The following is a 72,089-nucleotide window of genomic DNA, read 5'->3' as shown; positions in this document are numbered from 1 at the left end:
TACGCCGATATCCGTCGTAAGCCGTTGGAATTTAATATCAGTGACAAAGTTCTTTTGAAAGTCTCACCATGGAGAGGCGTCGTTCGCTTCAGAAAGAAAGGAAAGCTAAGTCCTCGATTCGTTGGACCCTTCGAGGTACTCGAACGAATTGGTACTGTTGCATACTGCTTGTGACTACCCGAGGAAATTCAAGGGATATGCGACGTGCTCCATATCTCGAATCCGCGTAAATGTTTAGCTGACGAATCTCTATCTATGCCTTTAAAAGATGTAGAAATTAATGAAAACTTAAAATTTGTTGAAAAACCAATTCAAATAGAATATTCGAAAACAAAGAAATTAAAAAGACGAACGTTGAAAATTGTAAAAGTCAAATGGGACTCACGAAGAGGACCCGAGTATACATGGGAACTTGAATCAGAAATGAGAAAGAAATACCCCATCTATTCTAAAGGAGCAATCTCGAGGACGAGATTTATTTTAAGATGGGGAGGATGTAACATCGTGAATGTTTTCGGTTCAAAATGTCAAGTTTCCTAAGTCAAGGGACCTAAAACGTCAAAATTCCAAACTTTAGGGTTTAAAATAGAAAAATCTGTTTTTCTGACCCATCGCGATACGCGATGGATCAGAAGAGAAACCCATCGCGTATCGCGATGGTTTATCTGACAACGAGGCACGTAGCGTGCCACGTGGCCACACGTGGCACACCATCTGACGCGTGTCCTGCCACGTGGCTACACGTGGCACACCGTTCGCTACGTGTCGACACGTGGCACACCATCTGCCACGTGGTGCCACGTGGCAGAACTATATGGTGACTGGCCAAGTGTACATCGCGATACGCGATGGGCTTAGCCAAAGGGCCATCGAATATCGCTATGGAGCCCTGAGTTTGCCTATAAATAGAAGGCTACGGGTACAAGTCTCTCACACCTCAATGCACACATACAATTCTCTCTCTAACATCTCTCTAGAATTCCACAAACATATTATCGTTCCACCTCGAAAAGCGTGCCCCTATTCCTTGTTTTCCGTGTCGTTTCCTCGTTTGTTCGTACCACCTTCCACCGACGTACCCACCAAGAAGGAGTTTGCCATTTCCCGACGTCATGATGACTGGTCTAAAGAAGCATACCGACAAGTGGTGAAGTATTGGTGTTCATCGATTGGCGTGCTAAGGAAAGGGTGACGAGAAAGAAGTTTGAGCAAGAAGATAAAGAAGGTGAAACGGTGTTGAGGTGTTGCTTGAATATTTAGGGTTTGTAAGCCAAGTAAAGGTAGGCATAATGCCCGAATAAAATAATAATAAAATATTATAAAGGCTTAAACCTTAAGTCGAGATTATACTCGATACCTCGATAAAATGTAAAAGAAATATAACATAGAAAAGAAAAAAATAGAATTATGAAATATATAAATATATATTAATGTGATTATATTATATGTGATTCTTTGTTATGGACCTTTCCGAATTCGATTCAAGTAAGTAAGTAAGTAAATAACAAGTCAGGCAAACTGATATACACATAAGGATTAAACAGTGAAAGTTTTGAAACTAGATAATAGATAAATATTGTAAATACCCATATGTCCCCAAAATATTTAAAAGAAGTGAAAAGGGGAGTGATTACTCACCTGATCGGATGAACGAAATATAAATGATGATGTGAGAAAGATAAATCCCTTGGGATATACCGTCAAGGATTCCTAGTTAGATAAGGATAATATGAATTAATTATAAAGATATATAACATGATTTAATGAGTTAAAATTTCGATGTGAATCGAATTAGGTTTGGGATTAGAATGTTAGTTAATTTAATGGTGGATTTCTATAATAACTATTATTGCAAAGATTAATATTATTGTTTCACATTTATTTATTAAAGTCATTACTTTTAATATTTATAAGATTACCCTTGTTTACTTGACAAGATAATATATAATCAAATTTATAAACTAATACTTTAAATTACTAAATTTGATATAAAATACACATCTAATTATCTGAATAAATAAAATACAAATATATAAATAAATAATCAAAATAATAATAGATAATTATTAGTTATAATATGTGGTAATATATAAATATGTTATTTATATCTTTTAATAAAAATATATTTAATACGCTTATTATATATATATATATATATATATATATATATATATATATATATAAGCAAATTTATAAAACGTTCAACAACGAGGAACGTGGATTAACGTGTCGGGTTTTAAATAAAAAGAACAAGGTTTACTATTAAAATATACTTATAATGCATACATACCTACATACATACATACATACATACATACATATATATATATATGTGTATATATACACACACACATATGTATATATACACGTAAACAAAAACGTTTAACAAGATTTGACAAGAAACGATGAGTTAATGATGTCGATTTAAATAAAAAAATGTTTATTTGATAATTAATACTAATTTATATTTAACTTATAAACATTAAAGCCAATAGAATAAATAAAAATCAAAAAAGGAAAAAAGGAAAAAAAGAAAAAAAGAATGTGCGCTGGTTGGGGCTCGAACTCGCGCCCTGGCCGGCTCATAGGTGCTAACTCCCACACACGCAACCAGTTGGGCTAGCTAGTCTGTTTGTTAAGAAACAAGAACAATAATATAAATACATAAACTGTTAAAATCCTTAAATCAATAAGAACCCTAATTTCGAAATCGTTTAATCCGCTTTACGTTTGTTCCATTAATGTTAGGGTTAATGTTATGTGCATTAAAACGACCACAGTTCAAGTACATATTACCATATAAGATGACCGATGATGGTTTAATTGCTCCATACATTCGCCGGCAAAAACGAGCTCGAGAACATGTATACACAGGCTGAAGTAAATTAATTGGTTAAGGGGTTTTCATTGGCGACGTAGTAAGGATCTTTCCTGTAGGTTTAATTGTGATAATATGTTCGCTATGATGGGTTGAGCCCTTTCTTTATGGTTTGATTAACTGTTGTTTAATTATTAAATAATAAGTATTATTTATATATTTCGGATAATTTTTGAATATTTTAGATATTTGGGATAATTTTCAGATAGTTCGGATAATTTTTCGAATATTTTGGATAATTTTCGGATAATTTTTTGGATATTTAAGATACCTTGGGGAATTTTTGAATATTCCGATATCAGAAATCTTTTTAAAGTAGTTTTTAAAACTTTTTTACAATAATTATTTTTTTTGGATATTTCGGATATCCAGTTCCATATCCGGTCGGATATCCAAAATTTCTAATTCGGATTTGAATAGTCAAATCCAATATCTTAAAGGTCCGGATATACAACTTTTAACACCCCTAATAATAACTATAAAAATAAGACAGAATTAAAAATTGTGTTCTTTAAACATAGCTGATTTACGGATCAAGTCCTTTAAAAAGTTTGCATTCAGTCGGTGTCCTTTACATGACATTTTTATTTAATTTCCGTCCTTTTGATTAACTACCATCCAAGATCCCAGTTAAGTAACAACATGTTCATGGAATGTGATTGGTAAAATGCTCATTATACTTTACTCTTATACTAACAATAAAACAAAAAAAGAAAAAAAAAACTATTGAGTTACATTGGGTAACACCCATCTTCATCTCATCAAATTATCTTCTATCTCCCTTTACCTTTACCTAGTCACCACTCCAACCACCATATCACCACCACTCTGGCCACCATACCCACACCCACCCCGTTGTAGAGAAGCTTTCACAAAGCCCAACCCCCCTAACCTAACCCTCATCCTTACCCCAGATATTCCCCAAATTGGCATCAAACATAGGGTTTGTAATACAAAATGCAGGCTAAAAATTAACGAATGTTCCTGGAATTTGATCAATGGAACGACAGAGTACACATAGGAAACACATACTTCAGTCGCCACTCACCACCGCCAACGTCTTTCGATCGTACGGATGAATTTGACGTTTGTGGTGGCGAGAAAGAGGAGGTGAATCAGATGTCGATCTTTGACGGATCTGGAGGATGGAAAAGCATTGATCGATTGGAGATGGATTTTGAGGTGAATCAAACGTTGGTGGCGGAGTATGGTGACTACAATGGTGTTATCATGTAAGGATGGTGGAGGCGGTGGTGGTAGAGTGTCATCACATCACTTCCGCCATATTTCAGAAAGGCTCAAATATGATGACAAAATCTAGGGTTTGGACCTTTTTTTTTTGTCAATCGATATGAGAATAAAAGGGGTAGGTGATGGGTGGTCTATGGGACAACCCTTAAGTGAGTTAATACCTTAATAATCATGTATTGAATTGGTCTATCTTGTTGAATTAGATAACTACGGTGTTTTTTGGTGAAATGTAGGTTCAAGGGAGGTTCCGGGGATATTATGATATATAACGAAGAAACCCAAGGAACCGGAGACGTGAGAAAGGTCAAAAGAGGTGAAAACGGGAATGCAAGGCTGAAGTCCACCGTGACCAACGGTTGAGACCGTGGTCCACGGTCCAATATGTCAAAAGTGGACAGATGCCACCGTACCGTGGCCTCTGTTCCACCGTGACCCACGGTGGAGACCGTGGGCCATGGTCCATCATTGCAAGAAGACCACCGTGACCCACGGTGTAGACCGTGGGCCACGGTTCGGGTCGTAACTGCCGATTTCTTTTGTTTATTACTCGTTTTGGGTTGTCTTTTCATATATCCTTCATTCCAAATACCTTAGAGACGAATTGGAGAGTGCAAGTACATTATTTTGGTGATTGTAATCGTTGAATTGGATTTGGGATTCATCTACATACTTTAATTTATGTTATGATGAACCGAATGATGAGTGGCTTGAAATATTTATGTTCTCTCCCGAATTGTAAGGTTTTCAGTTGGATACTTGTTAATCGTTTATGTTATTTGTGGGATAGTATTTTGATCTTATGATTATTTTGCTATGGCAATTGTGAGTTTGCCTTGTAATTGTTAGTATAGTATTACTTCGTGTTTTTTACTATCCGTTCTTGGTGCCATAGGCAATCGAGATTTAGTAGAACAGAATTATGGTTGACAATACTAAACTGATTATTGAGTGATAACCTTGCGTTTTTATAATCCAAGTATTTAGTCCTCTTTTATCACATCCAAACGCATTTTCCCGAACTATAATTGTGTCATTCATCCCACAAGTAAACGATAACTTTATCAACATTAGAAACCTGAAATCGGGAGAGAGCATTGTTTCTTATATTGTTTAAAACTCGTTAGTGCTTTAGTTATTTTTGTTAATCAAAACAAAACAACCAACTCTTTGAATTTACTTTTGCACTTAGTTTAATATAGTTTAATTATAAAGCTACTTATTAACACATTTTCCACAAACTCCTTGTGTTCGACACCCACTTATCGCTATCTAATTAGTTATAATCGGTTTATTTTTGAGTGAGTATTCGACCTCACGTAAAATTTTGGCGACGTGGCCGGGGAGTAGAGCGCAACGTGTGTTAGCTTTAGTAGTTTTTGTTTTTTATTTTCGGGTTTACGCTGGTCGTGTTAGTGTGCAGGTACTTACAGGTGTATGCATACTAGAAGATCTAACAGGTCATCACCACTAGTACTCGATCCCGAGATTGACAGAACGCTTCGCAGAAACTGAGTCTTACTCAGGGAGAACAAGCTTCTTGGTTCTCCAACTACATCAGACAGCACCATGGATTCACCAGCTCCCACTTCGGGTCAAACAATCCCAACCACACCTCCACCATATCCACCTCCACCAGTCACTACTACCATACCCACTGCATCAAGTGAATTGAGACCAACTCATATAACCGAACCTATCCCTGCTCAGTACACCTACTCAACATCATCTACATTACCATCTATTTCCAACCTTTTTCCTAACTTTGGTGCATCATCATCATCTCAACGAAACCAACAACCAACATTTCAACCACCACCATCAAGTTAACAATATCAACCCTCTCCTTTCATGCAACATTCAAGAACGCAAGGTGACGGTTATGGGTATGGGTTTGACAATGAATTTGAAGGGTATGAAGTGGACGGTTACTACACAGGAGGTTATGGAAGTCAAAGGGTAAATATGGGAAATTTGGCCTATGGTTAATGGCAACAACCGGAATCGGTGCAAGGGCATAATGGAAAACCACCACCGGTTGCTCAACAATAACCTTAACAACAACCAATTGTTGTTCAACAAGAAGTTTAACCGCCACCGGTTATGCAACAACAACAACAAGATCCACAACAAGTGCAACCACAAGGGAAACCTCAAAATCAACAATTCCAACAACAAATGCCCCAACCACAGTTTCAACAACAATGAAAAAAGATGGTTTTACACTTTGTCTTCCGCGTCTATTTATACTTGGGCCGAAATGCAACAAAGATTCTTGGAAGAATTTTACACGGCCCAAAAGACCAACGATGCAAGAAGTTTGAGAACCTTCCAACAACAATCGGGGGAAATGTTTCATGAAGCATTCGAGAGGTTCAATATGATGATCAAGAATTGTCCTCATCATGGTATTGCTCTTTGGGAGTTGTTAAATGCTTTTCATGAAGGGTTGAGTATGGAGGATGAACGAGATTTGAGGTCAATCACGAATGGTACATTTGGTATCAATTATGAACAAGATGATTGGGCATATTTGGAACAAATGTCAGTTACTTCAAAGAGAATGGCCCAAAACGGAAGAAGAGCAACACCGGCGATTGGTAGACCGCAAGTGCAAGCCGTGGAAGAAGGAAATGAACAAACCACTAATCAGTTAATTGATGTTTGTACAAATATGTGGGGTAGGTAAAGTTCCAGTGGAGGAGGTGAATGCACTTAAAAGGGGGAGGAGGTAGGAATTACAACATGAATTCCAACACCTACCACCCCGGGTTAAGAAATCACCCAAGTTTCCGATATGAAACCCGGCTACTCAATCTAACCCAAATTTTAAAGGAAATCAAGACAATTATGTTCCTCACCAACAATATAATAAGCAAAGTAATTTTCATGGCGGGAATAATCAAGGGTTTCAAGGTCAAGGAGGTGGCGGTCAAAGTGGGTCAACGGGTCAAAGTTCATCAAGTGGAAATGAAGTTATGGACATGTTGAAGTTGATGCAACAGGACATGCAACGAAGAAATCAACTTGATGAAGTGAGAATGCAAAAGGATGAAGTTATAGATAAGGCCATCCAATCGTTGACCACACAAATGGGTCAACTCACAACGGAAGTGTCAGAATTGAAGAAAAATAAAGGTCAACTACCAAGCGAAACTAAGGTAAACCTGTCCCATAATTCATCTCGTAATGTTCCTATAAATCATGTTAGTGTGCTAAGAAGTGGTAAAAATGCAAAAAAGATTTATCACCGGATTTAGTTAATGGGGAAGTCGAGGACATTACGGGTAATGAAAGTGATAATGAAATTAAAACTAATAAACCCACTAAAAATGTCACTTTTGAAAAACCGATACAAAATCCGGGTCAACCTTCAAAGTTAAATGATAAAAACAAGGAAGTCGAACCAAGGGCGGTTCCATTTCCTTCGGCTTTGCTTGACCCGGGTAAGAAAAGTGTAATTGTTAAAAGGGGTCCTCAAAAGGAGGATATGTGGGAAGTGTTTAAACAGGTCAAAGTGAATTTACCTCTACTTGAGGCAATAAAACAAGTGCACGCGTATGCTAAGTTTTTAAAAGAATTATGCACTCAAAAGAGTCAACAAAAAGTGCCTAAACGAGTGGATTTAACTGAGCGAGTAAGAGCGGTTTTAAAAGGAGATCTTCCTCCTAAGCTTCAAGATCCGGGAACGCCCTTAGTTAATATTCAAGTAGGTGATTTTCAAATGTCTAGGGCGTATCTAGATCTTGAGGTCGGAGTAAGCATTCTCCCGGGGGATTTATATGACCAATATGACTTTGGTCATTTGAAACGTTTTGAGACCACAGTTGTATTGGCGGATTTGTCTCATAAACTTCCTCGTGGAATCGTGCGGGATGTGATTGTGAAAGTGTAGGATTTTTACTATCCTGCGGACTTTTTAGTGTTAGACTATTCTTCAGGTGACCCAAGTCAACAACAAAATGTTATCCTGGGTCGAATACTTTTGAACACTACTCATGCAATCATTGATTGCAGATTTGGTACCGTTGACATGGTGTTTGGTAATCGTAAAATGCGCCTTAATGTTTTTACTAACGTTTCTAATTCTTTGAGTGGTGAAGAATGTTTTATGGCAGATTTGGTGGACCATTGTATTCCTCATGAATATGATGAAGATTGTGTAGAAGCTTGTATTTGTGATGATTCTGAACAGGTACACGTGTGTGCTTTGAGGATGGAAGAACAAAAACAAGATGTTTTAGCTATGCAAGAGGGAAGGCCACCATGGACACATCAATTTGAGAGTTTGCCAACGGAGATCAATTCGGACACAAAGCTGTCTTTGGAGTGTCCACTAAAGGTTGAATTGAAAGAACTCCCAAGTCACTTGAAGTATGAATTTTTAGGGGAGAATGAAACCCTTCCGGTTATCACTGCTCCTAATTTGGAGGAAGAACAGGAGAGGGCGTTGGTAAAAGTGTTGGGAGCATATAAGGCTGCCATTGGATGGACGCTTATGGATTTAAAGGGTATTAGTCCTTCAATTGTTATGTATAAAATAATTACTGATGAGGAGGCTAAACCCACAAGGGAGACTCAAAGACGGTTGAACCCAAACTTGCGAGAAGTGGTGAAAAAGGAGGTTATCAAGTGGTTGGATGCAGGGATCATTTATCCCATTTCAGACAGTGCATCGGTGAGCCCGACACAGGTAGTGCCCAAGAAAGCCGACATCCAGGTAATAAAAGGTGATAATGGTGAACAAATCGCCACCCGACCGGTAACCGGGTGGCAAGTGTGCATCGATTATAGAAAATTAAATAATGCAACCTCAAAAGACCATTTCCCGTTACAATTCATTGATCAAATAGTTGAAAAGCTTTCGGGTCAAAAATATTATTGTTTTTTGGATGGATATTCGGGTTACAATCAAATTTCAATTCATTCCGATGACCAACATAAGACCACCTTCACGTGTCTATATGGTACTTTTGAATTTAGGAGAATGCCATTTGGACTGTGTAATGCCCCGGCGACCTTTTAAAGGTGCATGATGTGCATCTTTTCTGACATGGTCGGGGAATCACTTAAAGTTTTTATGGCCGATTTTTATATTATTGGCTTAACATTCGAGTCGTGTCTCGTTGATTTAGAAAAAATTTTAAAACGATGTATTGAGACAAACTTGGTGTTGAGTTGGGAAAAAAGTCACTTCATGGTGCAAGAGGGCATTGTGTTGGGTCATGTGGTTTCAAGTAGGGGAATGGAAGTTGACCAAGCTAAAATAAAAGTGATTTCATCTTTACCACCCGCTAAAAATGTTAAAGGGGTGAGATCGTTTTTGGGAAATGTCGGATTATATAGGAGATTCATTAAAGGTTGTAGTGCTATTTCAAAACCTTTATGTTATCTCTTATTGAAGGATGTCCCCTTTGATTTTACTGATGAATGTTTGCAAGCTTTTGATAGTTTGAAGGAGAAGTTGGTACAATCACCCATTCTGCAATCACCGGATTGGTCAAACCCATTTAAAATCATGAGTGATGCTAGCGATAGCACGGTTGGAGCAATATTGGGTCAGCGAGTGGAGAAAAAGCCGGTGGTAATATACTATGCAAGAAAAACTTTATCTAAGGCGCAATTAAATTACACCACTACCGAAAAAGAGTTACTTGCAGTGGTGTACGCCTTGGATAAATTTCGGTCGTATATTTTGGGAAGTAAAGTTGTGGTGTACTCGGATCATAGTGCGGCCCGGTATTTGATGGAAAAAAAAGACGCGAAACTGCGTTTGATTCGATGGGTGTTATTGTTGCAAGAATTCGATCTTGAAATCCGGGACAAGAAAGGTTGTGAGAATGTAGTGGCGGATCATTTGTCTAGGATTCCACTGGAATGTATTGACGATTCGATAGAGATAAACGAACGGTCTCCCGATGAACAACTGTTAACCGCATCGACCGCTGCGTGGTATGCCCATTTTGTGAATTATTTAGCCACAGGATCTATGCCAAGTCATTGGGTGAATAAAAGAAGGCAACGGTTCATGGCTCAAGTGAAACAATATATTTGGGATGAACCGGATTTGTTCAAGATTGGTTCGGATTAAGTTATACGGAGATGCATTCCCGAGTCCGAGGTGTTGGAAGTTTTGACTCATGTGCATGCATCGGCATGCGGGGTCATTTTAGTGGTCAAAAAATGGGCTACCGGGTCCTTCAAAATGGGTTTTATTGGCCTACCATTTTTAAAGATGCAAGTGAGTATGCCCGACATTGCTTGAATTGCCAAAAGTTGGGTAACATCTCGAAACAGGATGAAATGCCATTGCAACCGATTTTGGTGTTAGAGATTTTTGATGTATGGGAGATTAACTTTATGGGCCCATTTCCAAACTCAAATGGATTTTTATATATCTTGGTTGCGGTCGATTATGTGTCCAAGTGGGTAGAAACGGTGACAACAAGAACCAATGACCATTCGGTAGTTTACAAATTTGTTCAATCAAACATCTTTTCTCGGTTTGGTATCCCGCGGGTAATTATTAGTGATGGTGGGTCGCATTTCAAGAATTTCAACTTTGGTAAACTTATAAAAAGGTTCAATGTAAACACCGAATTGCTACTCCTTATCATCCACAAACAAGTGGACAAGTTGAAGTGTCCAATCGCCAAATTAAGGAAATATTGATGAAGACGGTGCAGGTCGATAGAAAGGATTGGTCTTCTAATTTAAATGATGCATTGTGGGCGTATCGGACCGCCTACAAAACTCCTATTGGCACAATTCCTTATCGGTTAGTTTATGGGAAAGGGTGTCATTTACCAATGGAGTTGGCACATAGGGCGTTTTGGGCGATTAAGAATGTTAACACAGATTATAAGGAAGCGGGTGAATTGAGGAAGTTGAAATTGAATGAGATTGGGGAAATCTGGGATGAAGCATATGAATGTGCTTCCGCATATAAAGACAAACTAAAAAAGGTCCATGATGCAAAGTTGAGAAAAAGGACTTTTGAAGTGGGTCAAAAGGTGTGGTTGTATAATTCAAGGTTAAAGTTGTTCCCGGGTAAGGTAAAGAGCAAGTGGATGGGCCCATATATCATCACAAAAGTGGGCCAGTTTGGCGATGTGGAGATAGAAGATGTTCAAGAACAAACGAAACAAGTGGTGAACGGTCAAAGGCTTAAACCTTACTTGGAAGGAATGGACATCAATATGCTCGGTGTGGATAGGGTGAGTTACTTGTTAAGCTCACCGGATGATGAAACAAATTAAGAGGCCAAGGTATGTCGTATATTTTAGTATAGGTTAATTTAGTTTTTATTCCAATTGGTTTTAAAAATTACCTTTCTCGCTTTGGAGTTGTCCAAATCAAGTGTGGGGAAATCTTTATAATTTTTTGTACCATGTTGAGGGCAACTCGGGTTTTTCATGGGGGTAGAATAATTTTTATTTTTAATTTGGTAAATATGTTTTTGATAATTTTGGTTATTTTTGTTCCTTCAGATATTGAAAAAAAAATACTATAGTGAACCGTGGACCATGGTTGGGACCGTGTACCACGGTGGTTACCGTGTGTCACGGTGAAGATGGACACCACGGTATGGTGCCCTCTGGTCGTTTTGACACAACTACACCGTGACCCACGGTGTGGATCGTGGGCCATGGTCCGACTGAGACCAACGAACAGCAACAAGTGAACCGTGACCCACGGTTGTGACTGTGGGCCACGGTCCAATTGGGACTTAATATGGGAGCCGGGTTTTGGTGTAAATAAACATTAAAAATTCAATTTTAAACCAATCTCACACCACACAATTCACATACCTTCATTATTTTCACCTATTATCATCTTCTTCTTCCCAATTCACCTCTACAAACCCTAACTCTCACAATCCTAACTTCTTCATATCACCACCAATTCTAAAAAATTTTAACCCTATTTTCATTGAATTTTCGTAAGGATTAACAGTAACATACCTAATCCCACTCATTGTTAAGTATTAATCAGATTGTTGAGCAAAGGGGTGACGAATTTCTTAAGAAATTTTGGGGGTTTTTCTTAGTGTGTGAAGAAAGAATTAGTGTCCATCTTAGTCAACTCTCAAGGTATGCTTTTTGTCAATTTTCTTCTACATATTGAAAAAAAATTGTTAATGTAGAATTGATTTGAACAATACACCCACTTGCTTGTTTGAGTATTAGTAGAATGGTTGTTCATTATGGTTGTGGATAGATGTTACACACATATGGTTGTTACATTGATTAGTTGGAAATTATGTGTGGAAACAAATGTTGGGTTTTTGGTCAATTGATTAACAAGTGATTATCCACAATCATAGTAACAAGAAAGTGTGGGGAAGTTTATGTTCAATTAACTTTGATTTGTCGGGTTGTTTGTTGTGTGTAGATGGGTAGAAACTCGGATAAGGGAAAGGGCAAGGCGTTATCTTCCAGTGGGCGAGCAGCCCAAGCAAAAAAGGCAAAGATTGCATGAAGAACAAGCGCGAGTGCCTGTACAAACTGTAAACCCACTTGGAGAGGTGGGGTATTGTCATGGTACGCTTTGGAATGGAAAGCGGAGCTGTTCACTGATAAGATGGCCACGTTGCATAAAAGAATTAAAAGATACATGTGTGAGAAAGAGGTCACGGATCCCGGGTTTGAGGCGTTTCGGATAGTTGATAGATAAAGACTTAGGTTGGGAAGCAGCTCAAGTGTTATGATGAAGAGAGCAACACTTTATATGATAGAGAAATTGAAGAGTGGGTGTCTACATTGCGATGCCCCCATATAAGAAGGGGTCCGATATGAAGTTAATTGGAACGGTTGGGGGTCAAGAAGTGGTGATGTCCTTTGACACATTCAATAAAATAGCTCTTTTTGACAATAAGCCGAGCAATACATATGTGTACCCTTCTGCCAAGGATTTGTTTGAATGTCCTGACAAACACCCCCAATGGTACAACATGCTAGTAAAGGTTCTTAACGAAGATAGAGGTTTGAGTGATCAGATTAAGAGAAAGGATTTAAAGGTTGATTCAAAGTTGCTGATGTCTATTTGTCTATACAATGTGGTGCCCCGTCGGGGGGGGGGGGCATTTCGGTAGTAAGTAACAGTGATATTCCCATCTTGTACGTGTTAATGTGCGGAAAGCTGCTCATTTCGTTCCGATATTTAGTAATGCAAAACATTTGGATCAGCCGGGAAAGTAACAAGCGGAAGTTAATACCGCATTGTCGGCTGATCACGACATTGTTAAAGAATCATGGGGTGATAAATGAGGATTCAGTGGGAATGACCAAGGTATTCAAAGAGTTCAAGTTATCTGATTTGCCGGGGTGACGAGCTTGTGTGTGATAAAGTGAGATGGAGAGTGATTAGAGAAGATGTAGAAGCATAGGTGGAGGAGGAGGTAGAACAAGTGGAAGAAGTAGGTGAGCCAGATTTCATGGATGTGGGTGGTGGCAGCAGTTCCCAACACGGGGGTTGGGATTATTCGGCTGGGTATGATTCGTATGGTAATAATTGGGCCCATGTGGGGTCAATGAATGAGGTGTTGGAGAGGCCTAGGCCTTCCACGTATGAAAATTGGTTGGATTAGTCGCGCGCATTATTTGACCATCAGACTTTCATGGGGGCCTTTGCTGAACGGGCCGAAAAAGAGAGGCACGACATGTTAGAGATGTGGAACCGTGCCAATGCTTATGGACGAGTGCATGAGATGAATATGAGATACTTGGATGATAGGAATCGGAGGAGGCATGATCAATGGCATGCAGGTGAACCGGTTGTACCAGATCCACAAATTGTAGATTACACGACTCTACCTCTGTATGATGGTTCGGTACGCTATCCTGAACCACCTCTTCATCACTCCATGTGGATCAACCCGATACAATCAATGGCACCACCACCACCACAAGAAGAAGGAAGCAGCGGCGGCGATGGGGCGTTTAACTTTGGCCAGTTCTCAGATTTCATGACATCTATCTTTGGGCCCGCCCACCTGCCTTACAACTAATTGAGCTTCGTGATTCCAGGTGAACACTGTTCTGTATATTTTTGTATAGCTGTTATTATTTTGTTCTTAGTTATTTTGGGTGGATGGGTGGAGAATGGAATACTTATGATTAAGTATTATAGGTTGTGTTGAAAAAAAGGTTGTGTTTATGAAGTAGTTTGTTTCATTTTTCTCAAAACCGTACATTGGGCACAATGTATCCTAAGTGTGGGGATGAGGAAATTTTCGTTTGTTTTGAAAAAAAATTTGTTTAAAAAAATTAAAGAAAAAATTAAAAAAAAATCAGAATAAATTAAAAAAAATTATAAAAAATGTGTGTTTAAAGAAACCAGAAAGTGGTAAGATGGCGGGGTAAAGTTTTGGTCTCTTTTCATGGTCACAATACCCTAAATAACATGTTCCTAGTTGTTTTTAAAAGGAGATTATGTTGTTTGCTAATCAAGGTTAGCATGCTTTCGGTGTAATAACTTGCATAACACGTTCGTTTATACTTGAAAATTGAGAAATCACGGATTGGTGAAATGGTTGATATTCTCCTATTGAACATGTACAATTAGTGCACTTCGAGATCTTAGCGTGGCATGAGTGCAAAAGTGATAGAGGCACTTAGGTTAAGCCTCGTCTGGATGAGTGAGAGTGTGGGTTTTTGGGGGGTTGGGCCTCATACATTACATATATGAACGTGGATATGAGAGGGGCGGGGGGTTGGTTCCTTTAGAAAACCTTATTGGGCATATTATTTTATTTAATCAACCCCGGTGTTATATTGCGAAACAATCCAACTTAATAGGTTTCTATGTAATTGTTTTAGTATTTATCAATTAGATATGTTAAGCATTATGTTTATCATGCTTAAAAAAATGATTGTATTAGAGTTGCAAAGTTTAAGTATGCAATGTTCAAGCATTATATTAGTTCAAAAAAGATGATGATGTTAGTGATGTATATAGTTGTTTATTTTTATATTTTGTTTACTTAGTTTGTTTCTAATAAGTCGGATCGGATCGCTTGAGCTACTTTCAATATTCCCTTCCATACCCTTACACTTGGCCCCATTATAACCCGTTTTAAGCCCTCTTGATTTGCTTTCATGTCAAAAGCATTTACATAGGTGGAGATTTGATGATTGTGCAAGCGTATGCGAGGAGAATTGATTAAAGGTTAAATGTATGGATGATCACCAAGAAGAGGTTAATGTGTAAATGTGTGTTATGTATAGGTAAAATCCGAAAGCATGTTAGGTTTGGTTAGAAATCTATGGTTTAAATGGAACATCAAGTGAACTAGTGCAATCGATAGAAATAAGGGAATAGGGTATGACTTGGGACCTTAACTAAACCGGAATTGTGGTAAGATTGGTGGTTACAAGTTGAATGTAATAGAAAGTTTGTGTTGAGATGTTTCTTGGGGGAAAGCAACGATTAAGTGTGGGAATGTGACGGGTGGAATATGGGACAACCCTTAAGTGAGTTAATACCGTAATAATCATGTATTGAATTGGTTTATCATGTTGAATTAGATAACTACGGTGTTTTTTGGTGAATTGTAGGTTCAAAGGAGGTTCCGGGGCTATTATGATGTATAACGAAAAAACCTATGGAACCGGAGACGCGAGAAAGGTCAAAGGAGGTGAAAACGGGAATGCAAGGCTGAAGTCCACCGTGACCCACAGTTGAGACCGTGGGCCACGGTCCAAGATGTCAAAAGTGGACAGAGGCCACCGTACCGTGGCCTCTATTCCACCGTGAAGACCACCGTGACCCATGGTGGAGACCGTGGGCCACGGTCCAGCATTGCAAGAAGACCACCGTGACCCACGGTGTAGACTGTGGGCCACGGTTCGGGTCGTAACTGCCGATTTCTTTTGTTTATTACTCGTTTTTGGGCTGTCTTTTCATCTATCCTTCATTCCAACTACCTTAGAGACGAATTGGAGAGTGCAAGTACATTATTTTGGTGATTGTAATCGTTGAATTGGATATGGGATTCATCTACATACTTTAATTGATGCTATAATGAACCGAATGATGAGTGGCTAGTAATCTTTATGTTCTCTCCTGAATTGTAAGGTTTTCAATTGGATATTTGTTAATCGTTTATGTTATTTGTGGGATAGTATTTTAACCTAATGATTATTTTTCTATGGTGATTGTGATTTTGCCTTGTAATTGTTAGTATAGTATTAATTCGTGTTCTTGACTATCCGTTCTTGGTGCCATAGGCAATCGAGATTTAGTAGAACAGAATTAGGGTTGACAATACTAAACTGATTATTGAGGTACAACCTTGCGTTTTTATAATCCAAGTACTTAGTCCTCTTTTATCACATCCAAACGCATTTTCACGAACTATAATTGTGTAGTTCATCCCACAAGTAAGCGTTAACTTTATCAACATTAGAAACCTGAAATTGGGAGATAGCATTGTTTCTTATATTGTTTAAAACTCGTTACTGCTTTAGTTATTTTTGTTAATCAAAACGAAACAACCAACTCTTTGAATTTAGTTTTGCACTTAGTTTAATATAGTTTAATTATAAAGCTACTTATTAACACATTTTCCACAAACTTCTTGTGTTCGACACCCGCTTATCGCTATCTAATTAGTTATAATCGGTTTATTTTTTAGTGAGTCTTCGACCTCACGTCAATAGGACAAGATGAGCGTCTGTGAGTTAAGGGGTTTCATTAATTGAGTTTTTTTGGTGATTTTGTGGTGCTGCGGCGGTGATGGAGTGGTGGTGCAGTGATGCGATGATGATGGCAATAGTGTGGTGATGGTGGTGGTATAGAGAGAGAAAGAAGAGAGAAGTGACGAAGTTACACGTTAGAAAGAAAGTGAGAAAATTTATTTAAATTAATAACATAATTATTATACATTTTTTTAATGTAAGGGTAGATTGCAATTACAATTATACTCATCACATGCGTTGCACATGTCTAGACTTAACTGAAAAATTTAACGACCGTTAGTGTAAAGGACTAAAAACAAAGTAACTTGTCATGTAAAGACACCGCCTAAAAGCAAACTTTTTAAATGACTTGATTCGTTAAATCAGTTATGTTTAAAGGATAAAATTTGTAATTCTGTAAAAAAATAAAGTGAAGAAAAAGAAAATAAGATTAGCCAAACTAACGTTGAAGGCGTTTGTTATTATCACCCATGGTCAAATTAAGATACTTAATTTTAAGTAATTTACAACACCCAAAACATGAGGTATAACATTAAGTATGGGCAAAAATGTCAATCTCACGTGCATTTAAATTTCGTTAAAATAATTACAATTCTCATCCTTTAAAGTTACAACATTGGTCCTTAATCTTTTACTTATATATTATTTTATTTTCACTTTTAACCCAACTACTCCCACAAATTTTAATTGGTCATAACTTTTTCATACGTTAATATTTTTTAAAATAAATGGCATCATAAAAATGAGCATTTTATTATCTTTAATTTCAGTATGATATTGCTATAGTTTTCGAAGTAAAAAAAACAATTTATGCAAAAGTGTTTGCGGTTTGGTTTTGATGGTTTAAAATTATACCACGAGCCAACTTTAGACATTTTTTTTATCGTCAATAACCAAAACAGGAGTGTTTAAATTTAAAAACCAACTCAGCCAAACTATTACCAACGATTAGATTCCGATATAGTTTGTAATTCAATAAAAAAATTGAGTTTAAAAATTAAAATAAGAATTATTAATCTGCATATACTTTCACTTCAAACTAATCACCAACTAATACGTTATTAAGAGAATCATACTATGAACAAAGATAACTTTGGTCACATAAATAATAAACCTTATTAGAATAAACAAAACAAAACCATAACAAGAGCAAATACAATATAAAAACACATACTGGATATTGGGCTAAAATAAAGTTGTAATAGACGAGTTTGCTTATTTTAAATAAAACTTTGTTTAACTATATTTTCGTTATGTCTAATATATATTATAAAATATATCTAATACTAAATATGTAAATAATTAACATTTCAATATGTACTGCCAGCTCCGGTTTCAACCGGGAAAACAAACTGATGATTGATCTCACAGTTTCAAACGGAATAACGAACATTCATAAAGGTTACATGATTATCAAAGTAAGTAGTATTATGTAAATCTTAAACGCTTTTAGCATGATACCAATAATATGTGAATGGGTGTGGTATGAACAGATGAGAACCGGAGAGCTGAATTCGATGAGTTTCGTCGGATGCTCCTTTCTTGCTCTGGCGTCCTTCTCAAGGAAGACCAAAGCAATCACCAGCGACTTACGTCACGTAACGGAAACGAATATGCATTCAATCACAACCTCGTTTGCGTCACCAGCGTCGTCTCTTTCCTCGGCATCGCTATATATCGTCAAACAACTTCTGATCAGACGCTATGCGGTTCAGATCATCCTTGATAACCAAGGTAAAAGTTTAATTACATACATGTATATTAAAATTATGTATTTATCAATTAAAATTACGGAGGATATAGTGCGGTTAAGGGAGATTGAATCATCGAGAACTACTACAAGTAACAACATGATAGGAGTTGTTGTGGCAAAATTCAACTAACGTGAGAGCTTTATGGAAGCTTTCGATGGATGTGGTGTGGTATTTCACACCTCGACTTTCATTGATTCAAGCGGGTTATCTGGTTACTCGGTGAGTCTACATATGATATATGAATTCATCACTTTCATATTACATCTAGATCTTGAAAAGTGATAGAGTCTAGAATCTAGACTCAAGCAAAAGATTCGATTACTTATATAAAAGACCCAATTCGAGAAGGGTTAGTCTCCATATTACAATTACAATAGAACTTGATATATTTTAGATAAATTAGACTCCTTGAAATAGAAGAGACCTAGCTTTATTTATATTTAAAAGGTCATAAGGAGTTTCTCCACTAAATACGCCTCTTGACTTTGACTCCCCTAATTCAGCCATTGACTCCCCTAATTAAGCGACTTTGACTCCTTATAGGTGACTGTGACTAGGTCCAATAAATAGCTTGGACTTTGACCTGACCCTTCTTGTGTGATGGGTTCGTATCACATAGTTTCTAAAAAGACATTGTTTATGTTCGTTCATTCAGACAAATGAATTATTTGATAATAAAAAATATTAAACAAACATAAACCGACACTATTGAATATTGATAGTTCGTTTATCAAAACAAACAATTCTATGAATTTAGCTGGAGAATTTTAGGGTTCGATCCGCGAGGGCACCATGTGTTCAGTTAGCTGGAAGTCATTTGTTCTATTATTAAGGGACTCGGGGTGGTGTGTGATGGGAAACCATCAGGCGTTATAGCATCACCAACACTGCCGCCGGTGGTGGCTGTCACACCCTGACCAAATGCGACGGAACATGCCGGGGTACAACCGATTGCCCAAAAACACAAGACACTATTTAAAGGGACAATATTTAATCAACTCATTTTATTTCCTAAAATCAACAAACACCACATCTCTTTCATACAAAACAAATTGAATACAAGTAAACATATATATATTGTTCGTTTTGCTAATACCGTAATAGTCTTGGTAACGTTTTTCGTCAAGTCCACAAGTCAACAAAAGTCAAACCTGTAACATTGCATAAAATAAAGTTTGTCAACACAAAGGTTGGTGAGAAATTTCATAGTTTTTTAACAATATGTATATAATAAGAAATTCCACAATCTTGTATACGAAACAATAAATAAAAGCAACAACTTGGATAAAAATGAGATCGCTAACACATTAACGACTCCTACCATAAGAGAATACCAGATGGTTCAGGATTTTTATATGAGGTCGTTAATAAGAATACATTAACGACACCGTTTATAAGAGAATACCAAATAGATTCGGATTTGATGAGGTCGTTAATAAGAATACATTAACGGCACCGTGCTATAAGAGAATACCAGATAGTTCACAGATTTATGAATCAACCATCCAAAAGCGGTAAACACATAAACATATACGCATGTAAGCATAGAACACCAAATCGAGAATTTATTAAAGCAAAGTATACAATAAAGTTTGTGGTTTAAGACTCAAGTATAAAACATTTAGTTTGAATAAGTATGAAATATCACCCCCAAAATGAAAGATGGAAAACGGGGTATGAAAGTACCCACGTTCAAGTAGTAAACTTGAAAGATGGATGATTTGAAGTTTAACCGGAACAACATGTTTAACGTATGAAGCCTATATAAAAGAAAGTCTTGGATTAAAAGGTTGTCTTGAAGGTTTAATAAATACATTTTGAGAAAAATAAACAATTAAAGTTCAAGGTTTAAAATGTAACTATTTAGGAATTTATAATAATAACCCTCTAAAAATATAACTTTACTCAAAACCGGGTTAAAGTATCTAACCTTAATATTTACTTAACCTATGTTAAGTAATAAGGTGGAAAATGTAAGAATGCAAGTTCCTTTGGAATAAAGATACTAAAAAGGGTCTTTAACGAGTGTTCGGGTTGTTGGTTCGGGTCTTGGTAATTGGTCAAACACAAAGTTAACTTTCCAAAATAATGAATGTCATGAGATAACTTAATAAAACTTATTAAGACTTATCCAATCATGTAGTTCTATTGTTTTAGAACTAACAACGCACGTTTAGCGAGTGTTCGGTTTTGTCGGTCCAAACTTTATTATGAGATCAAGTTGGACCCAACATTTCCATGTACTTAAAAAAATAATTAAAATCAGTTTGTAAACTATTTTTAAAGAAATATACAAGTCTTGATAGCTAAAAACACACTTGTGTGTCTTAAGCGAGTAAAAATTGGATTGGTTCGGTTTCCATCTCACAACAAGTTCATAGATGGTTTCTGATGTGTGAAAAACGTATATAATATTAAAAACCAAGTTTTACCGAATTCACCTAAAAAACACACACAATCGGAAAGTGTACCGATCGCAATGTAGTTAGCAAGTAAGAACGGATATCGAACCTAGGACACTATGGGTAAACTCTAATTATTAAACCTAAAAGATTACTAACCTAGACTTTCTTTTGATTTTTTAGAATTTTTTTTATACTAATTAAACTAATAAAACTTAACTAATTAAAATTTAAACTAAAAATAAAACTTTATAAAAATTGGGTTTTACTAATATGCTAGAAACGAATACCTAGGTAATGGAATCCTACTAGTTAAACTTAATAGCTAACGAACTTGACTTGGTTGAAAAACAATATCTTTAAAAAAAGTGACACTAAAGACCATTAAAGTACGCTAGATCGCTTCCCGACCTCACAAACGACACCCTAGAACTCTAATAACATGTGAAGCTTAATTGTTAAACGTTGGATCACCTCCCAGTCTCACCTTACCTAATAATATTATGGTACCCCAAAACCCAAACCACCTCCCGGTCTCTTCGGATACAATATATATTAATATAAAGAGGGTATTTTTAATTAATTTGAACAAAACTTGTATCACAATAATTTAAGGGACCTAGGATAACTCACTCCCGTGCAATTATTACCCAAACCCGCAAAAGACAAAGATGACACAACACTAAATTACCTCCCAGCCTCTCTAGTGAAAGAACAATAAAATCTAAACCACTTTCAATACTTATTCCTACAACTTTTTCGACCATAAACCGCAACAAGTTGAAAACACAAAATAGACAACCTAATCAAGCGTCTAACAATCTCAAAAAAAAAAACTATTAAACAACAGTGGAATAAATATTAAAGCAATAAACTGGATTCTGTTACGTAACAATATCATTACCAAACCAATTAAAAACTTTTACCATAACAACAAATCAACAAAAGTCAAATAATTATTTGTCAAACCATTAATTTAAACTAGTACTCAACCAAAACCTAGGTAGTTTGAAGTATTTAGCTACTCTTATAAAAGTATGAATCAAATACTAATAAGGTATTAAAGTTCATTTAAAAGACAAAATAATAATAATAATAATAATAATAATAATAATAATAATAATAATAATTCACTTATGAGAAAACCTGTTGTTGCTTTCTTGATTTGATATAGACCCACAACCCACACCAACGTTAATATCTATTCTTCTTTCTTTTTGCTTCCAAAGTGTCCCACACCACAAAACTATAATTGTATGTATATATATTCCCCAAACTGTAGATGCTCTCCGAAATTATAATCCTTCGTCTGACTCGTGCCACCAACTTTATTATAATCCCTCGTCTGACTTGTGCCACCAACTCAACCAAAGTGATATTCTCCTTGGCTTAATTTTTTGTCTCCACGTCAAAAAACCCCCCGAACCCCAAAAAAATAATGTTATATATATAGTGTAGTGTTTTTATTTTTAACTCTAACAAATATTAAAGCCCATATGACTTTTTTTTTCATGTCATGGTTCCTTTATTTCTTTTGATCCTTTTATAAGCCCAGCCCATATATGTCTTGTAAAATTTGAAGTTCACTTGAAATAGTTCGACAAGCTCTCCTGCACTTTGTAAAGATTTATCACATATTAATAAATAAGTAATTGGAGCATGATTATCGTAGAACTTTATCTTTAATAAGTATGTGAACAAGAAACTCCACAAAACATGTGACCATTTATTCTACCAATTATTACTTTAATGCCATTGTGGTCTCAAGTTTAGCATAAATACTTTAATTTAGCTCATTTAAAAATTTAATCTTTAAAATCCAATTACGAGCCAAATAGAAATATATTTAATAAAAACCGGACTCAAAATACTAGAAATTGTATGAAATATCTATATAATAACATGCATATTTTAAACCATATCAAATATCACCACACTTAAATCTTTTTCGTCCCCGAAAAATATATATATTGCAATGGAATCAGAATTCAAGACTAGTCTACAAAACATATAGGTTATCTTTTTTGCACAGATAAACGCAAAAACCGCGATTGCCAATATTGTTGTCCACTTAAACCCAGCCACCAGCCTATCAAGCCCCCAATTGCATTAAACGCTTTAAGTTCGAAAACCACGGCTACACCTACCCCATCTCAGACAAAGAGAGCTAGAAAAACTAGAGTCAAAGCAAACTGGTTTGACAAATCACCATAAGCCAAGGACTCGTTGATGGTACTAATTAGATGCACTTGGTGAAATTTTGATAGATGAATGGTCATGTGGAAGCCGTACGAGCTATTCCTAAATATTATTGGACTTTGTCCTATAAACGTAAAACTTTATTTATTGACTAAGAACCTTCGAGCCCCAATAGTGTATCCTCAGAGTCACCATCCCCAAGGTAACACGTAAACTCTAAGTCCCGTCTAGTATATGCATCTTTGGCCTCTTTTACTAACTTTAAAGAATGCTCATTTGGTATTTTACAATACATAACTTTCTTCACAAGCATTTGCTTTTTTTGAACAACTTTTGAGAATACACATAACTTTCAAAACATACTTCTTTTTTTTATCAATTTTCTATTTTCTTTTTTTTTCAATATTTTATATCACCCTAAAATATATAACTATTTCTAAGCTCGTAAAAAGATGGACATGTGGTGGTGTGCTGATTTTAGTGCATTTAATTCATACCATCTCAAAGTTTTTAGATTATGGTAATCCTCCCTAAGCATCGAAATTCGGTTTCACCGTTTTTTCAAATTATTATTTATATAAAAATTGCTAAAGGGGAATATCAAAGCTAGTTGGGCCTACCGACACATCCCAAGTTTAGTGCGTTATCTTTTATTTAATCTCATATATAATAGTAGTTTTAAAAACCAATCTCAAATTTTTCTATCATTTTCCATTATTTGCAAAAAAATTCGATAAAATTTTGGGACATTTTTTTAACCATTTTTTTATTTTTATATTTTATATATATTTTTTTATTTTTATTTTTTTAACCAAAAGAAAACGTCAGTTCCCATCCCCACACTTTAAATCTACATTGTCCCCAATGTAGGAATAGAAAAAGACATAAAATAAAGCAGAAAAAAATGTAAGCAAATAAAACAATAACTTGAACAGACTCCCCTGGTAATTATGCAGTTATCTTCACAAGTCTCATTACAAGGCTACCGTATAACATTTCATTCTCGGCCGCAGCTTCCGGGTGTCCTCTACAATATGATAGGCTCAGAAACTCCTCGTCCGAATGGAGATTGAGTACAAACGAGAAAATCCAATCCTGCAAAACAAAACTCAAAACAACCCAAAGCAGACATCAAACAGACTATAAGGACTAAAAAGACTCAAAGAGAAATAAAATAAAACAGAGTAAAAATAAAAGAAAATAATGCAACTAAGTTTTATACAAACTCTACAACTCGTGCATGTGCTCTCCTCCTCTACTCTCCAGGCGGATCAAGGTAGATCGCCTCCTCCTCGCGATCACCAAGTGGAACTCCAACATAATGCTTCAGTCTATGCTCAATCACTTTCCAGAATGTCCATCATCAGCCTGTATTTCAACCGTTCCACAAGGAAATGCCTCCTTCACAACAAACGGACCAGCCCATCGGGATTTCAATTTACCCGGAAACAACTTCAACCGGGAATTATATAGAAGAACCTTATCCCCACACTTAAACTCTTTGGGCCCCTGAATATGTTTATCATGACGTTCCTTTGTCCGCTCCTTATACCCCCAACTTCTTTCATACGCCTCATTCCATAACTCCTCAACCTCGTGAATTTGAAGAAACCAATTCTTTCCCGCCGCAGATAAATCAAGATTTACGGCTCTTAAAGCCCAATACGCACGATTTTAACTCTACTGGAAGATGACACGCCTTTCCATAAACTAGGCGAAAGGGAGTGGTCCCGATAGGCGTTTTGAATGCAGTACGAAAGGCCCAGAGTGCATCATCTAGCTTTTCAGCCCAGTCTCTGCGACTGTTCCCTACTGTTTTCTCTAAGATCCTCTTAATTCCACGATTGGTGTTTTCTACTTGACCGCTAGTTTGAGGATGGTAGGCAGTAGAAAGTCAATGGGTGACCCCATAACGTTTCAGAACCTTATCCATCTTAGCATTACAAAAGTGGGTACCCCGATCATTTATTAGGGCCTTAGGAGTACCGAATCGAGCAAAGAGTATTCGAAGGAATCCCACTACAACTCTCGCGTCATTTCTAGGTAAGGCTTGAGCCTCCACCCATTTGGACACGTAGTCGACAGCAACGAGGATGTATCTGTTCCCTCTAGACATAGGAAACGGACCCATAAAATCGATGCCCCATATATCGAAGATCTCAAGCACCTGGATGGGGTTTTGGGGCATCTCATTTCGGGATGAGATGTTACCAGCTCTCTGACACGTGTCACATGAACGAACAAACTTATGCGCATAACGAAAAATAGCCGGCCAATAGAATCCCGCATCAAACACGCGTTTGGCGGTATAAGTCGCACCAAAATGGCCACCAGTCGGGCCTTCATGACAATGTCGAAGAATACTACCAGCTTCATCACCTAAAACAAATCGGCGAATCACCTGATCTGAGCCAATACGAAATAAGTATGGATCCTCCCAAATGTAAAACTTAATATCTGCAAAGAACTTCTTATTTTGCTGATATGTCAGTCCGGGCACTAACTCAACAGTGGATAGATAATTAGCAAGATCAGCAAACCATGGAAACCCCTCATCACTCTCCTTTACATACAGTCCAGTCTCACCCGGTAAATCATCACCAATTCCCTATTCGGGTTTTGTCCATGTCGGAATTTTCTAGCCGTGACAAATGGTCAGCGGCGACATTTTCAGCTCCTCTTTTATCTTTAATTTCTATATCGAACTCCTGAAGCAAAAGGATCTAACGAAGGAGTCGAGGCTTCGCATCTTTCATAGAGAAAAAATACCGCAGAGCCGCATGATCAGAGAAAATGATTGTCTTACAAAGCACGAGATAGGAACGGAATTTATCGCACGCGAAAACAACAACAAGAAGCTCCTTCTCTGTCGTGGTATAATTCTCCTGAGCATCGTTAAGGGTTTTGCTAGCGTAATAGATGGGATGAAAATGTTTCTCTCGACGCTGCCCTAACACGGCTCCAACAGTAAAATCGCTTGCATCACACATGATCTCAAACGGAAGAGTCCAATCGGGAGCAACAAGAATAGGAGCACTCACTAACCTCTCCTTAATCAGCTCAAAGGCCCTCAAACACTCCTCATTAAAATCAAACGACCTATCTTTCTCTAGAAGTTGGGTCATCGGACGGGAAATTTTCGAGAAATCTTTTATAAATCGGCGGTAGAATCCCGCATGGCCTAAAAAACTACAATAGAATTCACGGAAGTCGGCGGTGGAAGTTTGGAAATGGTGTCAACTTAGCTCTATCTACCTCAATCCCCGCCCTAGAAATCTTATGACCTAAAACAATACCCTCACGAACCATAAAATGACATTTCTCCTAATTAAGCATAAGGTTCGTCTCTTCACATCTAGCGAGCACTCGATCTAAGTTACGCAGACAATCATCGAAAGAATTCCCAAAGATAGAAAAATCACCCATAAAGACTTCCATGGAATCCTTGATTAACTCATGAAAAATGGCAACCATGCACCGCTAAAATGTAGCTGGAGCATTACATAATCCGAATGGCATGCGTCGGTACGCGAATGTGCCAAAGGTACATGTAAATGTGGTCTTCTCCTTATCACCAGGGGTGATGGGGATATGGAATTAACCATAAAATCCATCAAGAAAACAGTAGAACTGTTGTCCTGACAAACGCTCAAGCATCTGATCAATGAATGGAAGCGGGAAGTGGTCCTTTCGTGCGGCCTCGTTAAGTCTGCGGTAGTCGATGCAAACTCGCCACCCTGTTACAGTTTGTGTCGGTATGAGCTTATTCTTTTCATTCGTGATAGCTGTCATACCGCCCTTTTTAGGGACCACCTGGACTGGACTAACACACGCGGAGTCGGAGATCGGAAAAATTAAACCAGCATCGAGCAACTTAATAACCTCCTTCTTGACAACCTCCTGCATGTTCGGGTTAAGCCTCCTCTGCGGCTGAACCACAGGTTTAAACTCGTCTTCCATAAAGATTTTATGTGTGCAGAATGACGGGTTTATACCTTTGATATCCATAAGCTTCCAGGCAATGACATGCTTATGAGATTCCAGAACAACCATCAACTTCTCCTTCTCCTCCGTCTCCAAGCTCGAAGAGATGATGACGGGAATAAAAAGATCCCTCCCCTAAAAACGCATACTCAATGTGAGATTGTGAATCTTTTAGCTCTAAAGATGGGGGGTTCTCACCTGATGGTTTTTCGATCGGAAACTCTCGCTCTTCAATCGCAAGGACATTAGAAAATATTTGGGAACACATGATCGGGTCGTGTCCTCCTATCTCAGGTAACTGCTCATCCTCCTTCTCCTGCAACTCAAAATCAAATTCTGTCATCTCGAATGACTGATTTTCCACATCGATGATCTGGGTGTTGGATGTGTCTCTTTGGCAGACCTTCGTAAGATAGTCGCCTACGTGCATCATGAAACTATCGATGAAATAGAGAGTGTCATCATGCTGCTGAGTATGCCTCATGGAATTCTGCACGTCGAATGTGACCGTGTTATCATGAACTCGAAGAGTCAATTTGCCATCGGCAACATCAATGAGAGCGCGTGCGGTGGATAAGAAAGGACAACCGAGGATAAGCGGAACATTCGAGTCCTCATCCATATCAAGAATGACAAAGTGGACCGGAAAGATGAATTTGTCAACCTGCACCAACATGTTCTCCACAATGCCCCTTGGGAACTTACCAGATCGGTCTTCCAGCTGGATACTTATTCGGGTGGGAAGCAGCTCTCCCACGTTAAGTTTGGCAAACACAGAGTAGGGCATGAGGTTAATGCTTGCACCGAGGTCGGCCAAAGCATTGCTAACATGAAGATTACCAATCAAGCAAGGAATGGTAAAGCTGCCAGGATCTGTCATCTTCCTAGGAAGCTTGTTCTATACAGCGGCAGAACATTCCTCACTAAGAGTAACTGTCGAAAGCTCCTCAAGTTTCTTTTTATTAGTGAGCAAATCTTTCAGAAACTTGGCGTGTTTTGGCATGTTCGTGAGAGCTTCGATAAACGGAATGTTCACATGGAGCTTCTTAAGCATGTCGAGAAACCTAGAGTACTGCTCCGAATCATTCTTCTTCACTAGACGACCGGGATATGGCGGTTTTGGTTTATAGACGCGCACCGGTTCCTGGTCAACCTGCTTCTCCTTCTCAACAAACGCACCGCCTGACTGTGAGGTACTTACTGGGCCACGCCACTGGTTCACCTTGTCAGGTGGTGTCTCTAACTCCAACTCCTCATCAACTTCCTCTTCACTTGGTGTATCTCTAACGACACCTCTCCCACTTCGGGTGGTTACTTCCTTTGCCTGAGCATTTTGAAATGGTTTAGAATAGGTGGGACTAGGATCAGGGATGGTGTTACTTGGAAGACTCCTTGGGGGTCGTTGATCAATCTTTGCGGACAACTCATCAAACTTGGCCTCGAGATTCTGAAATGCAACCTGTTGTCCCTTCATGAATGTCTCATACTGCATAAGAGTGGATTCGGTGTTGGCATCATTTTGTAAGAGCTGATTTAACAATTGAGATTGATTAGCCAACATCTCCTCGATCTTGGAAGTACTATTTGGTACAGGAGCAGGTTCGGGAGAGGGTTCTTGGAACAAATTCTGGCGTTGCTGATAACCGGTGTTACCTGCCAGCCAGTTAGAACTATTTTTCGCCAACCAGAATTGAAGGTACGGTTTTGATTAGCAAGAAAATCTACCTCCTCCTGAGAATCAACGGGACAATCGGCTGTCTCGTGATTTCCATGATATATCTCGCACCTACGAGCTTGCAACCTAAGCTCTTTAACTTCCCTCTTCAATGCCTCCACATCTGCCGACACATTCGTATTCTGATCAACATGATGCACTCCACGTGATGCTGAGATGGCTTCGGCCTTGGCAGCTGAGACGGACCTTCTACTCGGTGTATGATGATCCCCTAATGCAATGCTCTCGAACATCTCTTCAGCCTCCTCTATGGTGAGTTTATCGAGCATGTTTCCTCCGGCGGTGGTATTGAACCGCTGTTGGGTTTCGGGAGTAAGACCGTTATAGAATTTTTCAACCACAGCCCAATCATTTAGGCCATGCTGAGGACAACGATTTATAAGGGTTTGGAAACGCTCTCACGCAGAATAATAGGACTCATCGGGGTACATATGAAAAGAACGGATTTGTTCGTGTAGACGCCCGGCCTTTGATGGAGGGAAATACTTCCTAAGAAACTTGGATTGCAAGTCGGCCCATGTGGCAATTGAGGTGTTTAGAAGAGAGTCAAACCATGTAGCAGCACGATCGGAAAGTGAGAACGGGAATAACTTAAGATGAATGACGTCGGACGAGATATTATTAATATTAAAAGTTTCGCAAATCTGCACGAATCGGGACACGTGTCCTGGAGCATCTTCGTCATCCAAGCCGTGAAACTGAGCAGAATTAGTGATAGAATTCATGACGTGAGATGGAATTTGCCTGTTTTGGTTATTAGTCGCAGCAAGTCGGACAATTGCGGATCGGGCTCCCGTGATGCCATCGCTGGCTCTAGTATGAACGGTTTGTCTCGGCGGTGGAACGGCGTCGCCCATATCTATTCTAGGAGTAGAGACGCTAACCTGGATGTCGGATGAGTCGCTCTCGCTATCTATAGTCTCCTTAAGTCGCTCCTGAAACTCTCTCTCAGGCTCTTTTGATGCAGTGAATAAAGGTGGCCCTTGAGAACGGGTATTATGCATAAACTGAAATAAAAATTATTTTATTATTTTTTTTATTTTTATTTTTAAAATTTTTTTAAGGAAAAACTAAACCTAAAGGCACAAATAGAAAGTAAAGGCACCAAAAGAAAAAATAACAACTAACTAAAAAAACAAATAAACAAATAAACAAATAAGATAATCAACTCGGTTTAAACAAAAAATTTGCCAGTGTCCCCGGCAACGGCGCCAAAAACTTGATGTGTGAAAAACGTATATAATATTAAAAACCAAGTTTTATCGAATTCACCTAAAAAAACACACAATCGGCAAGTGTACCGGTCGGAATGTAGTTAGCAAGTAAGAATGGATATCGAACCTATGACACTATGGGTAAACTCTAATTATTAAACCTAAAAGATTACTAACCTAGACTTTCTTTTGATTTTTTAGAATTTTTTTTATATTAATTAAACTAATAAAACTTAACTAATTAAAATTTAAACTAAAAATAAAACTTTATAAAAATTGGGTTTTACTAATATGCGAGAAACGACTACCTAGGTAATGGAATCCTACTAGTTAAACTTAATAGCTAACGAACTTGACTTGGTTGAAAAACAATATATTTAAAAAAAATAACACTAAAGACCATTAAAGTACGCTAGATCGTCTCCCGACCTCACCAATGACACCCTAGAACTAAATGACATGTGAAGCTTAATTGTTAAAGGTTGGATCACCTCCCAGTCTCACCTTACCTAATAATATTATGGTACCCCAAAACTCAAATCATCTCCCGGTCTCTTCGGATACAATATATATTAATATAAAGAGGGTATTTTTAATTAATTTGAACAAAACTTGTATCACAATAATCTAAGGGACCTAGGATAACTCACTCCCATCCAATTATTACCCAAACCCCCAAAAGACAAAGATGACACAACACTAAATTACCTCCCAGCCTCTCTAGTGAAGGAACAATAAAATCTAAACCACTTTCAATACTTATTCCTACGATTTTTTCGACCATAAACCGCAAACAAGTTGAAAACACAAAGCAGACAACCTAATCAAGTGCCTAACAATCTCAAAAAAAAAACTATTAAACACAAGTGGAATAAATATTAAAGCAATAATCTGGATTCTATTACGCAACAATATCATGACCAAACCAATTAAAAACCTTTACCATAAAACCAAATCAACCAAAGTCAAATAATTATTCATCGAACCATTAATTTAAACTAATACTCAACCAAATCCTAGGTAGTGTAAAGTATTTAGCTACTCATATAAAAGTATGAATCAAATACTAATAAGATATTAAAGTTCATTTAAAAGACAAAATAATAATAATAATAACAATAATAATAATAATAATAATTCACTTATGAGAAAACCTGTTGTTGCTTTCTTGATTTGATATAGACCTGCAGCCCACACCAACGTTAATATCTATTCTTTCTTTTTGCTTCCAAAGTGTCCTACACCACAAAACTATAATTGTATGTATATATATTCCCCAAACTGTAGCTACTCTCCGAAATTATAATCCCTCATCTGACTTGTGCCACCAACTTTATTATAATCCCTCGTCTGACTTGTGCCACCAACTCAACCAAAGTGATATTCTCCTTCGCTTAATTTTTTGCCTCCACGTCAAAAAACCCCGGAACCCCCAAAAAATAATGTTATGTATATAGTATATGGTTTTTATTTTTAGCTCCAACAAATATTAAAACCTATATGACTTTTTATTTCATGTGATGGTTCCTATATTTTTTTGATCCTTTCATAAGCCCAGCCTATATATCTTGCAAAATTTGAAGTTCATTTCAAATAGTTTGACGAGCACTCCTACACTTTATAAAGATTTATCACATATTAATAAATAAGTAATTGGAGCATGATTAACGTAGAATTTTATCTTTAATAACTATGTGAACATGAAACTCTACAAAATATGTGACCATTTATTCCACCAATTATTACTTTAATGTCATTGTGGTCTCAAGTTTAGCATAAATACTTTAATTTAACTCATTTAAAAATTTAATCTTTAAAATCCAGTTACGAGCCAAATAGAAATATATTTAATAAAAACCGGGCTCAAAATACTAGAAAATGTAGGAAATATCTATATAATAACATGTATATTTTAAACCATATCAGTTTCCATATGAACATGTATTGATAAGACCATATGAACTAATTAGAATGAAAGATTAAACTCAGTTTGACTTTTGAAAGTCAAACACTCAAGAACACTAAAAAATAACAACCTTGAATCTTTAATGTTTGAGAGAGTTTTTGGAGTATGAGTAGGTGTAAAAATGAAGGAGATGGTGGTGTATATATAGGGTAAGGATAAGGGTCAAATATGGGTGTGAGACACAAGAGTTTTCATGCAAAAAAGGTCAAGACAAGACACAAAATAACAAAAAAACGGATTACTGCAGGTCTGAGGCCGCCACCCGCGACCCCCTGCCCCTTGGTGGCCAAGCGGCGCAGCGCCCCCTAGGGGTGGGGTTGGTCCAGCTAGTCTAGTGTGGTTTGTTATGTGTCGGGAAGTTCGTTTTTGATGTATTTTACTCGTTTTAAGGGCGTTTTTGAATCCATAAAAGGGGTTTTTCAAATTAAACAAATGAGAATGTTTTGGTAACATAAAAAATCCAATTTTTTATATATTTTAAATGTTCGAGATATAAATCAGGTCGGTTTACGTGATAAACGAATACACAAACGAATACAAATAGGACCCGAAATTGACAAATGTCACAATATCCCCAACTTTTTGAAAATTTCGTCCCGAAATTAAAATAAAATCAAAGAAAAAGGTAGTTACTAACGAATGTAACTTTTGGTAAAACAATTGTATGAAAAATTTTAAGCAAAGAATAACGTCAAATCCTTGCATGATTCGAAAAAAGCTACAAATGAGAAATACAATAAAGACACTTATATATAGGATGTACCGGCGGCGTATCCACCATGCCCTTATCGTGATTCGTGTTTTTATCGTTTTTCTGCCATCATTCTCGGGTCTGAGTTATCGCACATAACCGCACTTACTATGGCTTCCATACGGGGATTTCGATAATTAAGTGTGCACCCATAATTATTTAGATCGTCGTATGGTCCACATGGTTCGTCCCATTGTGTGGTTTAAAAGACATATTTATTTTGAAATATTAAACACTAGAAACGTACATAAATCTGTTGAATTTTACACATATTGATGAAACAATACTGACGGTTGGAAATTTGGGGGTTGACTTTTTAAATAAGTAGGAAAATGAAAAAAAAATAATTGAAAAAATTAAATCTTGAAATTTAAACCAAGATGAATATAACAATTCGGTTTAAAATAAGTAGAGACGATTCAAAAAAAAATTAGGGAAAACAATATGAAATGAGTTTTAAAGTCAAATGTCCTCAATGTGAAGAATAAGTAAATCATTAAAATCCATGGTTGAAAGTTGGGTCACTAAATTAGTATAAAATTCGATGAGTGAAATTTTAATAATGAGAACTCCGATAAAAGGAATGAGAAATCCAATAAATGAAACGAGAATCCAAAGAGTGAAAATGAAAAATCCGATAGGTGTAAATGAGAAACCCAAAAAAAGTGAGTACATGATGTCGAGGTAAACAACATTACAATTAATAATAGCGTACGATGAGTTTCATACATGAACAAACTTGAGGTTATAGGCATTTTAGAATATGATTGCGATAACATAAGAAATGAGGTGAGTTCCTTGGGGTGACACATACATGTATCAAACTTAAAATAAATAGAATTTGATTAACAACCAAAACAATCGATGAAATGTGATAAAACGTTAAAATGGCCACTATTGTGAAACCATTTATATAATCGTCATTATAATAACGGTTTCTAATAGAGCCAAAACTTGCGAACAACCACACATTGGCCGCTTAATAGCTCAAATGAAACAAGGTAGAATAATGCATAGAATCGTGTTTACAGAAATGCTCAAATATGAATAATATAGTTATGAAAATATCGTTTAAAATATAAACGAAATTTTTTAGCGAAATTGAGGTTTTGAAAGTATTGCTCAAATTGTTATTGAATAGTTGCCATTTGGTCACGAAAATCAAAACACAAAATGAAATCTCATGTGCACAATATTGTCATCGAAACATCTCATCAAACGAAAAGAAAATCGCAATAATTGTGAGACTCGAATTAATGTCGAAATATGTAAATCGCATAGCGTAAAATAGAATAAAATTGAAAATGAGGTCTTAAGTAAGGCTGTTTTATTGTTTCTAAGAAATGTATATAATAGCAAGGCATCGCGGTAACGGATAGCCAGAGAAACATTTAAATCATTACTGAATGTAAATCTTGTAACCCCAAATTGTTAAAGGAAATTTTGCATACATGAAGTTGTTGTGATGAAAAATATTTATGAAATGATGCTTGCAATAATAAGAGGTAATAGTTCGCGTAAATCGTTATCGAACGAAAATTTGTGTAACAATATAAAGTATTTATAAATCCGTCCCAAAAGATTTGTAAAGCCATGATCGTTGCGTTTATGCATAATGATGAAAATTGTAACTTGTTATTGAATAAACCTCACGTTCAACATTCAAAATGAGACCTCGTATTTATAAAGTCTTCATGAGATTTATCACTTTAGGTGACAATATTTAAAATCTTGAAATCACACATATTATCGTTTAATAACTATTGAAAACAAATCCTCATAATAGAATTTTGTTGTCATGGCAATATTAAATTTTTTTTTCAAAGATGGTTTATAATATATGGACATAATATGTAAATCGTAAATCTTGAAAGAATTTATAATCTACAATTTGAACATATGAGGTTGTTATAAATACACTATTTGTATATACATACATAAAAAAAATTAACGTGCTAAACGCGAGAATCAAGTAGAGTAATTAAAGATACAAGTAGAGTAATTATGTAATTACATCATAGAATAATTACATAATTACTCTACTTGTATATATAATTACTCTACTTGATTCTCACGTTTAGCACATTAATTTCATTTGCATATTAACCTTCCTATAATATATATATATATATATATATATATATATATATATATATATATATATATATATATTCCTTTTTTTAAATTATATCGAAGAAATCGCAATGAACAAAATTTGTAAATAAAATCGTTGTGAAATCAAAATGAGGAAATTTATAGAAATTTTACCATATAAAATCAAGATATAAAAGAATTATTCACAATAAGAAATAACATTCATAAATGAGAACTTGTGATGAGAATTAATACGGCGAAGTAAAAGGAAAAATTGTTTAAATCCTTGAGATTTGTAAATAATGTCTTAAGATTTAAAGGCGGAAAAATCGCGCATGAACCACCATGACTTGATATTCCGACACTAAAAACCTTTTTACAAAAAAAAATACCTTGTTGGAGTCTAAACGTGTGCACGTACCACCGCGTCTTTTTCATGTTTTTGACTCAAATAACGATTGTAACAAATATAATAAATCGGAATACAACGTCATGTCAAAACACTAGTCCACGAACCACCGTGGTTCTATTGTTTTAACACCGAAAAATTAGGATAGCGACCGGAACGCTCACATTCGACAACTTAAAGTGGTCATCTCATATGAGACAATCTTTAAGGAGATTTGAAACAACGGGATCCAAGTTAAGCTCGTGATCCATAAAACACAATAAAAACTAATGCTTTTGGCGTTTTAAGGTAAGGATACCTTGGAGTACTATGAAAGTGTGTGTATGTGTATATTTATGATTTGATGAAATAAATAAGTATATAAATAAACAAGTGTAATGAACAATCAAGTAGAGTAAACACGTATAAGGACCCAAAAGCAAATACTATACTAGGTCGTTACGTCTAACCACCTATACTATAGTCTTATGGCTCTGATACCAATCTGTCACACCCCGACCAAAGGCGGCGGAACATGCCGGGTGCAACCGATTGCCCAAAAACACAAGACACTATTTAAAGTGACACTATTTAATCAACTCATTTTATTTAATAAAATAAACAAACAACACATCTCGTTCATACAAAACAAATTGAATACAAGTAAACATATATATATATATATATATATATATATATTATTCGTTTTGCTAATATCCTAATAGTCTTGGTAACGTTTTTCGTCAAGTCCTCAAGTCAACAAAAGTCAAACCTATAACATTGCATAAAATAAAGTTTGTCAACACAAAGGTTGGTGAGCAATTTCATGGTTTTTTAACAATATGTATATAATAAGAAATTACACAATCTTGTGTATGAAACAATAAATAAAAGCAACAACTTGGATAAAAATGAGATCGCTAACACATTAGCGACACCTGCCATAAGAGAATACCAGATGGTTCAGAATTTTTATATGAGGTCGTTAATAAGAATACATTAACAGCACCGTGCTATAAGAGAATACCAGATAGTTCATGGATTTATGAATCAACCTTCCAAAAGCGGTAAACACATAAGCATATAAGCATGTAAGCATAGAACACCAAATCGAGCATTTATTTAAGTAAACTATACAATAAAGTTTGTGGTTTAAGACTCAAGTATAAAACATTTAGTTTGAATAAGTATGCAATATCACCCCCAAAACGAAAGATGGAAAACGGGGTATGAAAGTACTCACGTTCAAGTAGTAAACTTGAAAGATGGATGATTTGAAGATTAACCAGAACAACGGGTTTAACGTATGAATCCTATATAAAAGAAAGTCTTGGATTAAAATTTTGTCTTGAAGGTTTTTAATAAATACATGTTGAGAAAAATAAACAGTTAAAGTTCAAGGTTTAAAATGTAACTATTTAGGAATTTGTAATAATGACCCTTTAAAAATGTATGTTTGCTCGAATCCGGGTTAAAGTATCAAACCTTAATATTTACTTAACCTGTGTTAAGTAATAAGGTGGGTGAAAATGCAAGAATGCAAGTTCCTTTGGAATAAAGATACCAAAACGGGTCTTTAACGAGTGTTCGGGTTGTTGGTTCGGGTCTTGGTAATTGGTCAAACCCAAAGTCAACTTTCCAAAATAATGAATGTCATGAGATAACTCAATAAAACTTATTAAGACTTATCCAAGTATGTAGTTCAATTGTTTTAGAACTAACAACGCACGTTAAACGGGTGTTCGGTTTTGTCGGTCCAAACTTTGTTATGAGATCAAGTTAGACCCAACATTTCCAAGTACTAAAGAAAATAATTAAAATTCGTTTGTAAACTATTTTTAAAGAAATATACAAGTCTTGATAGCTAAAAACACACTTGTGTGTCTTAATGTAAGGCCCCGTTCCCGGTAGCCCTACTTTAGCGTCGGATTTACTCATAAACACAGTTCTACAAATCATAGTTTATTAAAACTTTCGCGGAATATAAAACTTTAACTGTTTATTACAAAACATGTAATATTTCTTTAAAACTATAACATAAAAACATCATATTACCATTTCTTCTATCTTCATATGCCAGTCATTCAATCCATGCCATGTGCCATCCTCATGCTAACTCTCTGGTCAAATCACCTGCGTGCATACTAAAAGTCAGCTACGTTGAGTGAGTTCTAGTTAATCAAGCAACTTGTCATACAACCGCTACAAGCATTTATATACGTGTTCGAAGGCACATAATCCACTGTCTAACATGTTACTGCTTAACCACTTAATTACCCCTACAGCTTAGCCACTTAATTACCCCTACAGCTTAGCCACTTAATTACTCCTACAGCTTAGCCACTTATGCCACATTATGCCACTTTAATAACGAATCACCTAATTCCACTTTAATAACGAATCACGTTATGCCACTTTGCCACTTTAATAACGAATAACGTTATGCCACTTTGCCACTCTAACACTCTTACTAGACCCCTATCCACTTCTATCACACTCTACTTCTACTTGTCAACAGCACACTTTATACCATTACATAATTTACATAGTAAGCAAGTCACATAATAGCAATCATACACATTAATAACCACTTGACAGTCACTAACCTTGGCAATACGTGCAATATCCAAAGATCGTTCACGCAACGGAAAGCATTGTATATTAGCTACTTGTATAATATCTATAGCATACACTTACCACTTAAGGTAACTGTATTCACACTTCACATCGATTATGCACATAGCCCCGAAAACATAACAAGGAAATGAGGCTAGAAACTCACCTGAACTCGGTTACTTATTCTGCTAGTGGTCATTCCTTCTCGAGCTGTGCGTGACTACTGTTAAATAATTGCAATATTAAACACTACTCTAGCCACTCTCATTGCTACTTAATTAGTCTTACACGTCTAAGCCGGTTTTACTTTGTTGAATCATTACCCAGTTAGTTAAATCGTTATTCATTAACCTTTATAGGTATCTTTCATCAATTATCAAAGTCCAAGGGCTATTAAGTAATTATCTCATTCTTTTCTAAGTCCACGGGCCATTCTGTCAGTCTTCCAAACTTCTAGTTCGTTATTCAGAACCCAGCTGGATTTGTTATCTTAACATAGCGAACTAGTGAATAACGAATCACCTGATTCGTTATTTTAACATAACGAACTGGGCGAGTGACGAATCACTTGATTCGTTATCTTTACTTATCATAACGAATTGGCTTTAACGAATGATCATAACGAACTGCATAACGAATTAAGTCTAGTTCGTTGTTTTTCCTTAACGAATCATCATAACGAATTAACACGCGAATTTCTTAACGAATGAGACTAGTTCGTTAATGTTCGGTAATGAATTAGGGTTAGGGTTCATCAGATGTCATATGTCACATCAAAACATTCCTTGATGTGACTTAACCTCCGGCGCCGCGCTTGCCGAAAAACGTATTCCAGCTTCGTTTTCATCGTTTTTCGTCCCGTTCGATCTAGATCTGAGCTAGGGTGACCCCTATGCTCATCTTAGGTTCGGTTTATACCCGATTCCACCCGGATCTCGTGACTTTAATGGTTTAACGGTATCGGCTCGTCGTTTCGTGACTCAATCTAACGGGTTTGAGTTCAAACAACATCATACTATCATTACCTCGGGTCGGAAATCGGTTCTCCTTCTTCTCCTTCTTCTTCTTGTTGGTTTCGGCATAGAGAGAGAGAGAGTAGGATGAGAGAGAGCTAGTGTGTGTTTTGGTAGTGTATGGAATATGTGAAATGAAAGGATTAAAGGGTGATTTAAGGCTTAAATATTATGGATCATGGGCTTGAGCCCATGGTCCATCTTCCTTCCTTATTAACCCAAGTCCATAACCCATATCCATTACCCAACACTAGCCCGACCCATACTAACTCCTACTTTATTTATTATTTCTCCGCTAACCCGAGTAAACTTTCTCACCAATAATAATTAATATAATTAATATTATTTATTAGAAATTTTGGGATGTTAGAAGTCTTCCCCCCTTAAAGAGGTTTCGTCCCCGAAACCTAACTTGTCCCTTGTAAGAGGAACACTCCTTATATTCACACGCTTTATTGAATCTCCTTCGCTTTATTGTTTATCCTTCTTACTCCTGACTTGCAGTTATCGAGTGATGTTCATGGGCTTTAGCTATTCGAGGTAGCTTTTCCATGAGGCCCTCGATGTACCAAGTCTCGTCTTTCCAATGGGGCTTGGTTTCGTACTATCTAACACTATCGTCTAAAACAACATTTTATCATAACATAATAATCATTCATCACCCAACTCAGTATATTACACATCATAGATAAGCATAAGTTTTAAACCTTAACACAAAACAAGTTCTTAGGCAATCAAAATTAAAACAAAATAAAACTATTGCATAAGCAATTATTCCTTCATCGAGCGCTCCCTTCTGGCAGTTTTCCCTTGGCCTAAGTTCATATCCCCTTCGCACCTCCCGCCTTCGTCCCCTTGCACTCCCTTGCCATGTGCTCTGTTTTACCGCATTTGAAACATTTTGGGCGATTGGGGCATTCTCGAGAGAAATGTCCACTCTTTCCGCACCGATAGCATTTATCTGACCCAGTCCTGCATTCTCCCAGGTGCATTTTTCTGCACACCTTGCATGTTTCCTTGGCCTTCACCTTTGGTGTCTTCTTCTCCGCATACTCCACGACATCTGCAGATATTTTGGTTCCTTTCATTCCTCCCTTAGTATCATTACCTTTCTCACCGTCTTCCATTGCCCTCTCAGTGGTCCTTTCTTGGCTCCCAGCAAACTTTCCAGGACGAAATTTCTTTGCTGCAGCCGCTACAACGTAAGAAATGGCAAATTAAACAAAATGATCCAGCTGATACCCTTCATCGCTGCTTGGTCCTTGCAGAGTTTCACTTTTCTCCCTTCTCGTGGTAGTAACTGGTTCTTCAGAAGGTTCCCGGACAACACCTGGCCCACAAGGACGTCCAGTGTGACCTCACTTACCAACAAACCTTCTTGCTCCAGCCATCGTATTCTAAATGGAAAAACACAAACGTCATCACTCTAGGAATTATTTAGCACATGATTCGTAAAGTAAGTAGTTAATGACAGTGGCCAAGCGTAATTAACTATTTGAATTACTCCTCAGGTTCTACATACTTCCTTTTATGATTTCACTTGTGCTAGTTTCTACTTCTAAACTGTTAATCAATCAAACAATCAATAAATCCTATCCCTATCCTGCATATATCATTTCTTTAACAATTAAACGAACATCTTTATTCATTATTTAACATGATTTACCGTTTCTGAGCTCTCTTGTGTGACACGTGGCTATCTTGAACTAGCATCTTCTTTCTTTTCTTATTTAAATCCAATTTTCTGTTCGAGTCTAAGCATGTAAGACGCTTAAATCTCTCAAACTTTGCTCTGATACCAACTTGTAAGGCCCCGTTCCCGGTAGCTCTAATTTAGCGTCGGATTTACTCATAAACACAGTTCTACAAATCAGAGTTTATTAAAATTTTTGATGAAAATAAAACTTTAACTGTTTATTACAAAACATGTAAATCTTTCTTTAAAACTATAACAAAAAAACATCATATTTAAAACACCATTTCTTCTATCTTCAGATGCCAGCCATTAATCCATGCCATGTGCCATCCTCATGCTAATTCTCTGGTCAAATCACCTGCGTGCATACTAAAAGTCAGCTACGCTGAGTGAGTTCTAGTTAATCAAGCAACTTGTCATACAACCACTACAGGCATTTATATACGTGTCTGAAGGCACATAATCCACTTTCTAACCTGCTACTGCTTAACCACTTAATTAGCCCTACAGCTTAGCCACTTATATACCCCTACAGCTTAGCCACTTAATTACCCCTACAGCTTAGCCACTTAATTACTCCTACAGCTAGCCACTTATGCCACTTTATGACACTTTAATAACGAATCACGTTATGCCACTTTAATAACGAATAACGTTATGCCACTTTGCCACTTTAATAACGAATAACTTTATGCCACTTTGCCACTCTAACACTCTTGGTATACCCCTATCCACTTCTATCACACTCTACTTCTACTTGTCTACAATACACTTTATACCATAACATAATTTACATAGTAAGCAAGTCACATAATAGCAATCATACACACTAATAACCACTTGACAATCACTAACCTTGGCGATACGTGCAATATCCGAAGATCGTTCACGCACCGGCAAACATTATATATTAGCTATTTGTATAACATCTAAAGCATACACTTACCACTTAAGGTAAGTGTATTCACACTTCACATAGAGGATGCACATAGCCCCAAAAACATAACAAGGAAATGGGGCTAGAAACTCACCTGAACACGGTTACATCTTCTGCTACTGGTCATTCCTTCTCGAGCTGTGCGCGACTAACTGTTAAATAATTGAAATATTAAATACTACTCTAGCCACTCTCATTTCTACTTAATTAGTCTTACACGTCTAAGCCAGTTTTACTTTGTTGAATCATTACTCGGTTAGTTAAATCGTTACTCGTTACCCTTTATAGGTATCTTTCATCAATTATCAAAGTCCAAGGGCTATTAAGTAATTATCTCATTCTTTTCTAAGTCCAGGGGCCATTCTGTCAGTCTTCCAAACTTCTAGTTCGTTATTTAAAACCCAGCTGGATTCATTATCTTAACATAGCGAACTGGTGAATAACGAATCATCTGATTCGTTATTTTAACATAACGAACTGGGCGAGTAACGAATCACTTGATTCGTTATCTTGACTTATCATAACGAATTGGCTTTAAAGAATGATCATAACGAACTGCATAACGAATTAAGGCTAGTTCGTTGTTTTTCCTTAACGAATCATCATAACGAATTAACACGCGAATTGCTTAACGTACGAGACTAGTTCGTTAATGTTCCGTAACGAATTAGGGTTAGGGTTCTTCAGATGTCATATGTCACATCAGAACATTCCTTGATGTGACTTAACCTCCAGCGCCGCCTTTCCGGTGCCGCACTTGTCGGAAAAACGGGCGGTTGCCGGAAAAACGTATTCCAGCACCGTTTTCACCGTTTTTCGTCCCGTTCGATCCAGATATGAGCTAGGGTGACCCCTAAGCTCATCTTAGGTTCAGTTTATACCCGATTACACCTGGATCTCGTGACTTTAATGGTTTAACGGTGTCGGCTCGTCGTTTCCTTACTCAATCTAACGGGTTTGAGTTCAAACAACATCATACTATCATTACCTCGGGTCGGAAATCGGTTATCCTTCTTCTTCTTCTTGGTTTCGGCTTAGAGAGAGAGAGAGAGAGTAGGATGAGAGAGAGCTAAGTGTGTGTTTTGGTGGTGTATGGAATATGTGAAATGAAAGAATTAAAGGGTGATTTAAGGTTTAAATATTATGGATCATGGGCTTGAGCCCATGGTCCATCTTCCTTCCTTATTAACCCAAGTACATAACCCATATCCATTACCCAACATTAGCCCCACCCATACTAACTCCTACTTTATTTATTATTTCTCCGCTAACCCGAGTAAACTTTCTCACCAATAATAATTAATATAATTAATATTATTTTTTAGAAATTTTGGGATGTTACACTTAAGCGAGTAAAAATTGGATTGGTTCGGTTTCCATCTCACAACAAGTTCATAGATGGTTTCCACATGCCCAAATATCATAGATCTTGTATAAAAATGTACAAATGAAAATACTTAAGTTTTACAACCAAAAAGTCAACAACAAGTCTTTTAAACAAAAGTTTAGTTTGGTTCGGTTTCCATCTCACAACTAGTTCATAGATGGTTTGCACATACCCAAGACTTGTAAATATGACAAACAACTAAAATGAGCAGAATTTAAGCAAGATTAATATGTATAAACAAGTTATATAGATATTATATATATATCAAGAACACGAAGTCCTCCATGAAGCCTTGCCTTACAAGGTCTGAAACCTCACTGACCAGGATCGGAGAAGCAACTACCAAAGGTAACAAGGGGTGTATATTATATATATGTTGTGCCTCCATAAAAAAGTATTGATAAGATCATATGAACTAATTAGAATGAAAAACTAAACTCAGTTTGACTTTTGGAAGTCAAACACTCAAAAACACAAAAAATACCAACCTTGAATCATTGATGTTTGAAAGAGTTTTTGGAGTATGAGCATGTGTAAAAAGAAGGAGATTGTGGTGTATATATAGGGTACGTATAAGGGTCAAATATGGCTGTGAGACACAAGAGTTTTCTTGTAAAAAGGGTCAAGACAAGACACAAAATAACAAAAAAACGGATTGTTGCAGGTCTGAGTCTGCCACCCACGACCCCCTGCCCCTTGGTGGCCGCGCGATGCGGCGCCTCCTAGGGGTGGGGTTGGTCCAGCTCGTTTAGTGTGGTTCGTTATGCATCCGGAAGTTTGTTTTTGATGTATTTTGCTCGTTTTAAGGGCGTTTTCGAATCCGTAAAAGGGGTTTTCAAAATAAAAAAATGAGAATAATTTGGTAACATAAAAATCCAATATTTTATATATTTGAAATGTTTCAGGATATAAATCGTGTCGATTTAAGTGATAAATGAATACAAATAGCACCCGAAATTGACGAATGTCATAGTGGCCATCACGCGTGATGGTGAATTAGCGTGATGGCCATCACGTGTTGGAAACCAAGAAATTGTACCGTTGAGGGGGGGATTTAATAAAAAAAATAAAATTAAACAATATAAATAAACAACCATTTCAATCCAACTCAAAACACTCTCAATCTTCCACTTCGTTCAAAACAAAAAAATATGGAATTTCTGAACAACTTGGTTCCCTTGGACACTGATAGATCTACGTCTTCGGACGATGACATTGCCGAATGGTTCCCGTTGTTATATAACGAACTTGAAGGCCCGAGCCGTCCAAAGAAAAAAATGGTGGATCGTGATCGTATACATGCCCACAATGTGCTAATAAACGAGTATTTTATGGAGGAGCCGAAATACAATGATGAGACGTTTAGGGAACGCATCGATTGTACACATATCGAATGGAAGAATTGTCCACGTGAGTTTCGAGAGGCGTATGTTAGCGGTGATATCAGATGATCGACCATCTCACTTGAAGCAGTTGCGTCAAATGATTTATGGATTCGGCATTCTTATTTTGGTGTTCCCGGCTCAAACAACGACATCACTGTTCTGTACACATCACCGTTGTTTCAGAGCGTAACAGAAGGTACCGCACCTTTCTGTCCGTATTTTGTCAATGAGAGATATTACAGATGTGGCTACTATCTTTTCGATGGTATCTACCCGCAATGGTCTGTTTTTGTGAAAGCCTTTCCGTTTCCTGTCGAGGATAATGAAAAAACGTTCAAGAAGTTGCAAAAATCGGCAGGAAAAGATGTCGAGAGAGCTTTCGATGTTTTAAAGGGTAGATGGTGCATACTTAGTCGACCGGTTCGTGCAATGAAAAAACCCACGATCTCTAGCTACGTGTATGCACGCATCATGTTACACAATATGTTTATAAAAGAAGATGGACGTGCAATTTCTCCAGATTGGGTACCTGATCCTCCTACTCAAGTTCCCGTTCCTGAAGATGTGCAATTAGACTTGCGGGATGAGAATATTCACCATCGGTTGAGATGAGATCTAGTTGAAGTTATAGGTTCTTTAGGTTTGGAATTTCCGGATTCAGACGAGCAGTAAACTATTTATTGTAACGTTTATTTTTAAGTTTTAATATGTTCTAGTAAAATATTGTTTTTATTTTTTAAGTAAAAAAAAAACCCATCACACCACATCACCACCACCATTAAATTCCATCATTAGTGACGGATTTGATTGGGATGAGGTGTCACCATCCCATTGGGTGTGATGGGTGATGAATAGATATTTTTTCGTTTCCTTTTTATAGTTTTACTTTATTAATGGAAAACAATAACAAATATGACATTGTCCAACTGTTAAGGAGGGCCTGGGCCTTTCTCACACCACATGTGGGTGATAACTTCTATGGTTATTGGTAATGCAATTACTCTAGCTATACAAACAATTGTGCTAGTTATGACTAGAGTAATTGCGATACTTATAACTAGACTACTTTTACTTGGTTTTTGGCTGAAATGAGAGCTTTGATTGGCTCACAGAGAGGGTTGTTTTGTACAATTCTCACAATAAATTGAATTTGATCCATAAAAGAATGAAATATGATTGATAATTTATGTAAAATGACAGAAATCCATGGCAGAAATAGAAGCAAGGGCATCAGAAAATGTAGCAGAGGCCTGTGCAGCAACGCCTTCTGTTAGAAACTATGTGCTTACATCTTCTCTATTGACCTGCATATATATGGAGAGACACTTCCAATGGCAACAGCAACCTCTCTCCAGTAGTAGATCACAATAGCCGGAGTCATGAATCCTTTTGCAGTAGCAAAAAGGTAACAAATTAACTCTACCTACTTTTTGTATCTTATCTATATTATATTGTATCATCATACTGATAATATAATATTGCACTATATTCTATGTTATACATTATAACCCTACAATGATGTTGATGATATAAAAGAGGAAATCTTAATTTCTCTTATTTGTAAGTGGTTACTTGAAACTCATTTAATAAACGAACGAGTTCAAGCCTAAACGAATCAACTATATATTCATGTGATAATTATTTGATAACAAATTAGATCGATAAACAATAATATGAACACACAATAATATGGAAACGATTTCTTTATTAAATCTGAATGTGTTTGTGATGTTTACGATCAACCAAGGAGGGGTATTTATACCCTCCGGTGACGGTTATTGCCGGAGACGGTTATCCGACGGTTACTTCGGCAAGGATTCGATATTTACAATCTTTACACAAACTATCATCTAATTACATTTATGGCACTAAACTATACTAACGGTATTTTCTAATAAACTTAACAGGGTCGATGATTAACTAACAATCACCCCCTTAATCTCAATCTTGTATTGCGAGGTCCTTGACACCTAGTAGTTCGCGCATCTCCATGAACTTGATTCTTGGCAATGCCTTCGTTAGTATATCTGCCTTCTGTTCCTCGCCACAAATGTGCTCCACTTCGATTTGTTGCTTCTCCACGCATTCTCGTATGAAGTGGTATTTTGTACTTATATGTTTGCTTCGTCCGTGAAACACTGGATTTTTCATCAATGCTATCGTTGACCTGTTATCCACATACAGTGTCACTTTCTCTTGCTTCCAACTAGTCAAGTCTTCTAACAATCCTTTTAACCATAAGGCTTGACATGCAGCTGAGGCGGCTGCCATGAATTCAGCTTCACAAGATGATAGTTTGTTTTCTGAGTATTCCATGCAATCGGAGCATCACAGAAATAAAATACAGTTCTAGTTGTGCTCTTTCCATCATCAATGTCCATGTTATAGCTGCTATCACTATAACCCTTCAATACTTTTCTGCCTCCTTTCTTGTACTGAATTCCATACTCGATTGTACCTCTTACATATCGTAGTAAGTGTTTCACGACTTTCATGTGAGCTACTTTTGGCGAGTGCATAAACCGGCTTGCATATCCTACTGCAAAGTTGATGCCTGGTCTTGTATGAGTTAGATACCTTAGACATCCTATCAGCTTTCGGAATTCCGTTGCATTTGCTTCAGCTCCTTCTACATTCTTTGATAATTTTAGACCTGCTTCCATCGGGTATCGCGTAGGATTACATTCTAACATCCCAGCGTCCTTTAATAGCTTCTTTGCATAACCCGATTGCTTTAACGTCACCCCTTCTTCATTTTGTAGTACTTAGATCCCTAGATAGTACTTTAGTTCTCCAAGATAAATCATTTCAAATGATTTCTTCATTTGCTGTTTGAATTTTGAGATATCTTCTTTATCGTTTTCTGTTACGATTAAGTCATCAACATAGACGCCTACTATTAACTTTCTTTTTCCCTTTTCACGTGTATACACTGCTGCTTCTCTTGGACATTTCTTGAAACCAAGGTCCTTTAAAATATTATTTAATTTAATATTCCAAGCTCGTGGTGCTTGACGTAGTCCATATAATGCTTTTATTATCTTGTAGACCTTGTTTTCAGCTCCTGGTTTCACGAAACCTTCAGGTTTTTCTACATATACTTCTTCGTTTAATTCACCATGTAAGAATGCTGTCTTGACGTTGAGGTGATGAATAGTCCATCCTTCATGTGCAGCTAGTGCAAGTAGTAATCGAACGGTTTCGATTCTAGTTACTAGTGCAAATACTTCTTCATAGTCAATACCATGTCTTTGTACGTATCCTTTTGCGACAAGGCGTGCTTTATATTTTGTTACTTCACCTTTCGCATCTTTCTTCAGCTTAAATACCCATTTCAAACCAATGGGCTTGTGTCCACTAGGTAGGTTGGTCAGTGTCCATGTTTTATTCTTTTCTATCGAATCTAACTCGTCTTTCATTGCCTTTTCCCATGCATTATTTCCAGTCGCTTCTATGTAATTCATTGGTTCTTCGTGCATCAATAGGAGTTCATTTCCATACATGTCAACTCCTTGAATTATAAAATCTCCATGCTCGTCCATGGCTGGAGCTCTTTCATATATTTCGGCCAAATTACGTAGACCTTGAATTGGTGTGTCATCTACGTTAGGGTCTATCTCTTCACTTTCAGTGTTTTCATTTACTGATTCATTTTGCGAAAACACAGGAGATTCATCTTGACTTGGACTGGATGAGTTAGAGTCTGTTGAGGGTGTATTTTCCCTATTGACCGTGATCCTTGGATTGGTGGGGTACTTGGGGTTTCTGGTTCATCGGGATCTTCCCCATATGTCTCATCTTGATTATCATTGGTTGTGGTTAATTCTCCTTCAACCACAAAGTCTACCCATTCGGGTCCTTCATCGGCGTTTGTGAGATGATTCTTCCAATCCCATGCCTTGTTTTCTTCAAATTCCACATCGCGGCTCACCATTACTTTATTTGTATTGGGTTATATAACCGATATGCTTTACTTCCTGGTTCGGTACCCAAATAAATGGTTCTTTCACTTTGATCATCAAGTTTCCTTAAATTTACTGTAGGAATCTTTGCGTGAGCCACACAGCCGAACACTCTCAAGTGTTTCAAATTCGGCTTTCGCCCTGACATTGCTTCATATGGTGCTATGTTATCGAGGGCCTTTGTTGGTGTGCGATTTAGCACATACACCGCATGTCTCACTCCTTCACCCCAAAAGTTTTGTGGGACATTCATACCTTTTAGTAGGCACCGTCTAGTTCCGATCACGGTTCTGTTCTTGCGTTCTACCACTCCATTCTGCTGTGGAGTGTAAGGGGCTGTGAGTTGTCGTAGTATACCATTTCTTTCACAAAATGTCTTGAACTCTTTCGAGGTAAACTCTCCTCCTCTGTCGGTTCTTAAGGTCTTAATCTTATGACCTGTTTCAACTTCAACTACTTCTTTTAACTTAACGAAAAAGTTCAATGCTTCATCCTTAGACTTTATGATATATGCCCACATGTATCAAGAGTAATCATACACCAATAAAAACACATATTTGTTACCGGATTGTGTTGTTGGTGAGATTGGGCCACATAGGTCGCCTTAGACTAATTCGAGTGGTCGCTTTGCTCGAAATTGTGTTTGAGCTGAAAATGAGTGTCGTATTTGTTTTCCAGCTAGACATATATCACATACATGTGGCTGATGGGTAAAATCTGGCACACACTGGCCATATTTTTCTTAACAATCATTTTAACGAACTCGAATCCAATGTGTCCGAGTCTTGCATGACACAACATTGACGTCTCGTTTGCTTTTGTAAGAAAACACATTGATTTCCCGTATCAAGCTTTACTTTGTAGAGACGATTTTGTGATCTTTCCACCTTCATCAGGAGATCACCAGAGTCATCATATATCCATAAAAACTCATTCTTTATTCGTATATCACACCCATATTCAGTAGCTTGTCCTAAGCTCAAAATGTTATTTCGAAGATCGGGTATGTAATATACGTCGGTGATAGTCTTTTCTTCACCGTTATTGCAATTTACTCGTATTGAGCCTTTTCCTCTTATCTCCACATGCGAGCCGTCTCCGAATTTTACTTCTCCATTAATGTCTTCATTTAATTCATAGAAATGAGATTTAATGCCTGTCATATGGTTGCTTGCTCCGTTGTCTAAGTACCATATATCTTTATTGCTTGGCTTGGCTTCGGATTTTCTTGGTGTTATCTTTTCTTCATTGAGGAAAATTGCATCTTCCTGTTTGGAGCTACAACTAGCTAACAAGAGAGTTTTTATTACTTGTTCAGTTTGAACAATATTGGCTTCTTCTTTATTCTTGGACTTTTGATACTCAGATGCGTAATGACCAAGTTCATTACATTGGTAACACTTTATTTGACTTTTGTCTTTATACTTTGACTGGTCCTTTCGATCATTTGACGATGATCCTTGACCTCCACGGTCTTGTATAAATGGCTTTCCATGCCCAAGGCTCTTTCCACGGCTGTTGTAATTATTACGATTTTGTCCTTGCTTAGGACGATGACCAGCTTGTTGTATATACTTTCCTTGTGCGAGTAAACAACAGTTTACTATCCTTCATACTCGAATCTTCTTTTCCTTTGATTCGTTCTTCATATGCTTTAAGTCTCCCTATGGCTTCTTCCAACTTCATGTTGTCACATCGTAGCATTGTTCGATTGTTGCAACGATATGAATAAAACGATCTGGCATGGAGTCAAGGAGTTTCCTGACCATGTTAGATTCATCAATTGTTGCGCCAAGCGTTACGGCTTTGGAGACTAGCCCGTTTAATTTTCCCGAGAAATTATCGATGGTTTCTCCATCTTTCATCTTTAATGACTCAAACTCAGCCCTTACAGTTGAGAGTCGTGCCTTTTTTACTCTTTCGACACCCATATTCCTTACTTTGATTGCTTCCAATATTTCTGTAGCTTTCGTATATTGAGCTACTTGTAGTACCACGTCTTCTGGCAGTGCTTGATAAAGGTAGGCTATTGCCATATTGTTCCTTTTTTGGTCAACAACTTTTCCTTCTTCTGGTTCAATGGCCTCTCATAATCCATTTTTTATTGCCCATATTGTATAGTTCGTGGAATTTAATATGGGACATTGAAACGATAACGACGTGTTATCCCTTGGGTGGTTGGGTTGGCTATTCTGACTTGTCGAGGTTTCTTGTCCGTCTGACATCGTGCGATATTTTCTTTAATCGCTATAAACGGGTCGGCTTGCTATCGGTTCTTCGATGCAAAATTCAAACTAAACAAAACTTTCCTTTTTAAGATTTTCAAAGTAATTTTAATTTTCCAAATTTTGAAAATTAAAATTTTTTCAATATCTTAAAAAAATTTACGTTGTTTTGTTTTTTTTATTCAAAGTTAAACAAAATTATTTTGTTTTAATAAAAGCCTTTTTGACCTTTCATTTTCTCACACACGTTTCCACAAAAAACACACAGGGACTCCGTCCTTTTCTTTTCTCCTTCACCGGCGATGTACTACGACGTTTCTTCTCTGGTTCCACAAGCCTCTATCTCCGGATTAAAGACTCGCTCGTATAGCGATTATACCCTCGTCCTTTTGATTCAACCACAACACGGTTTTGATGGTGTTAGCAACAAACCGTAACCCTCAGGGCTAGACGATCTGGGTTTTGCAATCTGCAATCTGATGAAATTCACAGTCCTTCGGAATTTCGATTTGGAACCGGTAAGCGCTATTCTTTATTAACAATTTTAGGGTTAGTAAAATTGATCAAGAAACACTCATTCTTCTTCTTGTTTCTGCCTGCGCTCTGATACCAATTTGATAACAAATTGGATTGATAAACAATAATATGAACACACAATAATATGGAAACGATTTCTTTATTAAATCTGAATGTGTTTGTGATGTTTACAATCAACCAAGGAGGGGTATTTATACCCTCCGGTGACGGTTATTGCCGGAGACGGTTATCCGACGGTTACTCCGGCAAGGGTTCGATATTTACAATCTTTACACAAACTATCATCTAATTACATTTATGGCACTAAACTATACTAACGGTATTTTCTAATAAACTTAACAGGGTCGATGATTAACTAACATTATTATTGCATATAAAATTAAGATAAACATAATTAAATAGTATATACAGCGTTGAATATATGAATTATAATCGTGAATGCATGTAAAAATAACTATAAATATATATAAATGAAATAAGTATATGATCAATAACAATTAAGTAGCTAAACCTAAACTTAAAACTCATGAGCCGAACTTGAACTTTAAACTAGCCGAGCTTTATATAGCTTAAACTAATTACTCGGACTCGACTCAACTCGTTTGCATCCATACAAGTGCGTTACTAGACATTACATATTTGCTTTCTTAAAATGAAAATATTATATCATCTTTATTCCTATGCATGATTATCATCCTAATATGATTGTCACACATGGTAAAATGAAAGTCCAGATGAGTAAAGAGAAAAATATGTTGACGCATGCCATCATCCGCCTACGTACGACGGATGACTTTTTATATGTTTTAAAACATAATTAATAAAACACTACATTTTACATGAAAACATGTCTAAAATAGTTTACTTGAGATATTACAGTTATGGTATGCATTAGGAAAGTTAAAAGCCGAACTGGTATCATGTCGGATAGCCGAGGAAAAGGGGTTGAAGTTGACCACGATATGCTCGGACCTTATCACCGGCCCTCGTTACTTCTGCACAAATCCATCATCCGCTATTGCATACCTCAAAGGTGTTTTTTTAGCCTTTTATTGTCTGAAAAATGCTTCAAATATTTGAGATATCATAACTAACAATAATGAGAATATGTAGGTGGTCAAGATATGTATGCACACGGTTTACTGGCAACAGTTGATGTTAATAAATTAGTTGATGCACATGTAAAAGTATACGAGGAAATGAACAAAAGTGGTGGTGGACGGTACGTTTGTTTTGACAACGTTGTTGGTAGCCCCGACGAGGTTCAAAGACTAGAACAAGAAACTGGAGTTCACATAAACACGGGTGCTCATGATGGTACATTTAGATTTGAGTTGTCAAATAGAAAGCTTGATAGATTAATGTCCCAAATGCATAGATGTATGAGTGTAAGTTAGCGCCTTGGTTGTTATATTTTTATGTTGGATAAAATGTGGGTTTACCATGTATATGAGTGTTGTAACATGAAAACCGACATTCTGGACATCAAATTTTGGTTTTGTATCTAACAAGTTGAGAGTTTACCATGTTTTCATTTTTCTCACTCGATCTAGATCTTGATGTATTAGACTATGATTCTAGGAGATCACTTTGAAATTAACTTTCTATTTAAGTTTGGAGTTCTTGGTCATTGTGATGTGTTACGCCTGTGGCGAAGGCTTTATACCATCTCATAGACGCATGACTCAAGTCTTGATCACCACCGACTTTTACAAGGTCACACATCTTTGTATTACTCTCATCTTACTGGAGTTTTGTGCAACTAACAATTCATCATTAATTCTTTTAGATACTACAAAATAACACATTCATCAAAATGATTAATGTGATAAACTGATAATCATAGTTCTAATTATCAGAATGGTGAAAATCATTGTTTTCAATGAATGTTTAACTTATAGATTCACACATAATTCATGTGAGGACTGTCTTCGATTTTGAATTGTTAAGTTTTTTAACTTCAAACTACACACAACAATGCAAAAGGTTTATGTTAGGCTTTTTGACATCATAGTTCTAATTATCAGAATGGTGAAAACCTTCGAATACACATTGAGTTTATGCATGCTTGTAAATGGCTATATTACTATATGACAAACTACTTTGCACACAAAAACACTCTAAACAAACTTTAATAAAGTGTGTAAATGTACGTTTTCATTGCAACCCTATCTTTCAAGCTATTAAGTGATATATAGCAAATTAAATACACGAGTTTATTCAGTCCTTCCATCCATCTGGCATAATGTGAATTAAACTTCATAACTTTTTTTTTTTTTTTGAAAATATTGATCCTTTTATATATAACACAAACCGAACTACATCTGGATAATGTGTAAGCGAGCAACAAGCTGCGCCGCTATCCCCTTTTGAATCGCAAAGCCTATTCTACTAAATATAAATCCTTGGTTCCTCGGGCTCTGCGAGTCACTGTGGACCACCTTCTGTACCCGCTCCAAGAAGCGAACCGCCTCAGGAGCTAGGGATCCAAAAGTGTCGAAGGCAAATGGAATGAACACGTGCTGATTCTCCAAACACGATGTCTCATGCTTAGAAACCTTCATAGACTCCGCTCTCAAAACCGCCTGTCCCGGTACGAAGCCACTGTCTCTCAGCCCCACAAACGGGGACACCCCAGTGAGGTCAACACACGCATGCTTACATGAGAACATCCGCAAGACGCAGGGTAGATCTTCCCTCACGCGGATCAGTAAAAAAGTTAACAGGTGCCTCTTTCTTGGCTGAGATCCCGGCACGTCTAAGCACATCCCATAACACATCTCTAACCCAGTCATGACGATACTTGAATCCCGGCAATCCTTACAGTGGAGAGCATGCTCACCGAATCTATCCAAGCAAGCTTTTTTACAAATGGGGCATAATTCATCTGGAGGGAAAAGGGGAATCATAAGCCGGTATTTAAGGAAGGCTCTGTATTCAACTGCCGACATCCGTTGCCCAAGACCTTCAATGGGCACAACAGTCAAAAAATCCTGGACATGAGCCCCCTTGAGACAAGTTAAAACTGCTTTTTGTCTATAAATAGTTTATTCCCAAAATAATCTATGAAAAGTTGAGATGTTGCAAAAAAAAAATGGTTCTAATAAAAATAAGTTTTGTTTTCTAGGTTATGATAAGTCAAATGCATATCAAAATGATTCAGTTTTGTCCAATATTGTAGAGTATCAAAAGTTACCATTTATTCATAAAACAATATTCAAGTTATACATACAATTCAATTTTTAAGTCATCTCTCCTACGATAGTTAGGTTAGCCAGAGTGTACAGTTTAAACAACACAAAATGTTGTTGATAAATGTCATAAAAATGCATAACAAAAAATGTTGTTGACAAATGTCATAAAAATACATTTGTAGAAGCTAAAACTTTATTTGGGGCATTCCAAAGCGAGAATCATACAACTAGACCAAATGCCCACATTGATCCAACAGTTGACATTTATTCATAAAAAAATATTCAAGCAATTAATACATGCAATTCAATCTTTACGGCTTACACAGCTGCATACCAATATGAAAATGCAGCTACTGAAGCAGCCACTGCCACAACAATACCAGAAGCTGCATACCACATATAAACAGGTTTCTTCAAGCCGCCACCACTAGCAGTCATTGACGACTGATTCTGGCTCACCGCCATCACAAACCCCACACCCGCCCTCTCGAGCTCACCCAAGTCCAAAACAACCGGTTTAACCCGAATCACTTTCTCTATAGCCACATACTCTTCATCCTTTCCACCTTCAAGAAAGCACCCAACCAACTTCTGATCATTAACCCAGTACGCGCCAAATTCACCCTCCGAAAAATCACCAAAATGAACCACTTCTCCAACATTATCCCCATAAAACCGCCAAGATAACGACAACGTCCTCGAGTAAAAGAACGTCAAGTAATCAAAATCTGTCTCGGTTCTTGGTTCCATGATCACACACACCGCTTGCTTGGCGGTTTTCCTAGCGGCGTCAACATGCTCGACCCTTCGGGTGTCTTTATAGAGCTTAATGGGAAACGATGCAATGTCTCCAACTGCATAAACCGAGGGGCTACTTGTCTGCATTCGGTTGTTGACTTTGATCCCTCCATTTTCAAAAGTTAGTTGGTTTTCGAATAGGCCCGTGTTGGGGCGGCCCCCGATCCCGACAACGACCCTGTCAGCGTGAAGGTATCGCCCGTCCTTAAGATTAGCTCCTGTAACCTGTTTATTTCAATCCATTTTAACGAGTCAAAGTTAGAGGTCGGGTTGACAAGCCCATATTATTTATTATATGTGTCAAAAATATAAATCCAACACTTAAACCAGTTAATCAAAGTGCACGTGTCAAACAGGTTGACGTACTAAATGGGTTAAACACGTTTACCTTACTAACTGTTGAATAAACAGCTCAGCTCAACCAAACACTACCCATTTTTTAAACAAGTTAATTTGGTATATATGCCGACTCAAAATCTGATTATCTTAAACGGGTTGGATACTTAGACATGGCAACGCAATTGAGATTTACCTTCCCTTTTGAGTCAAAAACTAAAGATGACAAGCTTGTGCCTTTAATAAAATTCACCCCTTTCGACGCGTAGAAATCTTCATAATAACGCGCTATTTGGGGAGTAAATAATCGACCCACTGCAGAAAAGTAGTTTAAAATTATTATCAAATCTTATTATGACCCTTAATACTAGGGGTGTTCAAGGGTCAATGACTACAGTAAAACAATAAAACCATAATCCATAAATTCAAACAAAAGTTGGTGTTTAAGCCTTTACGGGTTTTGGTTCTTTTGATTTTTGGTACATGCAAAATCGAAAACCAGAAATTTGGCTTACGAACAAACATAAAACCAAAGCATCGGTTGTTTTGGTTCATTTATGTCCGTTATTTCGATAAGTTATATATGTCGTGAAAGGTTTCACGCACATCCCTACCTAAAGTGAAGCCTCTATTATCTAAATTATAAATCAGTGAATATGATTACTATAACAAATAATTTGTTTAAAAGTGGTTACTACAATGCTGGCCTGGAAACACCATTGAAACATTGATCTTGTTCATCACCAAAGAAGCAGCACATTCCATTCCAATATAACCGCCTCCAACTACGATCGCGGTCCCACCCGTACACATTCTCATCGTGTTCACGAGTTTGGTTGCGTCAGCTAGATCGCGCAGATAACATAAATTCTCAGCATTTGACCCGTTTATACCAATATCTTCAAGTTTCAATGCCTAAAAGGAAATCATATAAATAACTCACTACTCATGTTAATGAACTAATATAAGTCATTGTCATATTATATACTTACCCGAGCACCGGTTGCAATGATGAGACATTTGTAGGTGATGGTTTCTCCAGTTGCTGTTAATAGCGTCTTAAGCTTTATATTAACAGATGTAACTCGGGTTCCGAAGATCAATTCAGTTCCTGACGAATGTTTAGAATAATAATAATAATCCATAGCTTCAACATAACTTACACTTGAGTGATAATTAATTAACGTATAATCAAGATCCTAGCTAGAACATTTACGTACCGTGTTCGGTGTACCAGTTTGGTGTTAACCTCTCTTCATTGGCGCCTACACACGTAGAACATTTTCTGTCCTTTTTTTCTCACAAAGTTATTTAACAATTATTTACACTTTTTACACGTTAAAATCTATATGATAAAATATAAACAAAACTTTGAATTTTCTTAAGAATAACTTGGAACTAGGACATCTGATGGCTTGGTTTATGAGTCATTTTTTTCGTGGCTTATACTTGTTAATCCTGATTGTTCTTTTAAACAATTTTGATGTATCAGTTTTAGGTTTTTTTAAAAAATTCACACTTTTATTTACATTATAATTTTAGAGGGACTTCAATAATGCGTAAGTTATCATGAGACTTAGAAGTCAAAATATTTTCCCTGAGGATTTTTAACTAATATGTATTAGACAAATTGAAAATAAATAATCCTATCTTTTATGTATTGATCAATAATAATCTTATCTTTAAAAATACCTATCACGGTTCAACCTTCGACCATTTTCTCTCAATGAACATCCGTTAAAAAACGCTTAACGCCGTTAAGCGTTTTTCTGAATTTCAAACCGATGTTTTAGGACTTTCGATCGAAAGAAAAATACGAGTCGACTAATGTAAAACTTATCTCGAAACGGTGATTCAAATTACTTGATTTTTGTTAACTGGAAATTCAAATACCCGAATTGAACAACTGTTTCATCGTTGGATCACCGTTTCGTAATTAAGTTTATATCAGTCTACTCATATCATTCTTCCAATCAAAAACCCTAAAACATTAGTTTGAAATTCTGAAGAAAAATAATGAAGTTAAGTGTTTTTAACGGAGATGCAAATTAAAAGGTTGGACCATTGACATAAATTTTTGAATGTGAGATTATTATCAGCCAATACACAAAATGTGAGCTTAATTATTTTTAATTTGCCTATAGGCCTAGGTAGAGGTGCACAAAAAAACAGGTTCCGGACCCGACTCGGTGGAACCGACCCGAAACCGGTTCCAGTTCCTACCCAGTGGACCCAATACCCGGGTTGGGTATTTTAATACCTGAAAACTCTACCCGGTTCTCCATTTTTCTCCAAAAATATGGTCGTACCTGGTTCCTACAAGAAATAACCGATTCTGCTAGTTATTTTACATTAAATGCCCGCAACTAAAATAGATCCTTTTGAACCGGTTCCAACGGTAATATAGCCGTTTTATAGCCGTTGGAACCAATTTTTGAGGTCCAAAATCTATATGAGTTGAATTCTAATCAAATGTTTTACCACCAAACTCAAAAACATTAAAAAAAACTACATGGTTTACACTCGTTTTACAATCCCGACTTACCTGCACCTCCATTTTTTTCACGTCCACCATTTATTACTATGGCAAGCACCAACAAGGCCAACAAGAAGGCTTCTACATTCGTTTTTATTGACCCGGTTCGTGTTAAATAGGACCCCGATGTTGTGCGGGTTGTCCCACATAATAGCAACGAAGAGGTATGGCGGAATTGAGATTTGGTTGAGTTGATCAATGGTGACCTTAAGGCCCGTTGCAAATTTTGTGGCACTTTCTTATAGCAAGATTCTAACTCTACTTTAAAAAATCACATCGAAAAGAAATTTTGCAAGGCCTTGAAAGAAGTTCCCGCATCGGACCAAGTCGAATTGGGTCGAGTGGCAGAATCTTTCGTTACAACATGAAAGCGGTTCATGATAGAATGGCGAAGTTCGTGATTCAACAAGGTTTGTCGTCTAACCACTTTGACAACCCCGAATTGACGGCTATGATTTGAGAAAATCTTCAACAGCGTTACACCCATGTAAGTCGTACTACCCTTAGACGTCATTGTCTAAAATTGTGGGAATGTGCAAAAAAGTTTAATTGAGATTTTTCAAACTATATAAACTAGTGTGAATTTAACTAGTGATGTTTCACATGGGTTACCGGAATCCTACCTTTGTGTCACCGCTCATTGGGTCGATCCGATGTCTTGGCAAATGATGAAACGCACCATCACGTTTGAAAACTTTCCATATCCACATACCGCCCATCAATTGTTTGAAATTGTAGATGGGGTAATAAAGAATTTTAACTTGAGGAAATTTTCTATGTCGTTTGATAACGTAACAAACAATACAATGATAGTGGAAAAATTTATCATAAAATATACATCACCTTGTTATGGGAATTTTTTTCATGCTCGAAGTGTTGCACATATTTTCAATTTGGTTGTTCAAGAAGGTTTCACCAATGAAACCATGGAAGGCGGTTTGGTATGCTTTAGATATATGTTACAAGATGTTTTCAAAAGTGGTAAAAGAAGACATCTTGAATACAAAAACTATTGCAAATTGGTTGAAAGAAAATATTTGGGGCCGAATTGGGACGTTCCAACCCGTTGAACTCAACTTGTCATATGCACAAGTGTGCTTTGCCCAATGAGAAACATTACAAAGTTTTCATAACACTCTTGTCGATCGGTGCGAAGCGGATTTGTTTCCCGAAGGTGTTTGGGTAAATATCGGCTATTTCTTAGAGTATCTTGATGTTTTCAAAATCGCAACAACTAAAATATTGGGGGTTTATTATCCTACTAGTTGTTGGGTGTTGCAAGAATTATTGTAAGGCCCCGTTACCGGTGTCTCACTTTGGACGTTAGATTTACTCATAACCACAGTTCTAAATATCAGAGTTAATTAAAACATTCACGGAATATAAAAACTTCAAACAAAATATATTACATGACTTCCAAATCTCGTCTTATCGAACATTCATATTCATTTAAACATAAAACATAGTCTTTAAAACATCATAACATTTCCTTGAGATGCCAGTGTCTTCAATTCCATGCCATGTGTCCTCATCAAGCGAGCTGCCTCACCCTACTCACCTGTGTGCAAACTAAAAGTCAGCTACACTGAGTGAGTTCTAGTTAATCAATTAACTTACTTTTCATACACATATGCGTGCCCGAAGATATGCATTTCATACTTAACTTGTTCATCATTCTTCCATATACTTTCATAACTAACCTTACATTATAAAGAGCATTACGCCCTACATACCTCGAATATTATTAGGGTTTGGTGCCCAACATCCACATCCTTAGATATTATTAGGGTCCGGTCTCCCTTCTTCCTCGGATATTATTAGGGTCCGGTACCCTCAATCCTTTGATATTATTAGGGTCCGGTACCCTCCATCCTCGGATATTATTAGGGTCCGGTACCCTCCATCCTCAGGTATTATTCAGGCCCGGTCTCCCTTTCTTACCTACTATCATTCCATGCCTTTCTCTTTATATAATTATAAGTTTCATACGTATATACATCATTCATTCATCATATACAACAATCACATCATCAAACCATTGCCTGGCAGTACATGCAATATTCGAAGATCATTCACACACCAACAAGCATTCATTAATACATAAAACATATAAAGCATACACTTACCAATTAAGGTAAGTGTATTAACTAACCACCTCGAGTATGCACACAACCCCGAAAACATAACAAGGAATGGGGCTAGAAACTCACCTGAAATCGGTTACGTTCACCGTTAATGGTTATCCCTTTCTTTAGCTGAGCGTGACTAACTGTATAACAATTACACATATCAATTAACTATCACTACCCATATCGTACCTCTAGTTTCATTATAACCCTCAACAAACAGAGGTCTGGGGGCAGCGCCCCTGGCAGCGGGGTTCTAGGGGCGGTAGCCCCTAGCAGGGTCTAAGGGGCGGAGCCCCTGGCTGAGGTCGAGCTGCCAGGTCAGCTTGGAAAAATTTTATATCCGTTAACTGTCTTAACACATTTTTCATTAGAATTATAATTTATTATTTTATTTTCTAACTCATAAAGTTCGAGGGCTTCTTTGTAATTAATCCATTTTAATCTAAGTCTAGGGACCTTTCTGTCATTCTTTCAAAGTTTAATTCGTTATCCAGTTCCTTTACGAATGGGGCTCATTCGTTACTTCTTGACGAATGGACTTTATAACCAATTAAACCATTATAACGAACTGACCCTTATAACGAACTGGGGGTTCATTCGTCAGTTCTCAGTTAACAAATTACTTAACGAATGGCTTAACGAATTAAAGCTTATTCGTTACTTTTCCTTAACGAAGGGACATAACGAATTACTGTTAATTCGTTATTCCTCCATTAAGGAATTAGGGTTAGGTCAGAAAATATCAGAATATTCCTTGACATTCTCTTAACCTCGTACACCTTTTCCGACACCGCCATTCTGGCGCCGTCATCGCCGGAAAACCTGGATCTCGTCGCAAAAGAGAGATCTCACTCGTTTTCCACCGTCTTTCACCGTTTTTCGTCCCGTTTGATCCAGATCTGAGCTAGGGTGACCCCTAAGCTCATCCTTTGATCGGTTTTATACCCAATTCCATCCGGATCTCATGACTTTAACGGTTTTAGGATGTCGGTTCGTCGTTTCGCGACTAGATCTAGCGGGTTTGGATCCATACAATATCATATTATCACTACCTTGGGTCGGGAATCGATTCTTCTCCTTGGTTTCGGTTAGAGAAAAAGAGAGATGAGAGAGAGATTAAGTGTGTGTTTTTGATTGTGTATGGAATGGGTGGAAATGAATGGATCATGGGAAAATTATGGTTTATATATCATGGGTCATGGGCTTAAGCCCATGGTCATTCTCCCGTCTATATTAACCCAAGTCCATTACCCATACTAATTAACCCAACAGAAGCCCAACTTATAACTCATATTTTATTTTATTAGCCGAAACGAGAAAATAAGATGTTACAAGTCTTCTCTCCTTAAAGAGGTTTCGGGGACTAACTATTACATAAACAAATTCGGGTAGAACGTGCACATCTCTTCCTCAACTTCCCAAGTGGCGTCCGATCCCTTGCGATGCTTCCATATCTCTTTCACTAAGGGTATAACCTTGTGACGAAGTTTCGTTTCCTTGCGGTCCATTATCTCTACATGCTGTTCAATGTAGTTCAGCTGTTCATCAACCTAAATATCCACCAATGGCACATGAGACGTGTCATCAGCTAGACATTTCCTCAGATGAGAAACATGGAAGGTTGAATAAATTCCTTCTAACTCCTCGGGTAAATCTAGCTTGTAAGCCACTTCACCCACACGATCCATAATCTCAAACGGTTCAATGTACCTCGGACTCAACTTCCTTCTTTTCCTAAAACGGATAATTCCTTTCCAAGGTGAGACCTTGAGCATCACATTGTCATTGTCACCAACGTTAAACTCAATTGGTCGTCGCCGCTTATCAGCATACGACTTCTGTCGGTCTTGAGCAGCTTTCATTCTTGCCTTGATCTGATCGAACCTTGTCGAGGTTTCTTGAACAACTTCTTAACTTCCCATCCCTTTCTGACCAATCTCCCCCCAACATACCGGGGTTCTACATCGTCTACCATAAAACATCTCAAATGGTGGCATACCTATATTTGAAATGTAGCTGTTGTTATAGGAGAACTCTGCCAGATGAAGATAATCATCCCAGCTTTCTCCAAAGTCTAAAACACAAGCACGTAGCATATCCTCAAGGGTTTGGATTGTTCTTTCAGACTGTTTATCTGTTTGAGGATGATACGCCGTACTGATGTTCAATCTCGTTCCCATAGCTTCATGGAACTTCTTCCAAAACCTTGAAGTAAAACAAGTATCTCTATCAGATACAATCGACAGTGGCCTTCCATGCTTAGTCACAACCTCTTTGATGAACAAACTTGCTAACGTTTCTGATGAGATGGCCTCTCGTATAGGCAGAAAGTGAGCACTTTTGGTCAAACGATCCACTATCACCCAAATGGTATCATGATGTTTAGCTGTACGAGGTAGCTTAGTTATGAAATCCATGGTGATGTGTTCCCATTTCCATTCAGGTATCTCCAAAGGTTGCATCCTTCCATAAGGCTTTTGATGTTCGGCTTTGACTTGTAAACAAGTTAAGCACTTACTGACATAATCTACCACATCATTCTTAATACACGGCCACCAATAGTCTCTCTTCAAGTCTTGGTACATCTTATTGGATCCTGGATGGATCGAATACCTTGAATTATGAGCTTCATCTAAGATTCTACCTCAAAGACCTCCATGATGTGGAATCCTCATACGGTCAAATCTAGTCTTAACACCATGCGTGTTTTCCATCAGCTCATCCTGCTGACCGAAAATCCTTTCCTTCTTCACTAGCCTTTCATCTACCAGCACCTCTGACTGCACTTTGATGACTTTTTCAAAAAGACTTGAATTCATAATCAATTGGTATGACTTCATTGTTGCAATGACTTCTTCATTCTTACGGATTAGCGCATCGGCGACCACGTTAGCTTTACCAGGGTGGTACTCAATATCACAGTCGTAATCCTTTATCAATCCTAGCCACCTTCTCCGCCTCATGTTCAATTCTTTCTGCTCGAAGAAGTACTTTAAACTTTTATGATCTGTGTAAATAGTACACTTAGTACTATACAGATAATGTCTCGATATCTTAAGAGCATGCACTACTGCCGCTAGCTCTAATTCATGTGTCGGATAAGTACTATCATGGACTTTGAACTGTCTATACGCATAAGCTATCACTTTTCCTCGTTGCCTTAACACGCAACCTAACCCACGATACAAAGCATCGGTACAAACAATCAAATCCTCGTCACCATGGTAAAGCAAGGATTGGAGCTTGCGTGAGTCTTCTCTTTAGTTTCCCAAAAGATTCCTCTTGAAACTTACCCCAACTGAATACTACCGACTTTCTTGTCATACCAGTCAACGGTGCAGCTATCTTGGAGAAGCCTTCGATGAATCTCCTGTAATAGCCAGCCAACCCTAAAAAGCTTCGTATATCGGTCGGGTTCTACGGAGTCTTCCAATTTTTTATCGCCTCAATCTTAGTTGGGTCCACTGTAATCCCTTCAGGATTAATCACGTGACCTAGGAATTGCACTTTTCGTAACCAGAAAGCGCACTTCGAAAACTTAGCGTACAACTTTTCTTTCTTTAGAGTCTCCAATACCTCTCTTAGATGCTAAGCATGATCCGACTCGTTCTTTGAATAGATCATTATATCATCAATGAAGACGATCACTGACTTATCCAACATCGGCCGACACACCCTATTCATTATGGCCATAAACGCTGCAGGTGCATTCGTTAGACCGAATGATATCACGAGGAACTCGTAGTGTCCATACCGTGTCCGAAACGCTGTTTTGAGATCTATTCGTGAGAACCAACTTGAACCTTGCAGTTAGTCAAACAGATCATCAATCCTTAGCAAAGGATATCTATTCTTTACCGTAAGCTTGTTCAACTCGCGATAATCTGTGCACATTCTCATACTTCCATCCTTCTTCTTCACGAACAACACCGGTGCGCCCCACTGGGAAACACTCGGCCTTATAAAACCCTTGTCGAGGAGTTCTTGCAGTTGGGACATCTGTTCTTTCATCTCGGACGACGCTAGATGGTAAGGTGCTTTCGCAACGGGCTGGGCTCCTGGTATTAAATCTATCTGGAATTCTATCTCCCGTTCTGGTGGCAACCCCGGAAGATCCTTAGGGAATACTTCTGGGTAGTCGCACACGATAGGAACATCCTTCATTTCTTTTGTCTCGGCCGTAGCGTTGAAAACATACGTCAGGTAAGCACCACACCCTCGCCTTAACAAACCCTCGGCCTTTATCATCAAAATGACATTAAGCCCGGAACTTTCCTTATCACCATAAACCGTCACCGCACTACCATCCAAGGAATTTAACCTTATTATCCTACTCTTACGCACTATATGAGCTTCATACTCAGACAAACAGTCCATTCCCAAAACCACATTGAACCCTCCTAAGGTCATAATATTCAAATTAACAGGGAACTCCTGTCCCTCTAACTTTATCTTACAGTCCTTAACTATTCTCAATATTCTAACCGAGGTCTCACTCGTGGTTTCTACTTTAGAAGTTTCAGGCACACGACAACATTTCATCTTTGCTAACTTACTAAATGTCGTAGCCACTAAACTTCTATTCTCACCCGAATAGAACAATACTGAAGCATAAATACCATTTAATAGATTCGTACCCGTCACAACATCAGGAATCTATCTGGCTTGTTCCTGAGTCAGCATGTAGGCCCTAGTCCTTTACCTAGCTTGTTCAGTATCCTTCTTCCCACTTTCTCCAGCTTCAACCTCAGTGCATTCCCTTGCAAAATCACCCGTCTTACAGCACTTATAACATGCGGATTTTGCATTGCATTCGCTAGCATAGTGCCCCATTTTCCCACACTATAGTAGACATTTATCCCAAGCCAACACTCTCCACCATGAGCCTTTCCACATTTGTGACACACATCCGAACCAGTACCCCACTTGCACTCGCCACCGTGCACCTTTCCACATGTCTTGCATGTCTTTCTCTCCCACACCTTCTGCTTCTTGTCCTTAGGGTTCCATAACTGAGTACCTAATCGCTTGACAGGAGCGACCCATTTCTTATCCTTCTTCTCTTCCACCACTACATCACTTGCCGACAAGTCGTCGTAAACCATTTCTGCGAGCCCTACAACAGAATCAAAGGTACTAGGTCTACTAGCCTTGACCAAGACGCGAACATTTTGTGGAAGTCCTCTCACATAGAACTTGATCCTCTTGGCCTTAGTGTTAACATTATCAGGCACCAACCTAGACATTCGGTTGAATTCAGTAGTATACGCTTGGTGTGTTATCTTTCACGTTTTCAAGTTCAGGATCTTCATATTCTCCCTCTCAACTTCGGCGTCAGCACAGAACCTTTTCATCACCAACTTTTTCAGGTTATCCCACCTCATCGCCTTAATCTCATCCCGACTCTTCCTCTACTCCACAATTTCCCACCCATACATAGCTTCCTCACCAAACGACTGAGTGCCATAACCCACTGCGTGGTCGGGACGACACTTTCTAATGCAGATAAACTTGTCCATCGCGGTTATCCAATGAAGGGTGGAGATTGCGTCTCCTAAACTAGTAAGCTTCGGCGGGTCGCAACCTTTGAATGACTTGTAGTTACACCTACCTCGGCCTCTCTTTCTATCATCAACCTTCACCGATCGAACTTCGCTCGAGTCACCCTTCTCTCCTTCATCATCCTTCTTACTCTTTTCCCCAGACTTCTCAGCAGTTCTTACATGAATTTTAGCAGACTTTTAAGGATTCAAGTTCTTCACAGTAGTGGCTACAGCTTGAGCAATGGCAGCTTGAACAGCAGGGTCAAGTTGATACCTTTCGTTATTGCTCGGGTTTTGACCAGCTGCACTTCCTTCTTCCTCAATGTTAGTGGCTGTTATTACAGAAGGTTCTCGGACAATGCGTGGTCTACCACGTCTTCCCGTACGACCTCCTCGCTCAACGTTCTTCCTTGCTCCATCCATTGGTATTCTATAAGGAAACACAAACATCATCACTCAAGGAACTATTGAGTACAAGGATAGTAAGGCTAACAGGTAATAACAGTGACCAGCTGTTAGTAGCTGACCACGTTACTTTCCGTGTCCTATACACTTCCCTTTCTAAGTCTTTTTGTGCTAAGTTATACTTTTAAACAGTTAATTAATCAGATAATCAGTTAATCCTATCCCTAACATTCACATATCCTTTCTTTAGCATAAGCTAACATTAACATACATTATTTAATCATACCTTTACCTTTACTGAGCTTGCTTGAGTGACACATGGCTATCTTGAACTAGCATCTTCTTTCCTTTCTTACTTTAATCCCATTCTCTGTTTGATTCTAAGCATGTAGGATGCTTAATTATCTTGAACTTTGCTCTGATACCAACTTGTAAAGCTCCGTTACTGGTGCCTCACTTTGGACATTGGATTTACTCATAAACACAGTTCTAAATATAAGAGTTAATTAAAACTTTCGCGGAATATATGAACTTTAAACAAAATATATTACATGACTTCCAAATCTTGTCTTATCAAACATTTATATTCATTTAAACATAAAAAATAGTCTTTAAAACATCATAGCATTTCCTTGAGATGCCAGTGTCTTTAATTCCATGTCATGTGACCTCATCAAGCGAGCTGCCTCACCCTACTCACATGCGTGCATACTAAAAGTCAGCTACGCTGAGTGAGTTCTACTTAATCAATTAATCAACTTTTCATACACATATACGTGCCGGAAGGTACGCATTTCATACCTAACCTGTTCATCATTATTCCATAAACATTCATAACTAACTTTACATTATAAAGAGCATTACGCCCTACGTACCTCGGATATTATTAGTGTCCGGTGCCCTACATCTACATCCTCGGATATTATTAGGGCCTATTAGGGCCCGGTCTCCCTTCTTCCTCGGATATTATTAGGGTCCGGTGCCCTCCATCCTTGGATATTATTAGGGTCCAGTACCCTCCGTCCTCGGATATTATTAGGGTCCGGTACCCTCCATCCTCGGGTATTATTAGGGCCCGGTCTCCCTTTCTTACCTACTATTATGCCATACCTTTCTTTACATATGATTATAAGTTTCATATGTAAATACATCATTCATTCATCATATACAACAATCACATCATCAAACCATTGCCTGACATTACATGCAATATCCAAAGATCATTCACACAACAACACGCATTCATTCCTTCGTTAACGAATTAGGGTTAGGTCAGAGACTGTCAGAATATTCCCTGACATTCTCGTAACCTCGTACACCTCTTCCGGAGCCGCCATCGCCGAAAAACCGGGATCTCACCGGAAAAGCGAGATCTCACTCGTTTTCCACCGTCTTTCACCGTTTTTCGTCCCGTTTGATCCAAATCTGAGCTAGGGTGACCCCTAAGCTTATATTTTGATCGGTTTTATACCTGATTCCATCTGGATCTTGTGACTTTAACGGTTTAGGGTGTCGGTTCGTCGTTCCGTGACTAGATCTAGCGGGTTTGGATCCGTACAATATCATATTATCACAACCTTGGGTCGGGAATCGATTCTTCTCCTTGGTTTCGGTTAGAAAGAGCCCATGGATTGGCCAGTTCCTATTTGGAAGGCTATAATTTCTTAACTGCCGCAGTTTCTACTCCTGCTAATAGTTTAACACATTCATTGTTATTACTATGGGGTCCTGAAGCACAAGGAGATTTTACTCGTTGGTGTCAATTAGGCGGTCTATGGACTTTTTTTGCTCTCCACGGAGCTTTCAGACTAATAGGTTTCATGTTACGTCAATTCGAACTTGCTCGATCTGTTCAATTGCGACCTTATAATGCAATTGCATTCTCTGGTCCAATTGCCGTTTTTGTTTCTGTATTCCTGATTTATCCACTAGGTCAGTCTGGTTGGTTCTTTGCGCCTAGTTTTGGTGTAGCAGCTATCTTTCGATTTATCCTCTTTTTTCAAGGATTTGATAACTGGACATTAAACCCATTTCATATGATGGTTGTTGCCGGTGTATTGGGCGCTGCTTTGCTATGCGCTATTCATGGTGCTACCGTAGAAAATACATTATTTGAAGATGGTGATGACGCAAACACATTTCGTGCTTTTAACCCAACTCATAAAACCTAGAGACGAGAGAGAGCTTAAGTGTGTGTTTTTGATGGTGTATGGAATGGGTGTAAATGGATGGATTTTGGGTAAATTAAGGTTTATATATCATGGGTCATGGGCTTAAGCCCATGGTATTTCTCCCTTCCTTATTAACCCAAGTCCATTACCCATACTAATTAAACCAACAGAAGCCCGACTCATAATAAATCATATTTTATTTTATTACCTGAAATAAGAAAACGGGATGTTACAATTATACAACATCTCCTTGAATTTGAAAGATTTTGAAGACAAGAATGATCTTTTCCAACATATTGTTATACCAATGAAGGAGAAGTTCAAAAAATACTATGAAGGCATACCACTGATATTTACTTTTTTTAATTGTTATACCAACATATTGTTTATGCATCATACAAGTCTTTGATCTAGCGAACTAAATATTCACAATTATTAGTTTACTTTTTTTAATTAAAAAAGTACATTAATTAATAAGATAAGAATAATATGTTTACAGATCATTTAAATTGGATAAGATTCAAATAAAAATAAAAGTTTGATTTTTCTTAAAAGGCTAGGAAGAAGGGTATTTTAGTCTACTACTTTAATATTAAAAACCCATTGATATTAATCTCAAAAACTCACATACATCTTCACTCATCTCCTACAACCACCACCACTTCACCACCCACTGCCACCACAACTGTCACCCACCGTCACCACCTTGCGGAAAAGTTTATGAAAATTTCACTTGAAAAGTCATCGGAAAGTCACCAGTGCACAATCCCCGGGAAATTTCCCTCGAAAAATCGCCGAAAAATTCCCCGAAAATTTACCAAAAAGCAGTCACCGGAAAATGGCCACCGGAAAAACACAATTGAAAACACTATGAAAAACGTAATGAAAAAAACACAATGTAAAAAAAGACAATAAAAAAACAATGAAAAACATAATGTAAAAATACAATGGAAAAAACACTAAGAAACAATACACAATGAAAAACACAATTGTATAACACAATTTTGTCAAACACAATTTTTGTAAAACACAATTTGTAAAAAAAAACCCTATTTTTATTTTTATATTTATATAACAATATGGTACTCATATAAAATATAAAAAACACTCGTTATCATGGTGAATTTGATTGTTTTTTAAATGTCGTATAAAAAAGTTACAGACGTTTTAAAATGATGGGGAAATTTAACATTGTCTTCCGTGTGGGGAGAGAAAACCAATAAATGTGTTATCCCTATTATGTCATTCTCTTTGTTTCACCAATGATTTACTCCCTAAACTAATCTCAACCATCCATTTAAAAATCAATAGACTAAATTAATTATTATATTTCCTACAAAAACCATACTTCCTAATATATTAGTTCATGTGTGTGAGAGTTTGTAGACATTATTGTGCTAATGCCCGGTTAGACTGTTATGTTATTGTGTCATGTAAAATCATTTGTGTGAGTGTTTGTAGACATTATTGTGCCGTTGTGCAGTTAAACTATTGTGTTATTATGTCATATTAGATCATTTGTGTGAGAGTTTGTTGACGTTATTGTGCTAATGTGCAGTTAGATTGTTGTGTTATTGTGTCATATAAGATCATTTGTCTAAGAGTTTGTTGACATTACTGTGCTAATGTGCAGTTAGGATGTTGTGTTATTATGTCATATAAGATCATTTGTGTGAGAGTTTGTAGACATTATTGTGCTAATGTGCGGTTAGACTGTTGTGTTATTGTGCCAATTACTTGTTTTAATATATATTGTAACACTTGTTTTGTAGTTGATGATTTGATGATTCCTATTCAGGTTTTCCTTAAACAAAAAATATCAAAGTCAAACATAGACAAAGAACCAACAAGTGAAAAGAAGAAGAAAGGATAAGTTCAACGTAAAAGAGACCCAGAAAACAAGAAGAGGAAGATAGTAGCGGCTGCAGTTCCAAAACAGAAACAAGAACCAAAATATTTCCCATTTACACATCAAAAGCTATACATGAGGTGTTCGCCATCAAACCTTACTAATTTTATTGATAAATTGAACCAAAATAAGAGAAAAGCAGTAACCGAGATGGGGTTTGGTGAAACATTGTCCATAAATACACACACAGTCCCTACTTCTTTCGCTTACTGACTTCTTAAAATCTATGATCCAATAAAAAACTTGGTATTTGATGGGGTTCATTGTTTCAATATAACAAATACGTTGATCAATGAAGTTTTTAGAATACCAAATGGTGGCGTGAAGGTAAAAACAAAAAGAAACCAAACAAAAAGGATCCTGTTGTAAAAGAATGGAGGAGTCAATTAGATGAGCATACCGAGCAAGATATTTGTAAGCTATTTCAGTGATAAAATGAAGAACAGAAAATACTCTCAAAGGATGTTCAAGTTTAACTTCTTGGTTATGTTTTTCACTGTAATGGGGGAGACGATGATGAGCAATACTATCAATCAAAGGTTTTTGACATCAGGTATGAAAAACACAAACATAAGAAGCTTGAATTGGTGTGACTACATCATAGAATGTCTCAGAAAAACATGAAAAGGATGGACCAGTGATGTTGACGCATTTTGCAATGGCCAAATGCTATTACTCGCGGTAAAATAATCAATATATATATATATATATATATTACACAATGGAAGTTATATAGTATTCAGCGATAGAAACTTTCCGCCAAGAGGAAATGGGTTAAAGATTCTAAAATACTTATTGACTTCACTACATTAGTGGAGTTTGACGAAAACTATCTTATAAACAAAGGAAAATACACAATGAATGAAAAAGTTGAAGAATCGAAAAAGTCATTAAAAGTTGTTATAAAAAACCCTAATCAAAGTGATTTCCAAGCTAATATTCAAGGTATTTAACCTAACCTATTATGTCTTATTATATTTTGTTTCATTCATTATGGTTAACATGATTTAATTATATATACTACTAAGATCATTGTGTAGATGCGATTTGTATTAGAAACAGTGTCAGATGTAGATGAGTCAGATGAAGATGACATAATGGAAACAAATAAAGTTGAGTCATGCGAAGATGAGTTAGATGAAGGTGACACAATGGAAACAGAGTCTGGTAAATATAACACAATGGAGATAGAATCTGGTAAAGATGAATCCATAGAGACAGAGGAGGTATGATAATTAATCATATCTACATTTTCTTTATATTTTCATTTGATTAAATTTGTAATTAATAAAAAATTTGTCTTTGTTTCTACAGATTTTGCCTAATATGTTAAAGAAATAGCTGAAACAATTTGATGAACATGGGAAGAAAATTGAGTTTTTGTTACAAAAGGGAATTAATCATTTACCACAAGGCACGTTGATCAGACAACAAAAAGACGAATGGGAACTTTTGGTAAAGAAGTTTCACAAAAGCGACCAAGATGAAGTTATGCAAGCTTAAGTGGGTGTGAAAAATGGAAATGTTATAGACAGTACACCATTTGAAGTTACTGGATCACAAATGTTGGAGTTTGATCAAATGGAACAAAAAGCCATTTCATTAATTAAAAAGAGAAACCTAGTTAACTCTTTTGAACCCCCAAGTTTTGAGTTGCATTTATCTCAACCAACACCACCAACTAGATGTGTTGACAAGGGAGTTAATGACGGGTTGCTATATTTAGAAAGTTCACCGTTTGTTAAAGGCGGAATCAATAACAAACATATGGTTGCTTAAAATGTATTCAAAGGTAATCAACACAAACAAGATTTACTCAAAAGATTTCCATTTATATAAATGAATCATACAAAGTGGATAATCGTTTTAGGGTTTCTTGATAAGGAAGGTTTTCAGCCGTCACACATAAAATTCTTTCTTAATAAATGTGACTATCTACCTTGTTGTATTTTTGTGTGTGTGTTGTGTCGTGTCCCCAGGTGTGCCCTAAATTATT

The 72,089-nt window shown here is 37.2% G+C and overlaps 1 protein-coding gene and 1 pseudogene across 2 annotated transcripts; one reads left to right on the top strand and one right to left on the bottom strand.

The window, feature by feature from the left end:
* The first annotated feature begins 18,301 nt into the window (after positions 1–18,301).
* LOC143624120 (cinnamoyl-CoA reductase-like SNL6) lies at positions 18,302–52,696 on the top strand (annotated as a pseudogene). Its single transcript, XR_013152038.1, has 4 exons — positions 18,302–18,800; positions 45,549–45,753; positions 51,952–52,105; positions 52,186–52,696. The product of XR_013152038.1 is annotated as a cinnamoyl-CoA reductase-like SNL6 (transcript).
* A 1,888-nt stretch (positions 52,697–54,584) lies between these two features.
* Positions 54,585–57,957, bottom strand: LOC143624105 (monodehydroascorbate reductase 4, peroxisomal-like). The gene is made up of 6 exons (XM_077094845.1): positions 57,946–57,957; positions 56,621–56,690; positions 56,393–56,511; positions 56,096–56,315; positions 55,597–55,715; positions 54,585–55,289 (listed from the first exon to the last, which is right to left on the bottom strand). The coding sequence occupies exons 1-6, from the start codon at positions 57,955–57,957 to the stop codon at positions 54,585–54,587; spliced, it is 1,245 nt and encodes a 414-aa protein (XP_076950960.1).
* Between the last annotated feature and the right edge of the window lie 14,132 nt (positions 57,958–72,089).

Source organism: Bidens hawaiensis, unplaced genomic scaffold, assembly GCF_021521415.1.
Source record: "Bidens hawaiensis isolate Kalapana, Puna unplaced genomic scaffold, B.hawaiensis_p1.1 tig00003654_1, whole genome shotgun sequence".
Classification (NCBI taxonomy): Eukaryota; Viridiplantae; Streptophyta; class Magnoliopsida; order Asterales; family Asteraceae; genus Bidens; species Bidens hawaiensis.
Note: the sequence above shows the minus strand (reverse complement) of the source record. Positions and strands in the feature narration are given on the sequence as shown.

What these genes read in the sequence shown, in the direction of transcription:
- LOC143624105 (XM_077094845.1), bottom strand. An exon ending in GTTTCCAGGCCAGCATTGTA is followed by an intron (nt 55,716 to 56,095) that starts GTAACCACTTTT and finishes ACTTTTCTGCAG; the next exon opens with TGGGTCGATTATTTACTCCC. An exon ending in TTTTTGACTCAAAAGGGAAG is followed by an intron (nt 55,290 to 55,596) that starts GTAAATCTCAAT and finishes TGAAATAAACAG; the next exon opens with GTTACAGGAGCTAATCTTAA.